Below are 70834 nucleotides of genomic sequence, written 5' to 3'. Positions count from 1 at the left end.
AATTCCATAATTATTCTGAATAAATGATAAGCTGTGATCATCCTAATTGGCTTGGGAAAGGTTTTATATTACAATAACATTCAAAAACTGAAAAATATGAAAAATTAATTTAATAATAAAGTAACATAAAATAAATTAAAAGTTGCAGTTACATTAAAAATCACTGTGGCCATAATTATGACCTGTAGACACATCTGGAATACAAGAACACAGGCACAGAAGTCACTTAACAAATTTTTCTTTTTATGAGTGATCAGCAATGAGTATTTTAACAGGTTTTAACACTACATTCAAACATCATCACACTTTAAAAAATGGCTTATTACTGAATCAAAATATCTTTTTGGCAAAAAGTTAAAGCATAAGTTGAAATGTGATGGGTACAAAATGATTAGGGGCTATAATAAAATCATTATTCATCTTAATGCTTCATTCCAGCTAGCACTCCAAAGTTAGCAAAAGTCAAACAGGAAAAACAAGGATTTTAAAAGTTGATTATAAGATGAAAAATACTAACCACTATTTTTGGCACCTGTTTAATGCTTTGTGGCTCTATACATTTCTTAACTTGTCCTGCTTAGACTCTTTCAGTGCTTCTTTATTCTAGTATTCATCCTTTCCCAATCCAGTCTATGTGCTCTGAAGGAAAATTACCTCTTCCCTAGTTATAGGGATGGACTCTGGATCAAACCACATCTGAAGCTTCCTTATCACTGGATCTTTCAATTATGAAAGCTAATACCCTTCTTTTATTGGTCAAGTCATTTGGGATTAAATTAAATTAAATTTTATTTCATTAGAAAATTAAATTCTATCACATATAATGTATATGAAATATGTATACACAATTAAAATAATAATAATAAAATGAACACTCATGTACCAGACCAGCTTAAGAAATAAAACAGTGTTCAGAGCTCCCCTAAGTGCCCTGCCTTATTATAACTGGCTTCCCATTGCACTATCATGCGATGTATAGTGTATAGAGGTACACACTATCATGAACTTTTGGTTTATGATATATAACAAATACCTTTTCACAACGTGACTAACCTTTTTTAGTTCCTCTATGGTTTCCATTCATTATAGAGGGTTTTTAATTTTAATGTCAAATGGATACATTTTTTCCTTTGCTAGTTCATATTATTATATGTGTCTTATTTAATAGACCTATCCTGGCTAGGTACAGTGGCTCATGCCTGTAATCCCAGCACTGTGAGAGGCCCAAGTGAGAGGATCACTTGAGCCCAGGAGTTCCAGGCTGCAGGAAGCCATGATTGTGACACTTGAAAGATATATTTCTATGTTTTCAAGTTTTCCTTTTCATAATAAGTATTTTATTTTCTTAGAATTGATTTTTGTGGGGTAAAGTACAATTTCACATTTTTCATAAAATTATTTTTCACAAAGTAACATAATGTAACCAAACTCAGGTTTGGCTGGTAGCTGCCTGAAAAGCCGAGTACACAAGAGGCAAGGTGTGGTGGAAGGAAAGCAGCTTTATTCAAATGCCAGCAGTTGAGGAGATGGCTGGGTTCAAGCTGCAAAGAAACCATCTCAAATTTTTAAGCTAAGTGAAGGAGTTTATGAGAGAAAACACATGCAAGTAGTGCAGGGTGCAGGTCTGCATGTGTTGTTCCATGGCTATCTTGAGCTATTGCCCATCTGGGTGTGGCTGGCCCCATCTAGGTTACCAGATGAGTTGTAAATTAACCACCTAAAGAGGGAGAAGTCTGCAGCTAGGTCTCCCTACCTGGTTTGTTTTGAGATTAGCTGGTGGAATTTCTAAGCAAGCATATAGTCAGATAAGCATGCACGGTGCAAGGAAGTTTCTACTGGGAAAGAGGGAGAAACAAAGAGCTTCACAGTACATTTTAAAGCTATATTCTGAGATTAGAGAAATAAAGTCTAAAATGCATTTTAAAGCTAAGATACTCAGTTACAAAAACAATAGTTCTTCCTTCTCACTGACATACAAGGCCTGCTCTGTCATAAATCAAGATTTTTTTTCCTCTATGCCTGCACCAGTCTTTTCTAATTGAGGAAATATATACATATATAATTCACCATATTTACCATTTTTAAGCTTGCAGTTCAGTGGTAATAAATACATTCGTATTCTTTATTTTCCCTCTTCATCCCCCACATCCTCTTCTTAACCTCTGGTAACCCACAGTCTACTTTCTACTTCATGAAATTCACATTTTTAGTGCCCACATATGAGTGAGAATGTGAGATATTTGTATTTTACTTAACATAATGGCCTCCAGTTCTATCCATGTTGATGCAAATAACAGGAGTGTGAATAATAATCCATAGTGTATACATAACACATTTCTTTATCCATTTATACATTAGTGGACATTTAGGCTGATTCCATATTGTGTCTATTGTAAATGGTGCAGCAAAAAACAGTGAAGTGTACCTATCTCTTTTATATATTGATTTCCTTTCTTTTGGATATATACCCAGTAGTGGAACTGCTGGATCATATGGTAAATCCATTTTTAGTTTTCTGAGGAACCCCCATGCTGTTCTCCATAGTGGCTATACTAATTTGCATCCCCACCAACAGTTTATGAGCGTTCCCCTTTCCGCACATTCTTGCCAGCATGTTATTGTGCCTGGATCAATTTTAATGCAACCTATTCTGTTCCTTTAGTCTGTCTAACCCTATAATATAGAATTTTGTAGCTATATAATTATACTCGTTATCTAGGAGGGCAAATCATATTATATTGCTCTTTTTCTCTGGGAATTTTGTGACTATTCTTACCTCTTGCTCATCCATATTGATTTTTGAATTAACGTATCTAGTTCCATAAAACATCTTGATGGGATTTTGACAGAAACTACCCTGAATTGTTAGATATATTTGGAAAGAGCAGCATTTTCACAATACTGAGTCTTTGTACCCAAGATTATGAAAGATCTTTACATTTGGATATTCTTTAATGTCTTTTTCCATATGGTTTATACTTTTCTCCATGAAGTGCTTACATATCTTTTGTTAGATCTATTAATGGGTACTTGATATTTTCAATTGCCATAATAAATGGTATCTTTCTTAACTGCTTTATTAAACTGCTCATAGCTGATGTATTGACATGCAATTAATTTATTTATGTTAATGCTTTAAATTGAGCAATCTTGTTAAATTCTCTTATTAAATCTCATAATTTTTCTGTGGACCCTTGGGTTTTCTATGTAAAGTCATTTCATTTATGAATGACAATGTTTCCCCCTCCTTTTCAATCATTATACTTTGTTTCTTTTTCTTTCCTCACTGCACAAGCCAGGACTACAAGTACAATGTTGAGCAGTGATGGTGATAGAGAGCATCCTTGCCCTGTTTCTTATTTAAGAACATGCATTCAACGTTACCTCAGGGAGTGTCATAAATCCTGATGGGATGCTGAAGGGGGATGGTCTTTCTCCTGCACCACCTTCCTGCTGGCTTTCAGTGGTGACCCTGCCTAACAGGGGAACTCATATGGGCAAGATGATTGTTGGTAGCCAATTTTAAAATAAGATAGCAAGCTTTTGAGCCAGGTTGTCTGGCTCCAGCTTATTCCCTTAGCCTGTCAATGCAGTTAGAACCAGAGGAGCAAAGTTACAGGAGCTAACCAAAAAGCTGAAGGAAAGAGTTATTTCTTGGTCTTTCTCAAGGGGAGGAAAAAAAATACTGAAAGCAGTGACACACAGCAAAAGTTTAATTTTTGAGATATGATTGAGAACTTTTTTTTAAAAGAAACAGGTCCTAAGATTAAAAGTAAAATATTTCACAATTTTAGTGAGAGAAAAACAATACTTTAAGAAAACTTTATTTTAACATAGGGGACCAATCTTAGAAAGATTATTATAAATAATCTCTTTTTAATAATAATCAACTTAATCTCCTACAAAATTCTTTTTATAAAGTCCACTTCATGAACCTTATGATGACTTGCACAGACCATCTATGATATGCTTGGATTTTCTGACTTGTCCTAAACGCTTCTCTTTCTTAAATAATCGGTCATTTTACCTTAGGACAAAAGTTTACCACACAAGATGCTTTTTTATATAAAATTATATAAAATTATTCTTTTTTTAAATCTTCCTTACCAAAAAATACATCTTCATATCTACATCTTTTTTCATATCTCTCTTTTTCCTACTTACTGATTTCTTTCTAGCTTACTTCATAATTAACCATTTCTAGTCCATAGTTTGAGTTGACCTTTAGATAACCCTTGAATTACCTAAAATTATTCTTTTCTTTTTAAATAAGACTAGAAACTGGGAGGCTTCTGGCCTCCAATGCTTCCCAGAGAGATGCAGAATTAAACAATCCAGTGAATAAAAACCATTAAGAGCAGAAGGAAAATGATAAGTGTGAAGTTCAGGGAATGCAAGCATAGGGCAATGTGCATCAGAAGCTGCTGCCACAATAGCACACAGGACTCTCTATTTTACTGGCATGTTGCAAATAGGCCTAGTTTCCACACAGGAAAGAGAATGCTGTTCCCACCAGGGAAATCCCTGTGGTAGGTCCTTGTAGAACTACATGAGGCTTATTAGTGTTTATCCCAGATTTATTAGCTGGTATGCTTGGATCCCGCTCTCCCCAAGGGTCAAAGTTCTTAAGCCTCATAGCTGAATAACAGTCATCTGCACATAAGGCCCCATTTCCAACTTTTGAAGCTTGCATCTAATATTAAGGGCAGACTGACTTATGAAGTGCTGAGCTATAACAGTGCTTCAACAGCACTGTTACGGGAGTGATTAACATAACATATTTTAGAATATCAAAGTCATAATATTCCATTTTATCAAGAATTCCAGTTTTGGCCCCTTGACTCCATGCTTCCCTTCCTTCCCTTTCTCTAGGTCAGTATTGTTGTATACCATAAAAGCAGTATCCAGAAGCTGTGTCTGAGGTGTCTGAGGCCCCGTTTTCAACTTTTGAAGCTTGCTTCTAATATTAAGGGCAGACTGACTTATGAAGTGCTGAGCTATAACAGTGCTTCATCAGCACTGTTACGGGAGTGATTAGATTGACATAACATACTTCGGAATATCAAAGTCATAATATTCCATTTTATCAAGAATTCCAGTTTTGGTCCCTAGACCCCATGGTTCCTTTCCTCTTCTGAATCTGTTAACTGGGTTTTGAATTGCAGTTGCACCCCTATTTTGACCATAATATCATTCCTAGCAGGGAAACTGGGCAACTTGGCACTACCAGAAATTCTTGTTGAAATATTTGGGTTCTTTGTTTTAAATTGACAAATCAGAGAAGGAGTAAAATATCTAGTTTGTGGCTTTTCTTCCATTCTGATAACACTCATAGACCGAGAGGAAAGTTTTCCTGCATAAGCAGTAAGGACATAGTAGTTTGCCCCTGTATCGAAAAGAAACTGAATTTGGGTGTCCATGCTGTCCAGAGTTACCTGGGGTTCGTCAACGGTAATTATGATATTCCTGGACCAAGGGTGGTGAGGGAGACCCTAGGCCCCTTCAGTCTTCATCCAGTTCCTCCCTTTGCATTGCTAGAGTTCTGACTGGCCAAGCCACTATATGGGAGTGGAGCAGTCAATCCTCTAGTGCCAGAGATCATGACTGGTATCTTTGCACTGATGGCAGGGGCCTGGTGGGGGTCTGGATATAATCCTTCATCCAATGTCTATTCTTTTTGCACTTTAAGCAAGGGTTACTACCTTTGGGCCCTCACAGGTTTCCTTTGACATCTTTTGGGCCTTTAGGGCATTGCCAGTGATAGCAGCCATAATTTCAGCTCGCCATTTATTTTCCCTCCCTTTCTCTAGGTCACGATTGTTGTATACCGTAAAAGCAGTATCCAGAAGCTGTGTCTGAGATGTCTGAGGCCCCATTTCCAACTTTTGAAGCTTGCATCTAATATTAAGGGCAGACTGACTTATGAAGTGCTGAGCTATAAGTGCTTTCCCTTGTTGAGAGGCTGGGTCTAGGTTAGTGTACAGTTAGTTTAACCAGCTGTAAAACATAGCCATGATTTTTCTCCTTTTCCTGGGTGACTTCCCTCAGTCATTCCTTTTCTCATTCTTCCATGAAAGGTCAAAAACCCAAAGACAAGGTTTGAAAACCATTTGCAAACTTCTTAGGATTTTCAGAGTAACTCTCTAGTTTTTCTTTACATTGCTCTGTATCCGTTACCTAAAAAGGGGCTTGGACTAGCATTGGGCACACTGGCCCTGCCACCTCTCTGAGAGGAAATAGGATTGGGGGGTGGAGTATGGGGTACCTTTCTATTGAGCAGAGGACTCAGCAGAATTTCTGTTGACTCTTGTGGTTTTTCTTCCAATGTGCTAGGTGAAGAGTTATGTGGAGGCAGCTGTGGTTCCCTCTGAGATACTGGTGACCCTTGTAGCAGAGAATTATTTATGATGTCTACATCTGTCTTGGAACTCTCCTTTTGAGTACCTTTTCTTGAAACTTTGCATATAGATGGGTTCTACTAACAGATGTATTTTATCTCCTGGGTTGTTAAATGCACGCAGTGAACAGGTTTGACAATCAGCTTAGCCACTGACGCCAGATTATATCTGATAAAGTGTTTGTTTACCATGGCTAGTATGGCATCCCTCCCCTTGTGGAAGGAGTCGTGCAAGGTTTTTATAGCTTTCTACTGGGCTGCTTGAGGGAGATACAATTTTGGCCATATATGTCACCAGAGTCTTTGTTTCTGACCCCCTTGCTCTTTTGATTAGTTGTTTTTCTTGTACTGTGTAGTTAGGTTTTACAGGGGAATTAGGATAAGGAAACAAAGCTAAAACTGGTTGGTATTGTATTCTGAGGGTTGCCACTTTGGCTTTCTTATCAGCCTTCCTGTTTTCCAGCACTATGGGCTTAAGTGTTTCTCATGCCCCCTACAATAAATTATAGCTATAGCTTTTGGTAGATATATGACTTCTAATAATTGAAGAATTTCAGCCCCATGTTTTATGGGGGAATGCCTGCCAGTTAGTAATTCTTTTTCTTTCCAGATTGTGGCATGAACATGAACCACAAGGAATGTATATTTGGAAACTGAATAGATGTTAAGCTTTTTCTCTTTTTCTAGTATTGGAGTCCAAGTAAGAGCAATGGTCTCAACTTTTTATGCTGATGTGCCTGGGGACAGCAGCTGGGCCTCAATATGGTGGTGTAATTTACTATTGCATACCCAGTCTAGCATTCTCCATTTGACACAAAATTACTGCCATCTGTGAACCAGTCATCTTCAGGGTCTGGGAGAGGCTGATCTTTTAGATCAGGCCAGCTCACATACGTGTGTATAATTATCTGCTTGCAGGAATGATCATTGGGTCTGTGGGCGGTAGTGAAGCTGGATTCAGGGTGTTACAAGTTTTAAGGATAATTTCTGGATTATTTTAAAAACATAGCCTGATATTTGGTTAACTTTTCTCCTGTCATCCAAATGTGTTCTTTTGCCTCCAGTATTGATTTAAGCTGGCATGGGGTTAGTACTTCCAGTGGTTGACCCAGAGTAATCACAGTGGCTTCCTCTACTAAAATAGCAGTAACTGCTATTGCCCACAAGGAGCTTGGACGTCCCAAGGACACCCAGTACAATTTCTTTGAAAAGTAAGAGATTGGTCGAGGTTCTAATCCTAATTTGATGGTTAGGAAACCCACCACTATATCTTTTTTTTTTTTTTTTTTTGAGATGGAGTCTCGCTCTGTCGCCCAGGCTGGAGTGCAGTGGCACCATCTCGGCTCACTGCAAGCTCCGCCTCCTGGATTCACACCATACTCCTGCCTCGGCCTTCCCAGTAGCTGGGACTACAGGTGCCCACCACTTCGCCTGGCTAATTTTTTGTATTTTTAGGAGGGACAAGGTTTCACCGTGTTAGCTAGGATGGTCTTGATCTCCTGATCTTGTGATCCAACCGCCTCGGCCTCCCAAAGCATACACTGCCTTTTAGCTACATGTAAAGAAAAAGGCTTAGTGAAGTCTGGGGTGCCTAGTGCAGGAGACTTGCCGACAGCTTGTTTTAACTTAGTGAAGGCCTCCCTTATTTTTGGTGTGCATTCAATTGACTCATTCTCTGGCCCCCGCATGACTTCATAAAGGGGCTTTGCTATAAATCCAAAATTGGGAATTCATATTCTGCAAAATCCAGCCATCCCCAGAAAAGAACAAATTTGTTTGGTGTGGGGTGGGTCTAATCCACATATGGTTTGCACTTGCTCTGGGGATATCTGTTGGGATTGAACCGTCCCCCAGTGATTGAGGATGCAGCCAAGGGGGAAGCCGGGTGAGACTGAAACCGAGTTTCTTATCTTCTATCTGTAGACAACAAGGAAAACTTGAAATTTAGAACATTCTGGCCTAGGGCCATACATTGGGGTACCCCCATGGAAGGGCCTATGCTGGGGTTGAGGGTCAAGAGGGCATCCCCTGCTTGGGCCTCTTCATGACATGCCATATGTCTCTGGCCTGAGATGGGCATCAGGACCACTTGAAGAAGGATTCCAGCATACTTGGTGACCTATGATTAAGCTTCCCTTTAGTCCGCAGGTGCAGCCCTTGGCTTTTGGCATCCCTGCAGCTGCCCTAAATAGTTTTTTTTTTTTTTTCCCAAATGGTTTCCTTAACTATTGTGGTAACTGTAGTTTGAAGGGCAAGGAATTGCAGACTGCCTAACTTGAATTTGTTAAAATTGGCCTCTTGATAAGGGAAGAGAATGCCCTCTGACCACATAAACTATGTGCAGTGATTTCCCCATGGATCCACTGTACAATTTATGCAATGATCCAAGAGTCTCCACCAGGATGGATCCGCTGCACAACTTGTGCAGTGATCCAAGAGTTTCCACCAGGATTTTTCTCTTAGCACCAGGTCTGCTAAACTAAAATGATCCAGATCTGGTCCCTCACAAAAGAAGCAGGGTTTTTTTTCCTTATTTAGCTATTGCCTTGGTCCTTTGGGTCGTGGTACACCAATTACTTGTTTCAACATTATGAAAGCAAAAACCAAAATATTATGTCTTGTCACACACACAAATATCTCACAGGCACAGGGATTTGTCTTGCTCCTGGTGAAGCCTAATTGCTCCATTCCCCACCAGGTTATCCTGTCCCGAGTCTTCCATCAGAGGGGCACCCTAGTGGCTCTTAACTGCCCGTCTTGTGCCCCCAAAGAGCACCATCAGAGGAAAGAAACAGAAAGCAAAACCAAAAATAAAAACCCCAAATTGGCGCTTACCTCCTGGCTAGCTTACCAAAAATACTGTTACCAGCTGATGTTGCAAAGTCCCAGGTTCTTCACTGAACAAAGAACTGGACATGACATACAAACAGCACAACAGCAAAAGATTTATTAAGCACAGTACAATTGTCAATGGACTGGGCTGACCCGCAACTGGTGTCAGCCCCGATTTGTTACATTTCATGGCCTTTTATATGTCTTTTTACTCTAACTTACTCTATTTTTTCTGTGACCAATTGCTCATCCTTACCTTTCCCTTATTGCACCTTAACCTTACTTTATCTCTTGTAGGCTAATTGCTTATCCTTGCCTTTCCCTTATTGTGCCAGCTTACTGTTTGCCTCTTTTTATCTGGTATGCTCTGCTTTTGTTTATGTTTTGCTTTTGTTTTTGTTTTGAGATGGAGTCTCACTCTTCGCCCAGGCTGGAGTGCAATGGTACGATCTCAGCTCACTGCAACCTCTACCTCCCAGGTTCAAGCGATTCTCCTAACTCAGCCTCTGGAGTAGCTGGTACTATAGGTATGTGCCACCGTGCCTGGTTAATTTTTGTATTTTTAGTAGAGACTGGGTTTCACCATGTTAGCCAGGCTGATCTCGAACTCTTGACCTCAAGTGATCCACCCACCTCAGCCTCCCAAAGTGCTGGGATTACAGGTGTGAGCCACCACACAGCCCTCTGTTTTTATTATCTTGCATGCTCTCCTTAAGCTAGCCTACATCCAACAGGTCCCCCTCACCCCCGGCTTCCTCTGCTATTCACTTACCTCAATAGTGATATACTGACATTGTATTTCTTTTCGTTGATATTGGCCTGGTTTCTCTTTTGAATCTGTAATTTTTAGTTGTTCTGTGCTCTTGAGCTTTATGCTTAACTTTTATAAATAGCATATGTATGCATTTGTTTTAACGTAGTCTGAAAATTCTCTTTTAACTGAATAGCTTATTCCTTTCATATTTCTGGTGATTACTGATACATTTGGATTATTGCCACCTTCTTTTTCTTTTTTTAGATAGATAGGGTCTCTTCTGCCACCCTAGCTGGAGTGCAGTGGCGCCATCATAGCTCACTGTAACTTTGAACTCCTAGGCTCAAGCAATCCTCCTGCTTCAGCCTCCTGAGCAGGTAGGACTACTGTTGTGTGCCACCATACCCAGCTAATGTTTTATTTTTTGTGGAGACGAGGGGGTCTTGCTGTGTTGCCCAGGCTGGTCTCAAACTCCTGGCTTCAAATAACCCCCCATCTTGGCTACCCAAAGCACTGGGTTTACAAACATGAGCCACTGTGCCCAGCCTATTTCCACCTTCTTATTAACTGATTTTTATTCACTTCATTTTTTATGCCTTTCCTCTTTCCCTAAATTTCCCTTCTTTTTCCTCACTCCCAGCAGACAACTTTGCATCTTATTTCATAGAGATAAAAGAAGAGAACCTCCACATGCCCCCCACAACATCTAGCCACTTCACTGTATGAGGGACCCATCTATAACCCTTTCTTCTATTGAGGATAAACTGTTCATTCTCCTAGCCAAGGCCAGCTTCACCATTTATCCACTAAATACCATCTCTTCTTGCCTACCCAATGACCTTGCTCAATTCTCTATTCTTTTAAATCATCAGTCTTTCAATCTCTGCTGGATCATTCCCATAACCATACATATATAGGATTGCTTTTCCATTTTAAAATATCTTTTTTTCTGGACTCTATCTTCTCCTTCAGCTACCACACGATTCCTCTTCTTCAGCTTACAACAAAACTCTTAAGAAGAGTTGTCTCCAGTTTCTGTTTTCCCATTCTCTGAACTAATTCCTATCAGGTAAGTTACCAATAACGTTCTTCTTCTTTTTTTTTTTTTTTTTTTTTTTTTTGAGGCCAAAGTGCAGTGGTGTAATCATAGCTCACTGCTGCAGCCTCAAACTCTTGGACTCATGTGATCCTCCCGCCTCAGCCACCCAAAGTACTGGGATTATAGGGATGTGCTACTGGGCCACCAACCTGCACATTTTAAATCTTGTTCTCATTTCTCATTCTACTTGATCACTCAAAGGCCAAGCGACTCAGGAGGCTGAGGTGGGAGGTTCACTTGAGGCCAGCATTTCAAGTCTTGACTGGGCAACATAGTAAGAACTCATTTCTAAAAAAAGGAAAAAATAAAAAGTATTGACACAGCTGATTATTCCCCTTTCCTTGAAATATTCTTTTCACTTGGCTTTCAGGACACTCAATTGTCCTGCTTTTTCTCTTACCTCATTAGTGGCATCTTCTTAGTTTCCTTTATCCTTACTCCTTATCTCTCTCACTACCAAACACTGGAATACTCCAAAACTCAATCCTTCAAACAAAAGAGGGGTTCTCCTCTTTTCTAACTACTCTCATTCCATTGGTGATTTCATGGTTTGTATATCTTATATGCCAATAACTGCAATTAATATCTCTAGACTAGTCTTCTCCTCTGAACCCCAGACTCAAATATCCAACTCTTCACTTATCATCTCAAACATAACATTCCCAAAACTGAATTCCTGATCTATTTGCCATCCTAATTTGTTTGACACAATCTCTACCTTCTCAGTGAATGGCAACTCCAAGTCCTCCTGTTAATCCGGCCTAAAATCTTGCCATTATCTTTGACTCTTTTCTTTTCTCAGACCCCACATTCAATCTACCATCAAGTTCTGTTGGTTTTACTTTTAGAATACATTTGAGAATCCGACATTTCCCCAACTCCACTCCTGCCACCTTCATGTGGGGAAAAGAAAGAGAGATCAGCCTGTTACTGTGTCTATATAGAAAGAAGTAGACATAAGAGACTCCATTTTGTTCTGAATTTGAGGTGCTGTTAATCTGTGACCCTACCCCCAACCTTGTCCTTGCAAGAGACGTGTGCTGTGGTGACTCAAGATTTAATGGATTTTGGGCTGTGCAGGATGTGTCTTTGTTAAACAAGTGCCTAAAGGCTGCTTGCTGGTTAAAGGTCATCACCATTCTCTTAATCTCAAGTAAGAGAAAAGCATTTGTCTCCTGCCCTTCCCTGGGCAATGGAACATCTCCGTGTAAAACCCGATTGTATGCTCTGTTTGCTGAGCAAGGAGAAAACCGCCTTTAGGAATAAGGTGGGACTTGCTGAAGCAATGCTGCTAAAAGGTTTATGGAGATGTTTGCATATGCATCTCAAGGCACAGCATTTTCCTTTAAACTTATACATGTCACAGGGATTTTTGTTCATATGTCTTACTGCTGATTTCCTCCCTACAATGATCCTATTGTCCAGCCACTCCCTTATCTTTAAGATGGTAAAAATAATTATCAATAAATACTAAGGGAACTCAAAGACCGGTGCCGGGTGTGGGTCCTCTGTAAGCTGAGCGCCGGTCCCCTGGGTCCACTTTTCTTTCTCTATACTTTGTCCCTGTGTCTCATTTCTTTTCTCAAGTCCCTTGTTCCACCTAACGAGAAACACCCACAGGTGTGGAGGGGCAGGCCATCCCTTCACTTCATCTGTTCCACTCTCACCTTCCATGTGCATTATTACAATAGCCCCCTAACTAGTTTCCCTGCTTCCATCCTTGTCTCCCTTCAATCTATTTACCACACTGTAGCCACAGTTAGTCTGTTAAAATGTAAATCAAATCCTATCACATCTACTTAAAGTCTTCCATGGTTTCGCATCTCATTCTTTTAAATTCCTTACTTAGCCTGCAACACCTTAAACAATCTCAGCCCAACTGCATCCCCACATCCTACCTTCTGTCCAAGCTCTCTCACCTCATCTCCCACTAGTTGGTCTCATTCAGTCTTTTCTAGACAATCTGACTGCTCTGTGGACACAGTTCCTGTCTGGCCTCAGGGTCTTTCCACTTGATTTCACACCTACTAGGACATTTTCCCCTAGCTGTCTACATGGCTCACCTACTTATCTCTCACTTCCCACTAAAATGTCACCTTGAAGGCCATTCCTGGCCACATTCCTTATTTACTTCCCTTCCCTACTTTATTTTTCCTGTAGCATTTATCATCAAACATGCTTATATTTTTATTTATACAACTTATGTATTGTCTGTCTTTCTTCAATAGAATTGATGCCTCATCTTTGGCATCTTGGTGCAAATTAGAAAATGATTCAGGCATGTGCATGTTTGCACAAACACACACACACACCCATCCCACTCTAACAGGATTTGGTTAGCAACTACATTTGTGCAAAGAAAAAGGCATGGGTGGGAGCAGAGTAAAAGATGAATTTTATTCACCTCCAGTGCCCCCCTCCCCATTCAACTCCTCAGCCAGGTACCTTTGGGCAGAACATGATGCACATGATTGACAGCCCTAAGTAGAATGTAAGCTTCATGAAGACAGAGATATTTTTTGTCTTATTGCTTGTTGTTCTGTCCCCAGTCCCTTAGAGAGTGGCACACAAACACTCAATAAATATTTGAAACATAAATTAATAGTGTGAAAAAAAAACAAAGGGTAAAAGTTATTAGTTGTTATTTTGAAATAAAAAACTAAATGACATAATCCTGGAAAAGAAGGCCTCAGAACATTGATGATGTTCATAAAATGGGTAAAGTGACTGCTGTAAAATAACCTAGGAATTAAGATAATAAGACTAAGCATACGTACCAAATATTGGAAAGTATGGGAATTATTGTGTAATTGTATAATAAAAACAAGAACAGGAGAATGTTGTTCTTGGCACTTTTAAGTCAATGACCTACCTCTTACTTTTTGCCTTGACTAAGATGCACCACAAATTTTAAAGTCCTTTGAATGGTACATTCTTTGGTGATTTACTTTTAGAGAGAAATACTTGATTGTTCAAAATTAATAAACAGGAAAAAATAAAAAGACTATAGAAAGTCTGTACACAGTACCTATCCCAGTGTCTCTTTTATTAAAGTTTTATTTCCTCTTTATTAAAATGTTTGCTCAATTCTCTTGCCCATTTATTGAAGCATAAACTGTTGCTTCTTGTCTGAATTTGTGTGAGGTATTTTGAAATATTTAAGACATTAATCTTTCATTAAGTTTAGAGTAAACATTTTCACTCAGTTTATGTTTTGGAAAAAATAAATAGAACTTTAAATTTTATTTAGTCAAATTTATAAATCTTTATCTTTGAGATTGCTGTCATCTATTCAAGCTTAAGTAGTCCACCAGCAATATGACAAACATTCATTTCTGCTTTTTCTGATTTTCTTTTCCATGTGACTTTGAAATTTTAAAACTTAAATATCTGATAGAAATTAGTTTGGTGTATTGTATGAAACTGGTACTATAAAGCAATTTGTTGCTTAAAAACCCTGTATCAATTCTGGTAACATTTGTTTAGAAATAAACAGCAATCTTTTTTCAGAGATAGTTGGATTTAGAGTCACAAAATTCCAAAGTTTCAAAGGACATTTCTGTTTTACTTAAATTTGTTTTAAAATAAGTTAACTATGTTAAATGTATTTTAAAAGATAATAAAAGAGAGATTAAAATCAGCTCCTGCTTTAATATCTCCTCCATTACTAATCCTCTGATTTCTTTACAGTCATGAAGATCAAACATTTATGTTTCTAGAAACAGAAGTTGTATTTGTTTCTTAAAGCTGGTTTCTTTTATCAGGTATTAACAATGGGCATCAAAAAGGTGATGAAATGGTATGAAACCATGAAGTAATGTATTTGTGATTTTTTAAAAAGAATAAAGCAGTGCTTGTGTCTGTAGTCGCAGCTACTTGGGAGGCTGATGAGGGAGGATTGCTTAAGCTTGGGAGTTTGAGGCTGCAGTGAGGTGTGATCACACCACTGCTATATCAACTTACTTAATAGTATATAGTATACACTATACTATACTATATACTATACTATACATACTATATATAGTATTCCATATATATGCTCTCTATATATAATATATGTATATATAGTATACTATATATGTAGAACTTTGATCACAGAACTGATCAGTGTTTTTAAGTAACTATGTATTTATACATTTATATTTATACTATATATAGTATACTATATATTTATACATTTATACATATTTATACATTTAGATTTATACTATATATTTATACATTTATATACACTATATATAGTATAAATATGTTTATACTATATATGTATACATTTATATTTATACTATATACAGTATAGTATTTATACAGTATAGTATTTATATTTATACTATATATAGTAGACTAGTGTTTCCCAACTTTGAATAAAATATGACTCATTTTAAAGAAAAAAGAAGGGAAAAAAACCCAGTGACTACACTGTTGACTTAAAATTTTTAAATTAAAATTTGCATAAATATGTTCAAATATGAAATGAATTATAAATTTCTTATGATTAGCGCTTACACACAACTATAAAACCAAAACAAATTGCAAAATTGTCAAATTATAAAATCTAGGCACTTTGCATATATCAACTTACTTAATATTCACAACCCAAGGAGGTGGACATGATTATTATCGCCATTTAATAGATGAGGAAACCAAAAACTGGAAGAAGTTAAACAACTTGTCCAATGTCTCAAAACTGATAACAGAGCTGGATTTCACAGAAAAGTTGACAAGCAAATGTGAAGAATGATACTGTTTTACAGAAATTGCTCCTTGCAATGTGAATATGGTATTGACTTTAACTGTAGATCTTCTGGCTTTAACATACATAAATTAAAATGAGCTGGATAGTGACTAATTTTTCCCACCACTTGTTTTTCTCTTCTGTCAACTGCTAAATATATATTGGTACATCACAAATTAATGTCATTTGGTCTTCATTTTAAGGGAATGGCTTGTTACAAATTAAGTCTACATCTGTTCTCTCAAGTTTTTTCTTACAATTCCTGATTACTATTTTTCTTTATTATTGGGATTTAATTCACATACTACACAATTTATCTTTTTGAAGAGTACAGTTCAGTGGCTTTTACTATATTCACAAACTTGTGCAGCCATCATCACTAATTCCAGAATATTTTCATCACACCAAAAAGAAATCCCACACCCATTAAGCAGTTAATATAGTTTAGATATTCCTGCCTTCGAAATCTCATATTAAAATTTGATCCCCAGTGTTGGAGGTGAGGCCTAGTAGGAGGTGTTTTAGTGGAGGGGCAGACCCCGAAAGGTTTGGTGCCATTCTTATTGGAGTCAGTGAGTTCTCACTCTTCGTCCCATGAGAACTGGTTGTTTAAGACAGCCTGGCACCTCCCTCCTCTCTTTCCTTCTTTCTTGCCATGGGAAATCTGCTCCCCTTCGCCTTCTGCCATGAATGGAAGCTTCCTGAAGCCCTCACCAGAAGCAGATGCTGGCACCATGGCCATGCTTCTTGTATATCCTGTAGAACCTAGTCAAAAAAATTATTCTCTTCATAAACTACCCAGCCTAGGCATTCCTTTATAGCAATGCCCCACACTCTTCCCCAACAGTCAGTAGGTTGGCAATTATTCAACTATTTTCTGTGGTGATTTTCCTATTCAGAACATTTTATATAAATGGAATCATAAAATATGTGGGTCTTTGGGTCTGGCACCTTTCACCTAGCATAATTTTTCAAGGTTTATGTTGTAATCCATGCCAGCACTGAATCCCTTTTTATACCTGAATAATGTTTCATTTGTGGATGGGATCATATACATTTCATTTATACTTTAATCAATTCAATTCATGGACATTTGGGTTGTTTCTACCTTTGAGCTATTATAATAATGCTGTGATGAATATTCGAGAGCAAGTTTTTGTGTAAAAATGTTTTCAGTTCCCTTGGGTATATAACTAGGAGTGAAATTGCCCAACTGTTTTCCAAAATAGTTGCACATTTTACACTCCCACCAGCAATGTATGAGGATACTAATTTCTCCACTTTCTCACCAAGACTTCATATTGTGATACTGATTTTCTGATTATAGTCATCCCAGTGGGTGTGAGTGGTATCTCAGGTGGTTTTGATTTGCATTTATCTAAGGATTAAGGATATTGAGTAGCTTTTTACTTGTGTATTAGCCATGCATATCTTCTTTGAAGAAATGTGTATTCAAATTCTTTGGCCATTTTGTAATTCGGTTATTTGTCTTTTTATTCAGCTGAAAGAGTTCTCTCATTAAGATGTGACAGGTTAATACACCACCAGTGCAATGATAAATGCAAAAAACAGGGGCTCTGAAATTGCATGGTTGTACTCAGTTATAAGGTGGTCATCCATGAGATCCAGAATCAAATTTGGTGAAATGTTTAAGATTATAATGTTTTATAATTTGTTTTTTGAAAATAGACATTTTAAATATTTGCTAGAGAGCTCTAATATCCTCAAGAATACCTACAATGTAAACACTGTTCTATGCATAGACGAAATCCTTAGCAACAGACAGAAGGAGCTGAGTGCTCTTTGAGTGAGGGAATGGGCTTGACCAGTGTTTGAAGATTTAAAAATCAATACGAAGACATGTTTTGACACTAGGACATGATTATATGTTTATATTTAAGGAGAGTCTGATTATCATTAGAAAAACTCTATAATTTTAAAATCTATCGCTGGCAATATCCATGAATTCAGCCCAGGTCATCAAATGCTGGAAGCACATGGGTCAGATTGACTGTCTCCATTTTTTCTTGCTAACTTCAAAGCTATGAAGAAATCCAAAGCCCTGCTGATAGTCTGCCATGATATATTCTTTTAAATGCCTGAAAAGTTTTCCCTTCCTACAGGGATCCCCCAAACACAGCTATCCTTACACCGAGCTCCTATTCAAATTTTGGTTCCTCTTTCTAACACTGGTTGTCAGTCAACTTTGCAGGTCTATACCAACTGCAGATCTAGAGCCAATGCTTATAGCTGAAATTTTCTGAAAATTCCTTTAACTTTAGATAAATTTTTTAAATTACCACAAAATTAGTTTAGAAGAATTCGCAGAGAGGTACGTTGGGAGGGAAATAGCTTTGATGCCCTTTATGGATTTATGACCGAAGCTATCCAGTCAGGTATTTTTGCTATTTCCTAGGGATATATTGAAATTATACACATTTTGAAGCTTCCTTAATCAACTTAAACAAATACAAATCATAAAATTCAGTGTCAATGAGATACTGAATGTAAAAGATAAAAGTACATCCATATTTTTATAATGATTTTTCAATTGTTATGGAAAGAAATATGAGACTATGTAAACAGAAAAATAAAATTTCTTTTAATTAAAGAAACCCACATTTAAAAATATATCCCAAGAAAATATTCCCATCACTTATTACCCCAAAGAGTAATTTGTTCAAGGAGGTTAAAGTGGTGTTACTTATAATAGTTAAAGAATCAGAAAATGTACTTTCCTAAAATTTAGGATTCAGAAAACTAATCTAGGTCAAACACAGTGGCTCACACATGTAATCCCAGCACTTTGTGAGGGGGATGGGTGATGTAGGAAGATCACTTGAGCCTAGGAGTTTAAGATCAGCCTGGGCAACGTAGGGAGATCCCCTCTCTACAAGTAATAAATAATTAGCCAGGTATGGTGGCGTGTGCCCGTAGTCCAGCTTCTGGAAGGCTGAGGCAGGAGAACCACTTGAGCTCAAGAGGTTGAGGCTGCAGTGAGCCTTGATCATGCCACTGCACTCTAGCTTAGATTACAGATTCAGACCCTGTCTCAAAAAAAAAAAAAAAAAAAAAAAAAAAAAAAAAAAAAAAAAAAAAAAAAAAAGAAAGAAAAAAAGAAAGAAAAGAAAAGAAAAAGAAAACTAGTCTATACCAATATATAAATTATATAGCCATTAAGAATTATAAGACTTTAGACCAGGTTGATCTCTGGAAATATGTTCATGAAATAATGTTAATTATAAATATGTGTTTTGTACAGATGTACATTCTGGCATTTTAATAGATTTATAAATCCTTCTGTATCATTTTGTGTTCAAAGACAGTGTATTTCTTTTTTTTGTCATACTTAAACAATTCATTTTTTATTTTAATAGTTTCTGGGGAACACGTGGTTTTTTGTTACATGGACAAATTCTTTTCTAGTAATTTCTGATATTTTGGTGTACCCATCACCAGAGTAGTGTACACTGTACTCAATATGTAGTATTTTACCCCTCACCCCACTTCCCCCTGAGTCTCCAAACTCCATTATACCATTCTGACGCCTTTGCATCCTCATAGCTTAGCTCCAGCTTATGAATGAGAACATATGATGTTTGGTTTTCCACTCTGAGTTACTTCACTTAGAATAATCTTCTCCAATTCCATCCAGGTTGCTGAGAATGCCATTATTTCATTCCTTTTTATGGCTGAGTAGTATTCTGTGGTGTATATATATTACATTGTCTTTATCCACTCGGTTGATGGGCATTTAGGCTGGTTCCATATTTTTTGCAATTGTGAATTGTGCTGCTATAAACATGCAAACACAGTCTATTTCAAACAGATTGTATTTATATGTATAAATCTATTGAAGTATATGAATGTACATTGACAAATAAATGTAAGGGGATGTTAACAGAATTTTATGTTTATTAAATTCTTTGGTTTCAAAACAAAGCAACATTTCACAAAAATTATTCTATTTTATTATAAGCGCTGCTTACAAACAAATTTGTTCAAAACAAATTTGGGGTTTTGGGGAATAGGTTAAGTTAAATGTTTTTACTATAGGAATTTTCAGAGCCTTTATTAACATACATTGTAGATCTCTAAAATGAGATTCCTCTTATTGTTTATCTCAAAATCTATTGACATCACGACTTACATTTATTTTGTGTAAATAAATCTGTATAAATCTTTTTGCACTTGTTACTAATTTATCGTCTTCACCAAACTGTAACTTCTATCAGGACAGGTAAATATATCTGTTTTCTTCACCACTGTTCCTAGAGTGCCAGCCAGGGCATATAGAAGTGGCTCAAAAAATATTTTTATAGTGAATGAGTTCCTAGAGCAGCATTTAGGCAAACTAGTGCCTAAAGTCACACATTTGGAGAACTACCACTCTAAAGTCATTCAGTTGCATAATAACTTCAAAGGAAAAAAAAATGTGTTAATGCCTCTAGGCCACTAGAGACCCATTTAATAATTATTGCTTCGCTTCAGTTGAGTTACTTACTACTTTAGGGAACAGAAGAGATTTCTCAGAGAGCACCTCATGACCTGGAAAAGTCTTGCAAAATTATTTTCATACTCTGCATCTCCAACTGAAAAACAATGACAAAATTAGTTACCATGGAAGTTAAAGGAATCGTGCTTTGCATTAACACCAACAGTCTTCTGGAACACATTTGGTAACGTTAGACTTTCCATCAAAGATATTTGCTTATTTTAGTAGTTCAAGCATGAAAAAGAGATATCCCTTCTGGAAACTGCAAATTGTTGACTCACTGATTCTCATTTGGGAAAAGGGATTTCACATTACTTTATTTTCTCAATAGTCAAAGCCCATGATAAGACAGCTTTTAAAAATATTTAAAATATATGGCTTACCTACATGTTTTACACTATAATTTATGGTTGTAGAAGTTAGAAAGTGCAATTTGTTTTAATAACCCCGTGGGGAAGTTATATAATTCTATGGCTTTTTACAATATATGGAAAAGCTATATACTTTTCGTTAACTGCTAAGATTCATGAATTTTCTCCACAAGTTCTCCAGAAGAACTACTAGAAAAAACTCCATGAATCTCATTATTTGACAGTTTTGTTGAAGCGAAATTATTAAAATTGATATTAGATTTAATGACTTGTTTCCAGTAACCAAAATGGAAAGTATTCTACCAGCTGTCGATGGTTCCACACTCTGACACATCGTTAAAACCTTAGCTTCTGCCTAAACTTTAAACCTTAATAATATTTGGCGGTAGGGAAGGGGTTACATTTCAAGTCAAACAAAGGAAGGTTAATCTGTGTATGGACTACAAAGGGGAAAGTGCAGTGCCCCAGTGATCGATCTAAGACCCCTTCTCATTGTTGTTGTTGTTATTGTTTGTCTGGTTAATAAGCCACCTAGAGGGATAATTTTTAAACTTAATTTGTTGAAATGGTACTTTACTAATGTAAGAAAAAAAATTTCCCCAAATTGCAGAATTTTTGGTAAATTGACTTTACATTTGGGAATAAAGATTTCTTGCTTCTTCTACTGACAACTTCTACACAAAAGATAAAAGGTACTTTTACTTGGTAATCTGCAGGGAGAAAATGTACAGAAACCCAGGGCCAAAGGTACTTTCAGGGGATTCTCTGAAACATTCAAAGCCATAGCTGCCCCAGAAGGTAAATGGCTTTCGCAGGAACACAGCCTCCTGACTCAAGGCCTAACCTTCCTTTCCCCCACACCAAAGCTCACGGGGCACCAGCTAGAGTGAAGGTCAAAGTCAACAGAATAATCTCTGCAGTTCATGGTCTGTGAGGGTCCTCCTATCCGAGGGAGTTTTCATGAAAGGGTATTTCGGAACATTTTATTCCAAGGACACAGTCTAGTCAAAAGACGTTTGGGGTGGGGCAAACATAGGGCAAAAGAACACTTACAAAAGAAAAAAAGCGCAGTTTCTTGGAGGCTTGTCAGAAGCTAAGACTGGGGAGGTGGGAATCAGGGCCCTTTGGCGAGAGTTGGGGTAGGAACCGCGTCAGAAAAGCAATTTCTAGAGCGGAAAGGTGACCCCACAGTACAAAAAGAAACGGAGTAGAAAAATGGGCTTCACTCTTCTAGAGCTGCTTCAGAATCTCCGGAAGACCAGGGAGGAACCCTGCAGACGAGCCAGGCGGATACTCAGCCGCTCCCGATAGAGGGGTGCGCAAAGCTGCGGAGCCGGTGTGTGTGTGTGTGTGCGGCTCCCTAGTGCACTCACTGCTGGCTCCCCCTCGGTGCTCTGGGCCCTCCCCAGCTCCCCCACCCCCTCCGAGCTCCCCGACTCCTCCCCAGCTCTCCACTGCTCTTCCCGAATCCAGTCGGCGTTCCTCGGGCCCTGGGTGCCACGAGCTGTCCAGAAGCGCAGCCCCTAGCGGCGCGTCACTGCCAAGCCGGCCTCCGCGCGCCTCCCTCCTTCCTCGTCCCTGACTGTATGCGATCCAGCTTGGGTAGGCGGGGAAGCAGCTGGAGCGGGACCGCCGCCGCAGCCACCCTGCAGCCGCCAGTCGGAGGTGCAGTCCGTAGGCCCTGGCCCCCGGGTGGGCCCTGGGGAATCGGCGCCGCTCCCGGGGAGCTGCGAGGCTCGCCCCTGCCCGGCGTGGAGGGCACGGGGGGCGCGGAGGTGAGCGGGTCGGGGAGGAGCGTGAAAGGAGGTGGCGGCGGCGGAGTTGAGGGTCAAGATGCAGTCGGCGCCACGAGCTGCATCCATCCTCCCCGATTCCGCACCCTCTGCGGGCGTCCGCCCTGAACTGCGGGGTCCCTGATCTCCTGGCACCTTGAGGTGGAAAGTGAGAAGAGTGTCTGTTCCACTGATTCCCCCTCCTCCTCCTCTTGGTCTCCTAGAGCTAAGGGCAAGTGCTAGAGGTTGGGCCCAAGAGAAAGAAGGCCAGGAGACATTGTCCCAGGTAGGATGGGTCCCAGCAGGAAAGGACAGGCAGGTTACTTTCGCCCCCTTGGTAGTCTCCCTGCTACTTTGGGTTGATGCAGGGCATTTCATGGAAGATCGTGCATGCTGCTTGCGAACAGGTATTTCTAGCAGTCATTTTGTTTATTTCCGAGTAATGTAATCGTGGTGTGTTTAGGCCATTTCTGTTAGAAAGTAATTGGCCTCTTCTTTGACTGTCCTAAATTATCTTTGAGCCCTGTGTTCAGCCTCAGCCAAAACTTGTTGAAAATTATGCCCTAAAAATCTTGCTCTTAAAATAGAGCAGAGAGATAAAGAGCATTTTTGTTGGGAGATTTCCATTTATTATCTCTCCCACCCCGTGGAGAAGGATTGGTGTCAGTTTTTACTCCTCGGGCAGTTAGTTTTTTAGATGGAAAGACAGTCCAGGCCATAGTTAATTGTCGCTCATCACTACAGGAGAAACAGAATTCAGACTCCTGCCCCACCCCAACCCCCAACCTCCTGACTTAGATTCTAGTCCTTTTAACAGCCCCGCTGTTTGGAACCCTTTTTGTTTTCTAAAGCACCTCCCCATCCTTCCTTTTCTCCACTTGATTATTTCTTCATTTTATTGATCTCTGTTTATTTTTTCTTTTTTAACCCTATAATTTTTTCTACTCCGATTCTCTCTCGGTTGCTTCAAAGCTTGAGGCTATTTAATGGAAAAACAAAACAAAACAAAACACCCGTCCTAAATAATTTGCAGGATGTTTAGAAACATAAGAGTAACTGTATATGCTGCCATTGGGATGGCTGCACTTTCTGCCTCTTAGCTAGTCACTCTGTCAGGGTATGGGGAAATGAGACAATGTTGAGAATGATAACTTGAGCAAATTTGCAGTAAGGAAATGAAAAGCTTTATCCAAGTCACTTTTTATTGTACTGGTGCTATGGAAAATGTGGTGAATGAGCATAGTTGTATTTTAATACTGAAAAAAAAAACAGGACAGATGAAGACAAATTTTTAAAGAAAGGATTGTAAATGAGTTAGAAAAGTGAGAAAGAGGATACACCAAAAATGCGAAAGAGTAAGACTGCAGGTGTGATAGAGGACGTAGGACATCAGGAGATGTATTTATTCCTGCTGGGCCAGAAACCAGGACATTAAGGTAACTGAGACTTTAACATAACAATAACATTGATAAATCACCTACCCCTTCAGGGCCCACATGTCTTTTCAACAAAAAGAGAAGTCTGATCTAGAGAATTAATTCACTTTTTGTCCTGAATTTTTTTGATGCATTACATAACGAAGAATTTTTATGGCATCCTAAGTTACACTGCCAGACAATGTGGAGGCAGTGATCAAGGACAAGACAAACATGGTTCTTCCCTCATGCAGCTTATTGTTCAATGAGAGAAATAGTAAACAGAAAAGAAACAATGATATAAAATATTACAAAATAAATTTAACAAGGACTGAGTCAATTATTCTGCTATAGAGATGGAACAGTATATGAAAAGTTCCCAAGGTACATAAAGTGGTTGTTCTTTTCTCCTTCTAGAAGAGGATGCTGTGGGTGAACAATACAGATAGGGTTAGAGAGGGGAAGCGGGGGCAAACTCATTCAGGACCTTTTATGTGATAGGAAGGTGGCTGTAGTCCTAAGTACAAGGAGCACTGATTTTAAGGAGAGACTTTTTATGACGATTTACATTTTAAGATGATCTTAGCTGCTGTGGAGATGGTTTGGAAAGGGTCCAAAGAGAAAGTAGGCTGACCCATTAGGAAATGTTTGCAGAGTTCAGGTGAGATGATAGAAACCTGAACTAGCCTGGTATTGGTGGAGGGGGATTTATGAAATATGTTGGAGAACAAGAGTTGGTGCAGGATTTTATGTCAAAACTGAGAGACAGCAAGGACTCAAGAATGACTCACAATTTTCTAATTGGAGCAACTGGTGGGTAATGGTGGCATTTACACATTTCCAGGCAAATGGGACCAGGTCTGAGTGGAAAAAGTTCAGGTTTGAACCTGTGAAGTTTGAGATGTCACAGAAAGACGTCATAACCATATCCCCTGGGGAGGCAAAAAAGGGAGGCTCTCCAGGACGCAAGTGGATAGACTGGTCTTTGATAGGTAAAGTTGGTGATTGTTAATTTAAGGTGAAACTAATGAGCTCAGTTTTCTGGTTTTTCCCCAACAACCTTCACCAACGTGGATACAGATACAGAGAAAATGGATAGCTGGATTCTTCCAGGACTAGAGTTTTGCCAAGCAGAGATGATGGAGAGTAAGAGAGTTGAGGATCTTTTCAAGGGAGTGACTATAAATCTAGTCTCGGTTTAAAGAGAAACCAGAGCAGGCTGACGGAGAGTGCAGGATATTAAGCAATTAGAGAGGTCGAGGTCAAGAGATCAGATTTCTTTTGCTGTCTAGAATTATCAGTGTGGATATTTAAACTAAGATTATTGGAAGTCCTGGAGATAGTGCTTGGAGATTTTAGGAAGTGAATGACTGAGGTGGGGTAGAGGCAAAAATTCATTACCTCCAATGAATAAGTCAAGGAAATAAGAGCCCCTGAAGTTGAATGGTTCATCCACTTGAATGATAAAGTCCAGGAAAAACATGATAGTTATTGGGGTAGAGAGGATGACCATGTGTATACTTGGAGCCAGAGTCTGCAGTCATAAGGAATAAACTAGAAATCAGTAGAGGACAGCAGTGAGGACAGCATTAAGGACAGGGAGAGGGTATGATGAAGTACCATGAGCTTCAAAGGAGCTGGGTGTTTGCAGGAGAGACGATGAAGAAGAGATGTTCAGATGTGGGCTCACAAAGTGAAGGTTACACCACCCCACCTCATGACCCTGGAGAGTTATGTTTTCTTGATAGCCTCTCCAAATCAGCACGTTGTGAAATATCATCAAAACCTCTGCGGACAGCCCTTTCAGAGTTGCTGTCATCCAATAATAAATGCCCTATTTATGTGTGAAACAAATTAGGTTCTATTTTTCAAAATTAACATAGCACAACAGCTGCCATTCAGCTTCAGGAATGTTCAGGAAATCCTTCTAAACTGAAAATCTTAAGAGGCTGTCTAGCTGAGTGTAACTGAATTCCCTATCATAATAATACATTCTCAAGTATTAAATGTGTACAGCAAGTCAAATGCCCATTCAAGAAAACTAGGTCCTTGACACACACTTTTAGATTGAGCTCCCGAAGTTGAAGTGTTAAATTTAGGGTGGTGATATTACCATTATCACACAGCTTCAAGACTTATTTAGTGTTGGAAACTACCACCAGAGTCAAGTATAACCTATTTGCCGTTTAACGAAGGAAATCGAGACTCAGAGGATCAAAGTGATCGCAGAAGCTTAGGCCTGCTCTTTCACCCCTACACCATGAAAACACAACTTTCTATAAATGACATAGTTGTTTTTTGTTTTTGTTTTTGTTTTGAGGCTGAGTCACTCTGTTGCCCGGGCTGGAGTCCAGTGGTGTGATCTCAGCTCACTGCAACCTCTGCTTCCCTGGTTCAAGCGATTCTCCTTCCTCACCCTCCCAAGTAGCTGGGATTACAGGCACCTGCCACCACCGCTGGCTAATTTTTGTGCATTTTTAGTAAAGACGGGGTTTCATCATGTTGGCCAGTCTGATCTCGAACTCCTGACCTCAAGTGATCCACCTGCCTTGGCCTCCCAAACTGCTGGGAGTACAGATGTGAGCCACCATACCAAGCCTATAAATGACATAGTTTTATCAGTTATTTAATTTGGATTCCTTATGAATAGCATCAAAAGAAAAGGTAGAGACACTATGGGCATCACCTGAGAGCTTGTGAGAAATGCAGAATGTCTAACTTCCCTCTAGACCTAGAGAATCTGAATGTGCATTTTAAAAAGATCCCCAGGTGATAATATTTGCATTAAAGTTTGACAAGTGCCTTTCTAGTGAGTCGTTCCCTTGGAAACACTGGTCTGCTCAGGTCAGCAGGATCGTGATGTCTGGAGAACCGGGAAGGGGATCCCCTTATAGAACAGAAAGAAGAGATATAGTCATAGAAACATTCTGAATTTTGAATATTATGAAACAACAGGAACAAAGTGTGCTGTGCTAGATGTGATGCATTTTAAGGAATGGCATTGCGCTTCCCAGAAAGTGAAGAGAGGAAATTGCAAAATAGTGAGTGGACCTTCTGATACTGCTCCTCCTTGAGTGGAAAAGGGGAAAGAACTGCATGTGTGTTATTCAGCGTCCTGTATTCAAAGGTAACTGCTTGCTACTCTTTCGCAAGTGTAATTTTTCATTACTACAAACATAAAAATTGACATAAGTGAAGGTCAAAAAGCCACATCTACTATCGCCAAATGATGAAAGTATTACATTGAATTCTGAATCTTTTAGTAGAGTGATTTTCAATCTTGATTGCGTAATAAAGCATCTGCTAATCTTTTTTAAAAAATGCTGTGGCTCAGGATGAACCCCAGACCAATTAAATGAAAACTGGGTGGTGGGGGTGACCTGTGATCACTGTGTTTTAAAACTCCCCGGATCATTAGAGCATGCACTTAGAGTTGAGAAACACTGCTTCAGTAGCTACATTCAGAAGCAACTCTGAGATTGCAGTTCTGCTTCTCCATGTGCCAAAACAGTGTGACTCTGCCTCACTGCCATAAGCATGGTGCCAAGCCAGGTCAGCAATATTCAGGTCACACTCACTGGCCAGTAGGGTTTTCAGAACATTGAGGGAAGTAGGATTTATTTCTTGAAGAAGCCTGCTTACACTAACTTTTAAAACAAATTGATACATGTTACATATTTATGGGGTACACATGAGTATTTGTTATATCCGTACAATGTGTAATGATCTGGTTGGGGTTTGGGGGAATTCATCACCTTGAGTACTTACCATATTTATGTGTTAAGAACATTTCAAGTCATCTCTTCTGGCCACTTTGAAATACACAGTACATTGTTACTAACTATAGGCAACCTACTTTGCTATTGAACATTAGAACTTATTTCTTCTAACTGTACATTTGTATCCATGAACCAACATCTCTTCATCCCCTCCTCCCATCAACACATCCTTCCAGCATCTGATATCTCTTATGCTAATCTTTACCTCCATGGGATCCACTTTTTTAGCTCCCACACATGAGTGAAAACATGCGATATTTGCCTTTCTGTGCCTGGGTTATTTCACTTAACATAATGGCCTCCACTCCTATCCATGTTGCTGCAAATGACATGATTTCATTTTTTTAAGGCTGAATAATATTTCACTGTGTATACATACCACATTTTCTTTATCCTTTTGTTGATGGACATGTAGATTGATTCCATATCTTTGCTAGTGTGAATAGTGAGCAAAAAAAAAAAAACCACACACACACACATGAGGACGGGTATCTCTTTGATATACTAATTTCTTTTCCTGTGGATAATACCCAGTAGTGAGATTACTGGATTGTATGGTAGTTCTATTTTTAGTCTTTTGAGAAACAACCGCCATACTGTTGTCCATAGTGGCTGTACTAATTTACATTTCCACCAACAGCGTATAAGGGTTCCCTTTTCTCTGAATCCTTGTCAGCATCTGTTGTTTTTGTCTTTCAATAATAGCAGTTCTAATTGGGATAAATTGAAATCTCATTGTGGTTTTGATATGCATTTCCCTGGTGATTAATGATGCTGAGTATTTTTTCATATACCTATTGACCATTTGTTTGTCTTCTTCAGAAAAATGTCTATTCATGACCTTTACCCATGTTTATGGGATTATTTGTTTTTTATTGTTGAGTTTTTTTAGTTCATTGTATATTCTGGGTATTAGTCCCTTGTCAGATTAATAGTTTGAAAATATTTTCTCCTATTCAGTAGGTTGTCTCTTCACTCTGTTGATTGATTCCTTTGCTGCACAGAAGTCTTTTAGTTTAATATAGTCCCATTTGTCTATTTTGTTGTTGTTGTTGTTGCTGTGCTTTTGAGGTCCTAGCCATAAAATCTTTGCCTAGACCAGTGTCTTCAAATATTTCTCCAGTGTTTTCTTCTTGAAATTATATAGTTTTGGGTCCTATGTTTAAGTCTTTAGTTGACCTTGAGTTGATTTTTGTATATGGTGAGGGACAGGAGTCCAGTTTTATTCTTCTGCATACAGATATGCAGTTCTCCAAGTACCATGTATTTGAAGAGGATATCCTTTCCCCAGTATATATTCCCGGTGCCTTTGTTGACAATCAGTTGGCTGTAAATGTGTGGATTTTTTTTGTGTGGATTCTCTTAATCTGTTGCATTCATTGGTCTGTGTGTCTGTTTTTATACCGGAACCATGTTTTTTCGGTTACTATTTCCTTGTAATACATTTTGAAGTCAGGTAGTATGATGCCTTCAGCTTTGTTCTTTTTGCTTGGGATTGCTGTAGCTATTCAGGATATTTTTTAGTTCATATGAATTTTAGGATTGCTTTTTCTAATTCTATGAAAAATGACATTGGTATTTTGATAGGGATTGCATTGAATCTGTATATTGCTTTTGGCAGTATGGCCATTTTAATGATATTAATTCTTCCAATCCATAAGCATGGAATGTTTTTCCATTTGTTTATATCATCTTTAATTTCTTTCTACAGTGCTTTGTAGTTTTCCTTGTAGCAAACTTTCACCTCCTTGGTTAAATATATGCCTAGTTTTTTTTGTTTGTTTGTTTTTTGTTTTTAATAGCTATCGTAAATGGGATTGCCTTCTTGGTGTCCTTTTCAGCAAGTTCCTTGTTGGTGTATAGAAATGGTACCGATTTTTGTACGTCGATTTTGTATCCTGCAACTTTATTGAATTTATTTATCAGATCTAAGAGTTTTTTTGTGTGAAATCTTTAGGTGTATCTAGATCTAAGATCATATCATCAGCAAAGAGGGACAATTTGACCTTCCTGTTTTCCAATTTGGGTACCTTGTATTCTTTCTCTTTCCTGGTTGCTCTGGCTAAGACTTCCAATACAATGTTGATTAGAAGTGGTGAAAGTGGCATCCTTGTCTTATTTCTGTTCATAGGGTAAAGGCTTTGAGCTTTTCCCTATTTCAAAATAATGATAGCTATTATTATTATTATGTAGATCATATAAGCCCTTATTATGTTGAAGCATATTTTTTCTATGCCTAGTTTGTTGAAAGTTTTATCATGAGGGGATGCTAAATTTTCTCAAATGTTTTTTCTGCATCTATTGAGATGATCATATAGTTATTGTCCTTCATTCTCTTTAGGTGATGTATCACAGTTATTGATTTGCATATGTTGAACCATCCTTATATCCCTAGGATGTGTCCCTGGAATAAATCCCCTTTGATCATGATGTGGTTTTTTTATGAGTTGTTAGATTTGGTTTGCTTCTACAGACACACACACACACACACTTTTTAGGAGACAGGGTCTTGCTCTGTTGCCCAGGAGGGAGAGTGGTTATGTAATCATAAATCACTGCAGCCTTCAACTTCTGGGCTCAAGTGATTCTCCTGCCTCAGCTCCCGAGTAGCTAGGACTTCAGGTGTGTGCCACCACGCCTAGCTAATTTTTTAAATTTTTTGTAGAGATGAGAGTCTCATTATGTTGCCCAGGCTGGGCTTAAATTCCTAGCTTCAATCGATCCTCCTGCATTGGCTTCCCGAAGTGCTGGGATTACAGGCATGAGCCATCATGTCTGGCCCTTGGTTTGCTAGTATTTTATTGAGAATTTTTGTATTTGTGCTCATCAGGAATATTAGTATGTAGTTTTCTTTTTGGTTGAGGCTTGTTTGCATTTGGTATGAAGCTAATGCTGATCTCATAGAATGAGTTAGGTAGAATTCCCTCCTGTTCAATGTTTCGGAATAGTTTGAAGAGAATTGGTGTTAGGTCTGTTTTGAAAGTTTGGTAGAATTCGACAGTGAAGCCATGTGGCCCTGGACTTTTCTTTATTGGTAGTTTTTAAATTACTGCCTCAACTTTTTTGTTATTGGTCTGTCCAAGTTTTCCGTTTCTACCCATTTCAATCTTGGTAGGTTGTATGTGTGTAGCAATTTATCCATTTCCTCTAGGTTTTCCAGTTTGTTGGTGTGTAGTTGTTCATAATAACTTCTCAAGATCTTATGTATTTCTGTGGTATCAGTTGTAATGTTTCCTTTTCCATTTCTGATTTTTTATTGGAGTATTTCCTCTTTTTTTCTTGGTTAGTCTAGCAAGGGCTTTATCAATTTTATCTATTCAAAAAACAAAACTTTTTGTTTCATCCATCCTTTGTGTCGTTTTTTAAGTCACAATTTGTCTAGTTCTGCTCAGATCTTTATTATTACTTTCCTTTTACCAATATGGGGTTTGGCTTGTTTTTGCTTTTCTAGTTCCTTGAGGTATATCATTACGTTGTTTATTTGAAATTGTTATGATTTTTGGTGTAGGTGCTTATTGCTATAAACTTCCATCTTAGCACTGCTTTTGCTGTATCTCATAGGTTTTGGTGTGTTGCATTTTTATTTGTATTTGTTGAGGGAAATTTTGTGATTTCTTCCTTAATTTATTCTTTGCCACCGTAGTCATTTAGAAGCATGTTGTTTAATCATTTATTTTTACAGTTTCAAAAGGTCCTCATGTTATTGACTTCTAGTTTTATTCCATTGTGGTCTGAGGAAATACTTGATATGAATTTGATTTTTTAAAAATTTGTCAAGTCTTATTTTGTGTTCTAACATGGTCATTCTTAGAGAATGTCCATGTGCTGATGAGAATTTGTATTCTGTAACCGTTGTATAAAATGTTCTGTGAACGTTTGTTAGGTCCATTTGGTCTAACGTATAGTTTAAATCCAATGTTTCTTTGTTAATTTTCTGTCTAGATTATCTGTCAGATGCTGGCAGGGGGTGTTGAAGTCCCCAACCGTTGTTGTATTGGAGTCTGTCTCTCCTTTTAGATCTGATAACATTTTATTTATATTAATATATCTGAGTGGTCTGTTGTTGGGTGTATATATGTTTAGAATTGTTATATCCTCTTGCTAGAATTGATCCATTATCATTATTTAATGACCTTCATTGTCTCTTTATACTGTTTTTGACTCAAACTCTGTTTTATTTGATATAAGTATAGTGACTTTTGGTTTCCATTTGCATGGAATATCTTTCTCCATCCTTTGCTTTCAGTCTTATATGTGTTTTTATAGGTTAGATGGGTTTCTTGTACCCAGCATACAGTTGGGTCATGATTTTTTATCTATTGCTAGTCTATATCTTTTAAGTGGAAATTTTAATCCATTTGCATTTGAAGTTATTCAACAATGAAAACTTCCCAAGTCTAGTGAGAGATGTAGACACCCAGATACCAGTAACTTGAGATCTCCAAAAATATACAATACAAAAAGGTCTTCCCCACAGCACATTATAGCCATATTGTCAAAAGTAAAAGACAAAGAGTGAATTCTAAAAAGAGCAAGAGAAGAATGACTACTCACCTATAAAGGAACCCCCAGCAAACTAAAATTTTTACCTGTTCACATTCTGATTTACAGAAGGGGTTTGAACTTGCTTTGTAAAATAAGCAGATAATTAATGTTGTTTTGTTTTTGTTTCTGTTTGAAAAAGTCTTGATCATCATGATTGTTAGATTTAAAGATTTTGCAATTCTTATATTTTGGGAGATGCTACAGTATATACTCAGAAGAACTCCGGGCTGGGATATAGGAAACTTGGATTCCCTTGTGTGAATCTAGCAACCTTTTTCACCCTTAGATAATGCACATGATTACCATTAACTTTTGAATGAAATGAGCATGGTTTTCATTACGTCTGGTTCCTTTAACCACTCTTGATTCCCAACATTGCCAGTGACATCTCCAAATGGATATTTACAGTTTTTTTCCTACTCTGGTACCTCTGACTCCTCCCTGCCCTTCTGGGTGCATGGACCATACCAAGGGAGTGGCCTGTCTTGAAAGGTGTGAAATGAAACATGTAATTGATTTAAAAATAGTAAAAGTTCTTCTTTCCCAGGATTGGTTACTGCTAGGTAATGCTGAGAAGAAATGAAATGACCAAAGAAAAATTGGATTTAAACTATACGTTAGACCAAATGGACCTAACAAACATCCACAGAACATTTTATACAACAGTTACAGAATACAAATTCTCATCAGCACATGGACATTCTGTAAGAATGACCACATTAGAACACAAAATAAGACTTGACAAATTTTTGTACTCAAATAACATACTAATTTGAGTACAACCATAATTGTTACACCTTGATACTTATAACCCCAAGAAAACACCCTTTCCTAAATTCTGTACATGCACCTGAATAACACATGTCTTAGCTGGACTGACTACCTGGGTTCAAATCCTGGCTCCCCTGTTTTCTGTCTTTATGTCCTTGGATAAATTAATTATCTTCTGCAGGTCTCAGTTTTCTCATCTACAAAATGGGTATGACAGTGTTAGTACCTGTCTCTTAGAGTGGTTGTGGGGATTCAATCAGTTAATACATAAAAACCACAAGAGAGCTGAAATACATTATGTCCTATATAAGCATTAAGTGATATTACTATAATTATTGTCTTTCTAAAGTTTAACATACTGATGTATTTGGAGTTACTGGATGTGACTCATTTCTAGGGTAAAAAGTTGAATTTTCCTGGCTCTAGTCATTTCAAATTTCATTTAGTAAACCAACATATTTTTGAAACATTCCACCTGTGCCTGTAAAGTCCATTAAATCCTCTGAAGTGGTCCACATCTGCTATGAGCATAAAAGAAATTATGCAATGAGGGTAGAATGGAAGAGTATTTTTCTTTCAGACCCAATTTTGACACTAATTCATGGCAACCTGATTTGTATTCTTGAGCAAATTATTCCAAATATGAACATTTCAGATGTTAGTCTCTCAACTAAAAAATAATTTGAGAGATTTTTCCAGGAAGAATAACTGCATCATAGTTTATGCAGCCAACAAATAAAACGGCGTCATGTTGAGGTCCAAAGGGCGTGGGTGGATGAGCAGAAAGAATACTCAAACAGCTGTAGGCAGGTGAAAGATGATTTTATTCAACAGCAACTCTCATCAACAACTTTCTCACACCGTCCATCCTGTCTCAGCTGCTTAGTCTGGTGGCTCCCACACACAGCTGTGGGGCCTGCTTTCCCTTGCCTTAGGAGTCAGCACCTAAACTATTTCTATTTCTCTCTCTGGGCATGGGCAAGCCAAGCTGTATCCTGGCTCCCCCTGTCCGTCTACAAAGACAGACAGCTCTGACTCTCTCTTTCTCTGGGCATGAGAGTGCCTGTACAGTGTCAGCAGGGCAATTATACCTTTTACCGATAATAGTGGCTTAGAGCCAAGTGATGAGTTTTCCCTATGTTATAGCGATGGTGGTGAGCTTCTCTGTTATGTCTACATGGCTATGATAACAAGTGAAGTTATATGCCTGTGCTGTAAACTCACTCTGGATGCTTACCTCTGCCTGTCCTTGACCAAAGCACCGCCATGTTTCTTACAAAGGGAAAGAAAAAAATTTCATAAATATTATATAATTTAAGACTATAAGCATATTACTAATCCCTTTTTCCATAGGTAAGCTATCTTTCTCAATGATACATTGTAAGATCTAGAGTGAATGATAGAAGTCCATGGTATTTACTCTTTTGTTATATTTTGATGCCTATTTTTCTTAAGATATTATTTAAGTGCCAGGGTTCATTGTTAGCTGATTTATCTAGCTCTCATTTAATGATAAAGTCACTAGCTACTGAAGTATATAGGGAACTTTATAACCTCCACCTCAAATGACTCTAGATAGTTTTGGTTTAAATGGCTTTTTAAAAAATGGTTTTTCTTTCTTCTCTTGTCTTGTGATCCGTCACTTAGTATCACAGTCCTCTCTGCCTCTGGCAGCATTTGTGATTTGCTGCCTCCGATCTGCTCAGAATCTGGGTAATCATGCTTGTTACAAGTGTGTTTTTGAAAAAAGTTCTGAGTGAAAACCTCAGTCCCTTTTCTTATGTGCTCTAGTGAGGTAGGAGGCAGATCTTGACTCAGACATTCAGGCAAGGTTCAGACACTGGACCAAACTGAGGTCAGGGCAGAAGCACCTTCCCATAAGACATGCCCACCAGTGTGCCATGTCAGTTTACTATTGCCATGGCAATGCCCAGAAGTTACCACCCCTTTCCATGGCAACAGCCCAACAACACAGAAGTTACAACCCTCATCCTAGAAATTTCTGCATAAATCACCCCATAATTTGCATATAAATAAACTAGGTTTAAATATGAGTGCAGAGCTGCTGCTGAACTGCTACTCTAGGCACACTGCCTATGGGGTAGGCCTACTCTGTAAGGAGCAGTACCTCTGTTGCTGCTGTAAACTGCTGCTTCAGTAAACGTTGCTGTTTAACACCACCAGCTTGTCCTTTTCCCAGGCAAAGCCAAGTACCCTCCTGAGCTAAACCCCAATTTGGGGACTTTCCTGTCCTGTGTCACTAGTGCCTTGCTGCTCAAAGAGGGGTCCTCAGACCAGCATTGGTATTGCTTTCATTAAAAATGCAGAATATCACGCTTCCCTCCAGACCTACTCAATCAGAATCTATATTTTAATGAGATTCCCAAGTGATCTGTGTGCACATTAAAATTTGAGAAGCTCCACTTTAGCACATCACCTTTGTGACAGTTAATTTTCCTATTGAGATGCTTTTTAAAAAAACGAAAGATTTATATGATATGAAGAGAAACCAGAATAGTGATCCTTTTTTAGCTTACAAATTGTGTCTTACTGTGCTCTATGTGGTGAAATATTTTACCTCTAGAAATACAGAACATTATTACAATGTCTAGAAGTGTTTTAATGTTCAGCAATAGGTAACTGATGAACATTTTATTTTCTCTCCCCTAGGATATTCTTGGTGATCTTGGAAGTGCCTGTATCATGGAATCAATCCCTATGATGGGAAGCCCTAAGAGCCTTAGTGAAACTTTTTTACCTAATGGCATAAATGGTATCAAAGATGCAAGGAAGGTCACTGTAGGTGTGATTGGAAGTGGAGATTTTGCCAAATCCTTGACCATTCGACTTATTAGATGTGGCTATCATGTGGTCATAGGAAGTAGAAATCCTAAGTTTGCTTCTGAATTTTTTCCTCATGTGGTAGATGTCACCCATCATGAAGATGCTCTCACAAAAACAAATATAATATTTGTTGCTATACATAGAGAACATTATACCTCCCTGTGGGACCTAAGACATCTGCTTGTGGGTAAAATCCTGATTGATGTGAGCAACAACATGAGGATAAACCAGTACCCAGAATCCAATGCTGAATATTTGGCTTCATTATTCCCAGATTCTTTGATTGTCAAAGGATTTAATGTTGTCTCAGCTTGGGCACTTCAGTTAGGACCTAAAGATGCCAGCCGGCAGGTATGTATTTTACATTTTTATTCTTATGTATCTGGTATTTTGTAGTTAAACAGCTAAGCAAATATCAAACATTTTAAAACCAAATTCTGACACTTTCCAATGATTATCATTTGAAAATTAATTATGAGCACCTGAAGATTAATGTTCTGACCTTGTAAGGGCACATTCTCATTCCCAAAATGATGTAGAAATCTGGGAAAATAATGTGAACTTCATCCAGTTCAACTTGAGAATAAAGCAGTTGGGGCGCTCGGTCAACACCATTGTGGAATGAGCTTTCATAAATAAACACATAAAATATGTTTAAAAAATGTTTTAATGTGCTTGTGCATTGTAATTAAGCATGATTATAAACACCTTTATTGGTTTTGTCTGTAAAGACAGTTGATTCGATTCCTTAGAAAATAAGTTTAAGTATTATATCATTGTATGCTGTATATCAGAGTTATGATAATCATTTACTTTCCAGTCTTTATTTTAATGACTAGTAAAAGAACATATCCTTTTCTACAGGCTATTTCTGAATCTTTTTTTTCTTTTGCATATCCACCAAAGTTTAGCAGTGGATATAGAATAAGCAAATTACAACCAGGACCTGTGAGACAAACCTGAATTTAATCATATACCCATATTTATACCAAATTTAAATTTTTAACAGAAAAAAATGTAGAACAGTGATGAAATTCAAAATAAGCTACAAAATAATCTAAATTTGTATTTTGTAGTGTTTGTGCCTTTATTTTGAATGTTTGGTTTATTTTTAGACTTATTATATCATATTATAATTTATACAAAATTTTTTCCAAATGAGTTTTTAAAAAAATTTATTCCACCATTGTCACAACTGTAATAAATTAATTTAGAATACTTTTTTCTTACTTCTGTTATAAAAGGACCTCTATTTTAAAAGTTCACAAATGATTATATAATATTCATTCAGATAGGATTTGTCATTCATCTGGCTGTTATCTGAGATTAATAATCCAAAGAGTGTTATATTGTCACCATTACATAAATAGAAACATACAAATATTTCTATGTGGTCTATTTTAGAGTCCTTATACAAACATCTTTAGGGATATATTTAGGAATTTGTTTTCCCCAAACATTACTTGGAGACTTTATAGCAATATTTTTCCAGCCTTGAATGAGGTGGCCTACCCATTAATAATAGCAGCTCACTCCAGTAATGAACTTGGGGCTCAATAAATACTTGTTGAATTTTCAACTATATTATAGTATCTAACAGATTTCGATAGTTTGAAAGCCTACTCTTTCCTCCACCCATCACGTCATTAGAGTTTCTGTAAAAGTAATATCTTTGTCTTAGAAAAGGACAGTTGCTTTTCTATTTAAATTAACTAAGCCTTATAATTTTTTTACTTGCCAGATATATCATCATTATTTAGAGATGAAAGAATTTAATATACTGACCAATGAAATAGTATACCTGAGATTATTATGGTTTTTCTGAGATACTTGGTGTATTGGTTTCTAAGCCTAAATTTTATTTAAAATCTTACTAAATTTTATTTAAAAATACAGCATCATGACATAATTTAAAGGTTTTAATTGCAGATGGCCATCCAAAGTGCATGCCCACTTCCAGTCATGCTAAATATCTGTAAAGGGCAGTGTTTGCACTCATACTACTAGACAGAACTGCTACAGTCCTAAAACTACATATTGTTCATGACAGCAGGGAGTGCCAGCCCCACACTGTCTCCTGTGGGAATTAGAGAGGTGGAGTGGGGCAGGGGCATGACCAGCAGCTCAAAGTCCACCTGAACCCCTGGAGAGGAGGCCTTACCTGGCTGCTGCTGCTGAACCATGTGGCCTAGAAGAGTACACTTGTCTTTCCACCTGCCCCCCTCCTACCTGAGGGATCCCCTCTGACGCTCGAGGTTGCAGCTACAATTTCCTGCATTTTATTGTCCTGTTATCATAAGTGGTAAGGACTTTTTTGTTTTCATGACACTGTTTAAAACCTATTAATAGTAGGTTAATACATTCATAAATGCCTTATCTCCTGAACTTTAACCATTTGTATCACTCAAGGTCATCACAGGTGATGCTCCGTAAGTGGAGCATGCGATTGCTACCATTTTTATAAACAACAGTGGTAATGCTGAGTCTTTTTATTTTTCCCACAGGTTTATATATGCAGCAACAATATTCAAGCCCGGCAACAGGTTATTGAACTTGCCCGCCAGTTGAATTTCATTCCCGTTGACTTGGGATCCTTATCATCAGCCAGAGAGATTGAAAATTTACCCCTACGACTCTTTACTCTCTGGAGAGGGCCAGTGGTGGTAGCTATAAGCTTGGCCACATTTTTTTTCCTTTATTCCTTTGTCAGAGATGTCATTCATCCATATGCTAGAAACCAACAGAGTGACTTTTACAAAATTCCTATTGAGATTGTGAATAAAACCTTACCTATAGTTGCCATTACTTTGCTCTCCCTGGTATACCTAGCAGGTCTCCTGGCAGCTGCTTATCAACTTTATTACGGCACTAAGTATAGGAGATTTCCGCCTTGGTTGGAAACCTGGTTGCAGTGTAGAAAACAGCTCGGATTACTAAGTTTTTTCTTCACTGTGGTCCATGTTGCCTACAGCCTCTGCTTACCAATGAGAAGGTCAGAGAGATATTTGTTTCTCAACATGGCTTATCAGCAGGTACTGAACGTGCTTGTTATTTATCTGATGCTAGTATAGTTTTTTTAGTTTATACTTTTTATTAGTATAAATTATAAAACATAAAATTTTACATGCCTTTTAATGGAAATTTGATTTTCGTATACTATGGGAGGGGAAAGAATTGTTCTTTAAACAATGTTTTCGCATAAGAATTACGTGGCTAATTCAAAATTATTTCCAGTAAAGGCTGCTACCATCCTTTTCCTTACAGAATAAAAGCAGAAACGTAGAGGGTTGGGTTCTCCCCTTTTTTCAATGTTATAATTGCAATGAGTGCTTTCAGTATTCAACAATTCATTATTTTAATGTTTTATAATTGGTCGTGCTCCACAAAATGATGAGGCAACTCTCAGTAAATATATACAATAAAATTAGAACTAGTAAAAATACAAAACAGAACAGGAAGACAAGATCAGGAGAAAAAAGTCGAATACACCTCTGCTGAGAGTGTCTACACAGCTTCTCTTTTGGCTTTGAGATTTTCAACACAATGAGAAAGGAGACCCTATTATTTACAAAGCTCTTGTTACCAAAAACCAGAAAAGATAATAGTTCCACGGGTGAAGCTTTTCTAGCACTTAGCTCTCAAAAAAAAAAAAAAAAAATCTTAGGGAGCACTTCATGGAAGGGGCTTGATGATGAGCTAGACTATGGTTTTCCTCCATAATTCCCAATCCACAAATGTAATTTAAGAGGTTTCCCTGAAGCTGTTTGGTATAGCATTTCTCAATGAAAGCCAAGAACATTGCACCAAAACAAATGTGTAAAAGCATGTGCATTTTGTAAGGATCGAAGGCATCATAGTCCGAGTATGTGGCATCTAGTACTTAAGCTTATTTCAACAATAAAACCTAAAATAATATTTTTCTAATTAGTAGATTGATAACCTTTAAGCCATTCACTTTCTGGGAAAAAAAAAACAAAAAAAAAAAAACAAAAAAAAAAAACACTTCTCTTAATGAGATACTAAGGCTTTTATAGTTGCTCAGTTGGCTTCCTTATCTCCTTCCAGTCATTTGCCCAGATCTCACCTTCTCAGTGAGTCCTACGCTGGATACCATTTTAAATGCTGCTGCTTCCACCCCAACCAGTATTCCGAATCCCACTGACTTACCCTGCTCTACCTTTCTTTTTTTAATAACACTTACCATCTTCTAACACACTTGATTTCCATGTTAAAAAACATTTACCAGTGTTTGCCTTCCCCCATCAGAATGTAAGTTCATGAGAAGAGGGATCTTTGTCTATCTTTTTCACTAATACATACCCAGTGCCTAGATCTGAGCCTAGACATTGTGGACACTCAAACAGCCCATTTGTGGGATGAATGAATGAGCTGGAAGAGCAGGTAGATCCAGGTTGTAGTCTCTGAGTACGCTGGGTAATGCTGTTATTTTGTATTGTATAGATATCAAATAAGAAGATGGTAGGAACTCTGGGGCCTCTTTCAAGATAATGGTATGATTGCCTCAGGGAACTAATGGTTAAGAAGCAGCTTTTTGTTGTCGTTAAATTTTAAGTATGTTTTGTTAACGGGAATTGGACAAAGTTAAACTGTTGTTAAGTTAGAATCTGGTTTCCATTAATAGATACTTACTTTAAAAAAAAATTCAGCTGATGGAGTCCAATACTTGATTTATACTCTAATTATATTCTGAGTGTAAATAGAACTTCTAAAGGTAGTCCCTACACAAAATACCACAAATTCAGAGTTAACTGTCTGACTTGATTATATACACATTATCAATGTAAGTAAAAGATGTTTGGAAAAATACTGTATATAAATGACACAGTCGGAGAGTTGGGAATCATATTAAATGAGGCAGTTCAAGTGGAGAAATATTTGAGCTCCATTGGCCTTTATAGCCAGGGAAATCATAGCTTTCTAGGAAGAGAAGATGAGAAGAAAGACAAAACAGAGATATATTATTCATGTGATGGAAGAAGATACTGACGTAGTTTAGAAATTCCCTGCCTAGATCCAAGTTGAACTAAGGCCAGACTGTATCCTAGATATTCAACCAAGTTTAAACCAGCTTGTAAAAGTACTTCAAAACTAAGTTTAACTCCAGCAACTTCTTTTTTGTCACCCTAGAACCAACCACTAGGCATTTTATGGTGTTGGACTCCAGAGTCCCTGTACTGATGATGTATTACAAATGTGATGGCAAAGCTTTGCCCCTTTATTCTAGCATGTATACAAGGAAAGAGAAAGTTTTGTCCTCCTTTTGTTTAATTCTCTTTTCCCCTACACCTGGAGCAGTATCATCCAGTAACATGTTCTCTATAATGGTTTGTTAGACTGAATTAGTACAACTTAAATATGTCCATATATGACCAGGTTCTTCTTATGCCAAGAGTGAACTCTGTGCTGAATCAGTTAATGTTCTGCTAAACAAAGGAAGTTCACATTTGCTTTCTTGTTAGGTTCATGCAAATATTGAAAACTCTTGGAATGAGGAAGAAGTTTGGAGAATTGAAATGTATATCTCCTTTGGCATAATGAGCCTTGGCTTACTTTCCCTCCTGGCAGTCACTTCTATCCCTTCGGTGAGCAATGCTTTAAACTGGAGAGAATTCAGTTTTATTCAGGTATGTGGGGTTTTGTTTGGTGAAGGACTGTGCAGGATAGGATTTCCTTGTTAAGAACAAATGAATTTTAAATATTTTCCTTATAAAAAGGGTGCCTTTGAGAGTGTATTTCTGCATCTAGATACATTATGCTGGAAGCCAGCTTAGGACTGCTCTGGTTAAGTAAGTGAAACACCAGTCAGTATATGATTGTATTGGAAGACTTTGACAGCACTGCCTTCCAGTATACTATGTTAAGAATGAAAAGTTATCTTAAAAGAGAAAAAAAAAAAAAATGAAAGTGGGGAAGGATGAGCTTAGATCAAATTTAATGTTGAAAGTCAATTTATTATTAGCCAAGTTAGTGAAAAATTATTTTATGTTTTGAGTCATCTTGATCTGTCCAGAAAAATCTTATTAATTTGAACTCAAGTGGGGGTGTCAATCTGAATATTTTAAAGAAATGTGTGTATATATACACACACATACAAACACAAGCAGTGGCAAACTAGGTAACTAGATTAATGGATTATAACATGCAGCCAGCCTTAAGAATTTTGTTAGTACAGGTATTTAGTGTATCCGTAGAACACTAATATGTATGGATGTCTGTAAAGGGATTTCAAATCACCATTGTATTCTTTAATAAGTTAAACATTCACTCTCTCCAACAATATCTAAATAATAAGGTTGCATATTTTAAAAATATATACCTGAAACATAGACCCTTCCTATATTTTTGCAAAATCTCTACTGGTTGTATCCAAATGGTTTACAGCACAGTAGACAAATTCATGTCTTTTGGTGGTACACTTAAGTTTTGTTTCATTTCGTTGCTTATTTGCTTGTTTTTTTTTAAGGTCATGTAAAAATCTCATTCAAAGCAGGGCCATAATGCTTATCTGAATTTATTTTTCCTTTTCTAAGAAAAGGGAGAGTACTTTCCCAACAGCTAGTTTAAACATACCTGAAAAGAAATAGAAGGTTCTAGGCAGATGCAAATTATCATTATAAATTTAGATGAGTAATTGCAAATATTTTGCCTGCCAGAGGGTTGATATTTTCTCAGTAAAGTTAGACATTACATCATTATACAGATGTAATATTACTTTTATATAACAGACTATTTTTCAAAGTAAGCAGTCTTAAACATAATAATTTAGCAAACTAAAGAATGGTGATCTTTTAGAATTTAACCTGTAAAGTGCCTAACTGAAGTATTCTTATTAAACTCTGTATTTGAATTATTGTTTATATTAATACTGCAGGATTTTTCATACTTGCCTATTAACCAGTATGTATATGTGTGCGTGTGCCCATGAGGATGCTCATTTAATTTTAATTTAATTAATTTTAATAATTTTAAATGAGTGTATTTAATTTTATCATATATCTGTTTATGTATTAACAGTGATGTGTCACCTAACAATGGGGAACATTCTGAGCAATGAGGCAATTTTGTCATGTGAACATCATAGAGCATATTTATACAAACCATGACCTATTGCTCCCAGGCTACAAACTTGTACAGCATGTTACTGTGCTGAATACTATATGCACTTGTAACACAATGGTAAATATTTGTGTACCTAAACATATCTAAACATAGAAAAGGTGCAGTAAAAATAGGGTATATAATCTTATGGGACCACCGTTGTATATGCAGTCCATAGTTGACCAAAATGCCCTTATGTGGCACATGACTGTATTTATGTGTATGTGTACACACACACACACACACACATTTCTTTAATACACAACTGGTAGGAATGTGAATAATTTTTATAAAGAAGAGTTTAGCAGTATGTATCAGTACCCTTAAGGAAAAGCTGGATGTTTTGACCAATAATCCTACTATTAGAAACCAGTCCTAAGACAATAAATCAAAATATGGAAAATGGCCTAACATGACACTTATAGTTGAGGAAAATTGAAAACAGTAAATTATCAACAAAAAGGAATGGTTGAATAAATTATGCACATCCATTCAATAGAATATTATACAGTATTAATGTCATCTTCATACTTAATGACATGAGGAAAATGTTCTTGATAAAATAAATGAAGTAGTAAGAATATTGAAGTGTATGCAATCGCACCTCATTTGTGTAACATAAGATGTGCATATAAATGATACATATATATGCATATATAAAAATATTAATATTGTTTAATTCAGTAGAGGACAAAGGTTAACTTGATAATTTAAGACAAAATAGTTTTATCAAAATATAAACATGGTATATCTTGAACTTAATTTATGGGTTTCAGTCATTTGTTGCTTATTCTTTGTTTCTTTTCCTTTCTCTCCTGGCCCAAGTCTACACTTGGATATGTCGCTCTGCTCATAAGTACTTTCCATGTTTTAATTTATGGATGGAAACGAGCTTTTGAAGAAGAGTACTACAGATTTTATACACCACCAAACTTCGTTCTTGCTCTTGTTTTGCCCTCAGTTGTAATTCTGGGTAAGATCATTTTATTCATTCCATGTATAAGCCGAAAGCTAAAACGAATTAAAAAAGGCTGGGAAAAGAGCCAATTTCTGGAAGAAGGTATTGGAGGAACAATTCCTCATGTCTCCCCGGAGAGGGTCACAGTAATGTGATGATAAACGGTGTTCACAGCTGCCATATAAAATTCTACTCATGCCATTATTTTTATGACTTCTACATTCAGTTACAAGTATGCTGTCAAATTATCGTGGGTTGAAACTTGTTAAATGAGATTTCAACTGAATTAGTGATAGAGTTTTCTTCAAGTTAATTTTCACAAATGTCATGTTTGCCAATGTGAATTTTTCTAGTCAATATATTATTGTAATTGAGGTATGTTTTGTTTTGTTTTGTTTTGCCCAACTGTAACCCTATTGTTACTTTATATTTCATAATCAGGCAAAAATACTTACAGTTAATAATATAGATACAATTTTAAAAACAATTTGCAAACCAGCAGAATTTTAAGCTTTTAAAATAATTCAATGGATATACATTTTTTCTGAAGATTAAGATTTTAATATTCAACTTAAAAAGTAGAAATGCATTATTATATGTTATTTTTAAGAAAGGACATATTATGTTAGCATCTAGGTAAGGGTGCATTATAGCATTCCTATATTTCTCTCATAAAATAGGATTTGAAGGATGAAATTAATTGTATGAATCAATGTGATTATATGAACAGACACAAATTAAAAAGACAAATTAAACCTGAAATTATATTTAAAATATATTGGAGACAAGAAATACATACTGATAATACATACCTCATGAAAGTTTTTATTCTTTATTGTGTTACAGAGCAGTTTCATTTTCATATTAATATACTGATCAGGAAGAGGATTCAGTAACATTTGGCCTCTAAAAGTGCTATCTCTTAATACAGTACCAATCCTGGGAACTGTATAATAGTTCATACTTAGAACAAAAGTACCAAGTTTGCACACAAGTAGTCTGTCAGCTGACCTTTGTCGCACCTTAACCAGTCACCACTTGCTATGGTATGGGATTATACTGATGTTCTTTGAGGGATTGTGATGTGCCAGGCGTGATTCTAAGTACTTTACTTGTATTATCCCATTTAATACTTAGAACAATCCCGTGAGATAAGTAGTTTTTATCTTCATTTTACATATGAGGGACCAAAGGATAAAAAGTTATTTTCCAAAGGTCATGCAGTTAATAAGTGGTGGAGTGAGCATTCAAGTCCAGGTAGTCATATTCCAGAGGCCATGGTTTTAACCACTAGGCTCTAGAGCTCCCGCCGCACCCCTATGCATTGTGTTCACAATGCCAATCTAGATGCTTCCACTTTTGTATAAAGTCACTGACATTCTTTAGAGTGGGTTGGGTGCATCCAAAAATTGTATAAAAATATTATTGTAATAAACTTATGACTGCTTGTAGGGTAATTCACAGTTACCCTATTCTTGCTTGTAACATAAGCCTGGAGACCCGTGGCAGTCCATATGCCTCCCTATGCAGTGAAGGGCCCTAGCAGTGTTAACAAATTGCTGAGATCCCATAGAGTCTTTCAAAAATCTCCGTAGACCTGGTCTTCTCCTTTTCTCTTCCTGAGAAGTTCTCCTGCCTGCATAACCATTCATTAGGTAGCAATTTACAAGCATGAAGGATATTAGGGTAAGTGGCTAATTATAAATCTACTCTAGAGACATGTAATCATACAGATTATTCATAAAATTTTTCGGTGCTGTCCTTCCACATTTAATTGCATCTTGCTTAAACCATAGAATGTCCTACATTCCCCCCACCCCCATTTGCTATTTCTTTATTAAAATAGAAAATTATAGACAAGATACAATTATATGCATTCCTCTTCCTGAAATTATAACATTTCTAAACTTACCCACATAAGTACTACTGAATCCAGCTGCCAACAATAAAAATACTTTTATTTAGTAGAGACTACCTTTCCCACCAGTGGCTCTTTTCCTACAACTGCATTGTCAGTTTGGTAATTCACTCATGATTCTCTAATGTTCTCCTCTTGGTGAATTTTATTATCTTGTACTTTCTAACTGAGCTCTCTATTTTCTTTATTTTAATTATATTTCTCCCCACTTGATAATCACTTGTTAGTTCTTGGTAGGAATTCACTTGGGCAATGATAACTTTTATGGGCAAATACCTAAACATTCTATTATAGTGAACTAATGAAAATAACAGCATATTTTCAGTATTTTCTTGTTCCTTAAATTCCAGTTAATACTGTGCTTAACCATTTAATGTGACAACAAAATGAAATATTCCCAAAAGTTAGATGACTATTAAAGCATATATTGTTGCATGTATGTATTAAGTAGCCAATACTCTAAAAATATCACTGTTACAGATAAATGAGGCCTTTAAAAATACGAAAAACAAACTTTTGTGAAAATGTATAAAAGATGCATCTGTTGTTTCAAATGGCACTATCTTCTTTTCAGTACTACAAAAACTGAATAATTTTGAAGTTTTAGAATAAATGTATATATTTCTAAATGTTTAAATGCTTTTCTAAAAATGCAAAACTATGATGTTTAGTTGCTTTATTTTAATTCTATGTGATTATTTTTCTTAATTGTTATTTTTTTATAATCATTATTTTTCTGAACCATTCTTCTGGCCTCAGAAGTAGGACTGAATTCTACTATTGCTAGATGTGAGAAAGTGGTGGTGAGAACCTTAGAGCAGTGGAGATTTGCTACCTGGTCTGTGTTTTGAGAAGTGCCCTTTAGAAAATTAAAAGAATGTAGAAAAGATACTCAGTCTTAATCCTATGCAAAAAAAAAAAAAAAAAAAAAAATCAAGTAACTTTTTTCCTGTGAGGAAAATAACCATGAGCTGTATCATGCTACTTAGCTTTTATGTAAATATTTCATATGTCTCCTCTATTAAGAATATTTAAAATCATATTTAAATATGAATATATTCATGCTAACATTATTTTTCAAAACATACATGGAAATTTAGCCCAGATTGTCTACATGTAAGGCTTTTATTTAAACTGTAAAATATTTAAAAGTATGAATAAAATATATTTATAGGTATTTATCAGAGATGATTATTTTGTGCTACATACAGGTTGGCTAATGAGCTCTAGTGTTAAACTACCTGATTAATTTCTTATAAAGCAGCATAACCTTGGCTTGATTAAGGAATTTTACTTTCAAAAATTGATCTGATAATAATAACTTAAGGTATATTATACTTTCATTACAATCAAATTATAGAAATTACTTGTGTAAAAGGGCTTCAAGAATATACACAATTTTTAAATATTTTCATATATCTCCTATCTAATATGATAACTTAATTCTTCTAAATTACCACTTGCCATTAAGCTATTTCATAATAAATTCTGTACAGAGTTTCCCCCAAAAAAAGAGATTTATTTATGAAATATTTAAAGTTTCTAATGTGATATTTTAAAGTATCATAAATGTAATAAGTAAATATTTATTTAGGAATACTGTGAACACTGAACTAATTCTACCTGTGTCAGTCTATGAAATCCCTGTTTTGAAATAAGTAAACAGCCTAAAATGTGTTGAAATTATTTTGTAAATCCATGACTTAAAGCAGGATACATACATAGTATAACACACCTCACAGTGTTAAGATTTATATTGTGAAATGAGATGCCCTACCTTCAATTGTTCATCAATCAGTAAAACAAATTCTGATATATATTCAGTACAAATGATTAGGCCTAAATGAAATGTAATAATTTCAGTGGAAACTCAATCTGTTTTTACCTTTAAACAGTGAATTCTACATGAATGAATGGGTTCTTCACTTTTTTTTTAGTATGAGAAAATTATACAGTGCTTAATTTTCAGAGATTCTGTCCATATGATACTAAAAATGTTTTGTTCAGCCTAACATACTGAGTTTTTTTAACTTTCTAAATTATTGAATTTCCATCGTGCATTCATCCAAAATTAAGGCAAACTGTATGGATTCTTCCAGTGGCCAGATGAGCTAAATTAAATCACAAAAGCAGATGCTTTTGTATGATCTCCAAATTGCCAACTTTAAGGAAATATTCTCTTGAAATTGTCTTTAAAGATCTTTTGCAGCTTTGCAGATATTCAGACTGAGCTGGAACTGGAATTTGTCTTCCTATTGACTCTACTTCTTTAAAAGCTGCTGCCCATTACATTCCTCAGCTGTCCTTGCAGTTAGGTGTACATGTGACTGAGTGTTGGCTAGTGAGATGAAGTCTCCTCAACGGAAGGCAGCATGTGTCCTTTTTCATCCTTTCATCTTGCTGCTGGCATTGTGGATATAACAGGAGCCCTGGCAGCTGTCCCCAGAGGATCAAGGCCACACCCAAAAAGAGGAAGGCAGATCAGAGACCAGAAAGACCTTGACTACTTCCCTACTTCCACTGCTTTTTCCTGCGTTTAAGCCATTGTAAATCTGGGTTTGTTACATGACGTGAAAATTAATCCTTTCTGCCCTTCAGTTCTTTATCCTGATACCGTTTAACACTGTCTGAATTAACTAGACTGCAATAATTCTTACTTTTGAAAGCTTTTAAAGGATAATGTGCAATTCACATTAAAATTGATTTTCCATTGTCAATTAGTTATACTCATTTTCTTGCCTTGATCTTTCACTAGATATTTTGTATCTGCTTGGAATATATCGTCTTCTTTTTAACTGTGTAATTGGTAATTACTAAAACTCTGTAATCTCCAAAATATTGCTATCAAATTACACATGTTTTCTATCATTCTCATACTGCCTTATAAACATTTAAATAAAAAGTAATTTAATGCTTTAACTTCTGTTTTGAAATGTTGTATACACGTGGATTTTTTTTCTTACTGAATAATAATTCCAGTATTTGATGGAGGCCTTCTAATAATTTTCCGAGTTATTTCTTTTCAGAAGCATCCAGAAAGCAATACACGTGATAGTTTTGGAGGGGTTTTGTTTGTTTTTACTGAAGTAGTCATTTAGAAAAACCTCCATTTACATTGATTTTATTACATTATTTCATTTTACTAGCATTCATTAAGCATCTTTAAATCAGAACACACACAATATTCAAGCTATTCTGTAAACTCCCTGGTAGCAGAAATTTTATCTTATTTACTACTAAATCCCCAGTATCTAGTATAATATGGTCTATGATGGATACTAAAGAGAAATTATAATAAATCATTACTCATTTTTATAGAAAATTATGTTTTTTATTACCCCACATCCATGCAGCCATGCCTAAAACCTTTTGCCTCTTCCTCATGACCTTCCCATCACTGCTTCTGCCTCATGCCTTGCCTCCTGGCCAGTGGCCTAGCACTACCCTGTTGTCCTAAAGAGGAGTTTCTGCTGCTGCTGCCACTACCACCACCGCCACACTGCTATATGTTGATGAGTCCTGTACACAGTGCCACTGACAAGGAGAAACTGACCTTTGTACCTGTGCACGAGATCTGTCCGTGGAGGTTCTAGCTTCCCCAGCTGCTGCCTGGAAATGCTTAGGTGCTAATATCCTGAGAGTAGGATTGTCAGGTAAAATACAGGACTCTCAGTTAAATTTGAATTGCAGACAAACAAGAAATTACTTTTTATTTTAAGCATGGACTTTTTAAAATTTTTCTAAATCTGGCAACTCTACTTAAGGAGTGAACTTTGAACAAGGAGATACAGCACAAAATGAAGCTAGCAGATAAATTCTCCCTTCCTTTCCCCCATATAGGCTGTTCTAAAGTGCAGTAATTCAGAAGACCTTCATGAAAATATCCTCAAAGAACGAGCAATTAACTGCACTTGTTGCAAACTATAACCAGCTCAGTAACACCTGCATTTGTGTTCCCTTCTCCTACTGCCTCACTTCCATTTTTTTCCTCAGTTCTGTTTCTCAGAGATAGTACTCCCCATAGAGTGGCAGCAGGTGAATGTTGGTGTTTATTTATGGCAGGCTTGGGGAACCTAGACTAGTACAGTACTTTAGGTAGTGGATTCTTCTAATGGGAAGTGAAACAAGAGACAAATGATGACTTAAGAAAGTCAGGCACAGGACCCTGCAGACTCAAAATCCAGATTTGTTGATACCCCTGAGAGTAGAAAAACCCCTCATGGGCAGATTCACATTGATCAAATGTACAGTGATACACTGTTAAATCAGAATAGTAACTTAGTACTACTGTGTGAAATATCAGTGTCCTGTAGTCAAGAATACCATTTGTGCCTTAATTAAACATACTCTATTCTTGATACTGGGATCTCTTATGGGCTGAATTGAATTTCCTCGAAATTGATACATTGAAATCCTAACTCCCACACTACCTCAGAATGTATTTGGTGACAGGATCTTTAAAGAGGTAAAGTGAGGTCATACAGTTGGGCCCTAATCCAATATGACTGGTGTCCTCATAAGAAGAGGAGATTAGGAATCAGGCATGCACAGAGGGAAGAACACCTGAAGTAAAAGGGAGAAGACGGCACGCCAAGGAGAGATGCCTCAAGATGAAACCAATCCTGCCAGCACCTTAGTCTTCAACTTCTTAGCCTCCAGAACTGTAACAAAATAAATTTCTGTTGTTAAAGCCACCCAGTCTGTGGTATTTGTTACAGCAGTCCTCAAAAACTAACACAAGGTTCACAGAATCAGAACAAGTCAATTTAGATATAGAACTCAAATAATTAATGTCATTGAAACAAACTTGTCTGATTAATCTTGCTCCACAATAAAGATAGTTCCATCCTGGGATTATTGCACTATAACTATCCACCATTTAAACACAATAACAGTTAATTCTAAAATCTCAGAAACATTTTTTTTCATATAATTATTCCCATGTCATGGAACTGAAGCTTTGATTGGGTAAAAGTAGCACTTTATAAATTCTTCTTTTCATTTATTACAATTTGTTTACTTTTCCACTAAACATGAGTAGTTCCTGCAGCTTCCTACTTAAAAATCACTTGCAGTTTGGGTTATTGTTAGTATAATTTTCATTACATTGGTTGACTTCAGGGGTGACTATTCTTTTACTTTCATTTTCTGTTCCACGTACTTATTCTTCCTAAATGTGCATTAATGATTCTGTTGGAAAGACATAATTGCTTTTGTTTTGTTTTTAGGAGGCTTTGTTTCTATGCTGTCAACCAGAAAAAGTTTTTTAAAACAGTGAAGTATAGGCTGGGAGTGGTGGCTCACACCTGTGATCCTAGCACTTTGGGAGGCCAAAGTGGGCAGATCGTTTGAACTCAGGAGTTCAAGACCAACCTGGACAACATGGTGAAACCCCATCTCTACAAAAAATAACAAAAATTAGCCAGACGTGGTGGCACGCACTTGTAGTTCCAGCTGCTCGGGAGGCTGAGGTGGGAGGTGAGAGGTGGGAGGTGGGAGGATCACCTGAGCCCAGGGAGGTCGGGGCTGCAGCGAGCAGAGATCATGCCACTGCATCCCAGCCTGGGTGACAGAGTGAGCCCTGTTTCAAAAAAAAAGAAAACTTAAGTGTAATAGACTCTAATTTTGTATGCATTTCTTCTGTTATAGAATTTCCCTAAAGCTAACCTATTAAAAACTATGATTAGATTTCATATGTGCTATAAACATTCTTTATTTAAAATAAATTACTCTAAGAAAGGAATAACATTTGCTTGAACATTTAGAACATCTGGCATTAGAGACTACTAAATTCATATGTAGTCTAAAATACTTATTAGACGCATTCTTAATTCAAGAATATATAATTATTCATATGATTCGAAATAATTATAATTTTACTAAACATTGAGAATTAGGCAGAGTACAAACAAGAAAAAATCAGAAGGAAAATAGAACCACAATTTTAATATATTTATTTTAAAACATATTTAGCTTTCTTTGTTACTTTTAAAAGTAAAAATTGTAAGTCAATATATTATTAAAACTTCTAGTTAATCTTTAAATCTACAGGTGCTACTAAGAAATTGCAATTTGTAACTTAACAGAGATATTAAATTCTGCAGAATTGTTACCAGATTCAAGCATTTCTCTTCTCTAGGTATAACTCATTTCTCATGTTTCTCTGCTATTTATCTTTTTGCTGAAATAATTTACTCCTTCAGTAGTCATTTCACCCTTTCACCCTTCTGTGTTTTTGTGTCATAACAGAAGAATCAATGAATAATGATTAAAATTAAGTCAACATACCTAATATAAACAGTTAAAGCTTTTATGAAGCTTGATCTTTGTGCACTTACCAAGAAGAAAAGTAAACCCAGTATTATTTGGGAACAAAGGACTTGGAAAATCCACGAATGAAGTAATTAGTGAAAGCCAATTTTATGGAGGCTGTTAAAACTACTCCAAAGCAATAATAATAATGACAACACACACACACAAGCAGTGCTTCTCAAATTTTGATGTGTGTACTTATCACCTGAGGATCTTGTTAAAATGGAGATTCTGAGTCAGTAGGTCCACCATGGGGCAAGAGAATCTCCATTCCTAACAGAGCCCCTAATAATGCCAGTACCGGTAGCCCAAGGACCCCATTTTGAGTAGCAAGGACGTGGAGTATTTACCTTACTTTGGATAACTTACAAAATGCTTTAATTTGGCTTCAAATCAAAATAAAAAGTAATTTATATCTTTGAAATATTTTAATGAACATTTTTTGAGTAACTAGTATGATATGGACCAGGAAGTCCCAAAGTATATTCTCCAGACCAACAGCATAAACATTGTTTGGGAACTGGTTAAAAACGCATATCCTTGGGCCTCACCCAGACTTATTGAAGCAGAGACTCTGCAGGTAGGGCTCAAGATTTTGTTTTAACTATTTCTCCAGATGATTCTGATACACATTAGGTTTTGAAAACTGCTCTAGACAGTATGCTGAGGGTCTGGGGTGCATATCACAGTGACTGTCAAGAATCTCAGTACAGTAGGAAGGGATCCAGTGGCTGAACCAGTTGATACCATTAAGTATGTGATGAGTACAAAAACAGAATGACAGACAAGGTGGCACCCAACACAGAGGATGTAAAGGTTTCCTAGAAAATGTCAGGTGAACTGAATTTCATAGGGATTAGCCATCTGAAGACAGTGGCATGTACAACATAATGCAAATGTTATGCAGGAGGAATCCTGCTGGCACCTTTGGAAAACTGCAGTAATTCACCCAAGATGGCTGGCTGTGGGGTGTTTGAAGACCTCTCTATCCTTGTCCTTCTCATCTGTCCATGAGTAAAACAAATACCATTAGAGCTAGAAAAAAAAAAAAAAAATTACAAAGCTAAGTCTATTAACTTGCCAAGCAAGAGAACTTACTCCGTGAAGAATTTCACTGAGGAGGGAAAGTCAGGGGTTTTAAATATTAGAAGTGGGGAGCTCATGGGGCTTATGCTAATTAAGCATTGGAAACTGGCACTCTGGATATAGGGCAGAATGAATATATAGGTCTCTAAGCCGTTGGTTAAATAAAATAAATATCCCATTGTTCACTAGTCACGAAAGTCTCTTCAGTTAGGTCCAGTGAGGAAGGTGCCTGTCTAAGGTCACTGAGGCTTAAAGACCCTTATCAGCTTCAGCCTGTGGTGTTAAAATACAAGAGTCAGTTGCTGTCTCCTAGGCAAGCTCTACTTTAAGTGGAAATTTTTCCTTTCCCCTCCCTCCTCTTCATCTTTCCTGATCCTGAGATGCTAGGATGACCACACAAAAGATATGCAAATAATCCAATTGTCAGCTGTCTGCCACCATCTTGGTCTGGGATGCCATTCTCACAGGACTCCATTGTGTTCATCCAAGTAGTTTCGGTCTCCTTTTGATGTGGTTTACTGGGACTGTGTAACAGCAATTAAGGTCATATGAATAAAACACTTAACACAGTTTGCACTTTCCCTAGGTGGAAGCAACCTTAGACCTACTAAACTGCCCTCTAGATGTAAGGCCTAAGAGTGGTTCTAAAGAGATATCTATCAGTAGCTAGGTAGCAGAGTGGTACAGCAAAAGTGTGTTGGGGCCATAAAGATACCAATGAGTAGCTGTAGAGATGAAAACAAAAAGAATGTGGAAGCCTAGGCAAGGGGGTTGGAAAAAGAGGAGAGGGGTCAACAATGTAAAATACTACAGATTAGTACAACAGGATGAGAAATGAAAAGTGTTAATAGACTTTGACCCCAAGTGTCAGTGATCTCAGTTTCAGAAGGCTGAGAATGAGAAAAGTGGACGAATGACTAGAAGTGTGGAAACAGGTGCTAGAAGTGCTCACTACTCTCTCAACAAAACTCGGCCTCTTTGGCTAGGATTTACAATCAAGTGCTGCCAGTCCCAATCTACTGTTCCCATTTTTCTTTTAGGGCCAGAAATATTCAACGTCTGAGGTAGAAGGAACCTTCAAAACCACTTATCAACCTCATTCTAGAAATGAGAAGTCCTGAGAAATGAAGTAATATTTATTTTCATTGAGTTTATACTTGATTTTAAATTCATAAATTCTATGGACGATACAAAAAATGTACATTTAAATCTTGAATAATTTTTGAAAGTTTAAAAAACAGATTAAAAGAGTTAAAGTTTTTCTTAATTTTCATAGTTATGGTGTTTGAGTTATTAAATTATACTGATGATCATCATGAGAAGCTTTCTATTATAGTCTTGACCCTTCTTGTATTATTATTCAGGCTACAATGGATAGGCAACAACATGTCAACTGAAAAATCATGAGATCTATAAATTTAGAAAGGAGATTTTATTTCTTATAATGACTTACAACCTGCAGGCTGGCCATTCTGCAGGCTGGGAAGCCCATGCTCCCACAGAGACAGTCAACAGGCACTTTGAAGTAGGTGGGGTTGGAGCAGAAGCTTTATGCCGAATGAGTTGGCTAAACAGACATATTCAACAGATTTAAGAGGAGCTGTGAATCTTCACTAAGAGGGGTGCCGAGTAAACATGCATGTGACATGCATCCTGTGCTCACTGTGGAGTGGAAACTTAACATTTAAATGCATTAAGTCCCTATACATCAAAAGGAGAAGCAGAGACATGAATGTACTAGAGCTTAGTCTCTGTAAACCTGCCAGAACCAGTCCATGGTGGGTGGTCTTTTATCAGGGGAAAGGTACTGAATCAGTCTCTTGTCCAATCAAACCGGCAGTTATGACTTGTGGAACAGGAGTATCTTGTTAGTCAACATCTGGCCATGGATGAGCTGCAATTACTTCAATATTGCTTATGTCGAGGGCAGTTCTTATTTAGCAGCTAGAGAAAAAGAAAAACATTGCAGCAGTTAAAACATAGGTTATTCTTTAAGTGTAGGTGTGAGTGACTTAACTCTTGCCTGGCATGGCCTTAGGTCTTGCTTATAATTTGTTATTGCCACAGAGTCCATTCTGTTAGCCTTCTGATCTCTATTTTAACATTAATGCTCATCAGTTGTTGAGTCTAAGCCCTCAAAGGGACGGGGAGCCAAGCCTGGTGGCATGTGCACCTGTAGTCCCAGCTATTCCGGAGGCTGAAGCGGGAGGATCATTTGAGCCAAGGGTTGGAGGTTGCAGAGCTACGATCCTGCCACTGCACTCCAGCCTGGGGCACACAGTAGACCATGTCTCAAAAAACGAGGAGTGAGTGGGGGCGTGAAAAGGGAGGAGGCTGGGGGTTATAGCGAGGCGTGTCCATCCTTCCGTCCTGTCAGGGCCAGGAATTCAGCTTTTAAGGTTTATCGGGGGTCCCCTTGGCCAAAAGGGGATCCGTTCAGTCGGTCGGGGGGCTTAGGATTTAATTTTTAGTTCTCAAGCAGTAATAAAGATAATGATAATCTTGACCATAAGGGGTGCTATGCCAAGCACCACTTAACAAACACTGTCATCTCATTCAATCCTCACAACAATCCTTTTACAGATGAGAAAAGTGGGACTTCCAGGGATAACTCGCTCTAGATTCAATAATCTGACTCAAAAGTCTTTTTAACATTTTGTACAATACCTTTTATGTTTGTTTGTTTAACTGTCTAGTTGGGCCACTAAAGTACAGACAAAAGCTGGGGAATGTAAGCGAGACTGGTCATTTCCCTGGGGTGAGAGAAACGCTTTCAACACTATCCGTCCATAGTATCACGCCTAAGGTATGCCATAGACATCCCTCACCCCTCCACCCACTCATGCCTATTCGAAGCAAGACTATCAAGACCGAAACACACTGGGCGCCTAAGGCACCACTTCCCGCTACCTACCAAGGTGCCTCCTGCAGGCTCCTTACCGCAGGCCTGCAAACTCGCCCTGCCTGGAGCGAAGCGCAATTAGGCTTTGAGGTGGTTTGGCTCTCCGGCTGTCCGTAGCCTCTGGCCCCGCCCCCTAGCAACGCGCTGGCTTGTGTTAACAACCGGCCCGGGATCAGACGCCTGCAACAGCTGAGAGGCGGCCGCGGCGTTAAGCGGACTGTATGGCGGTGGCCTAGGCCCCTGGCGGAATTTTGGGACTTTCGCGACTCTACCGACTCTTAGGCTGCCTTCCCTTCTCAGTGGCGGGGCCTCTTTGGGCCCAGCGGCTGCAGCCGCGCTGTAGAACAGGAAGATCCCCCAACTCTCCACCTGGCCGCCACCGGCCATGGGGACAGAGGAAGCCGCGGCTACTGCCGAGGCCCGGGAATCCGGCATCAGGAACAAGTCTAGCAGTTCCAGTCAAATCCCAGTGGTTGGGGTGGTGACGGAGGACGATGAGGCGCAGGTATGAGCAGGTGTCTGGGCTTTCAGAGGTGGAGGGGGTGGGGATGAGGTCTCCAGACGGGGTCCAGACCTGGGGGTGGCAAGGGCGGAACTGGGGACAGGAGTGAAAATGGGGGAAGCCTCGGGATGGAGATTCCAAGCGCAGAGCTAATCCCGATCCCCCACCCCCTGCGAACTGCACCGGTTGTGAGGGGCTGGTTGTTGTCAACCATCCTGTCCGGGGACCAGCGCTGTGTGGTCCTCCTGGAGAGTCCCAGCAAACTAAGCGGGGCTTTGCCGCACTTCTTCGAAAAGTGGTCACAGAGCTACTGGGAGGAAAGGAATCATTCTTAGCAAAATCTGATTTGATGGCCTGATCAGTTTGCACTGAACTTTTTAATACGTAGATTCCTGTTATCGAGTGATGTTCTTGATGTAGGTGTAAATTTTCCCATGCTTTAATTTGCTGCGACTAAAGCCTGCACCCAGAGGGGAGGAAAACGCTGTTAAAATTAGAAATTAAGCATTTTTAAAATTTGAAATTGGAAGCTGGTTGTTACAGGTTGGGTCGGAGAGAACTGGGAGAGAATAGAGTTGATTTGTTTTATTGTGCTTGTACTGTATTTGGTTTTGGGTTTGCTTTTGTTATGAATACAAAATTCACTCTTGCAAGTTGATCTGTTGAGAAATTCCGCTTGAGGGCCTTGGATCCCCGTTCGAGGCTGAGGTGTTTAGAAACCCCAAGTTGTTTGTATCCTACTAGGATTCCATTGCTCCCCCAGAGAGCCTTGATCGTGCTTTAAAAGCCGCGAATTCCTGGAGGAACCCTGTACTGCCTCACACTAATGGTGTGGGGCCACTGTGGGAATTCCTGTTGAGGCTCCTCAAATCTCAAGCTGCGTCAGGAACCCTGTCTCTTGCGTTCACATCCTGGAGCCTTGTAGAGTTCCTTGGGAATGGTCAGTTGACTGGGGACCTCTTCTACCAAGGGAATAGAGTTGAGCTCTCTGAGGTCTGACATTTACGCAGTAACCTGCGGAGCAACAGCACTTTGCATGAGGAGAAATAGGTGTTAGGAGAATTTGCCTAATCCATTTTGTTGACCTATTCCCATCTGGGTGGAGAGAATTTTGAGGTACAATAACTCTCCACTCCCTGGACTGCAAGAAATATCAACAGCCATACTCCCAGGCACCGGGCAAAACCGAAAAGCATGTGAATTTGATAACTGATGGCTCTCAGTCTTCCTTTACTTGCTCCAAGAAAAATTGGGCAACGTTCTACAAGGCAAGCAAGAGTGGCTCTTTTTTTTTTTTTTTTTTTTTTTTTTTTATAGGAGAAATACTTTTTAAAAGCCATTGCCAAAATAGTCCAAAACATACCAAAGAAAACAAGTATACTTGTATATATGTGTGTGCATTTTCTCCCCTTTTTAATTTTCTTTCTTTTCTTTCATTACTATGGCTCTTTCCAGAGCCTAGGATTCTCTTCCAAGAAGAAATCAATCAATTTGCATTAATTCATGTTTCTGACTTGTTAATAACTCATTCTAGGAGTAGTAACATTTTCGAAGTACTGAGGAGAATTAGAAGAGGAACTTTTTAAAGCTGGGAGGAATCTTAGTGATCCTCAGCCTTCTTGTTTTTTGCCTGTGGCTGTTTTTACAAACGAGAACCCTAAGTTCATGAGAAGTTAACTGAGTTACTCAGTTTCTTTACTCATGGAATGGGAGTCTAGAGATCCTAGAATGAAAAAATGATAACCTTTTAGGCCTCTGCCTTAGGCCAGTTTAGGAAAGATCCTTGGAACTGTTTCCAGTTCCTTCAACCACTGCACATTTGCAAACTTCTCTTCTGCCCGTGTGTGCTTCTGAGACAGTATGTCCTAGTGGCTAAAGGTGAGAGTATCATATCTACCTCAGTTCATTGTGAGATCATCACTTACCAGCTATGTGACCAAAGGCAAGTATCTTAACCTTTCTATCAAATGGAGATAATGATAGTACTCATGTCCATTGTAAAGATTAAATGAAATAATATATATAGGCCGGGCATGGTGGCTCACGCCTGTAATCTCAGCACTTTGGGAGGCTGGGGAGGGCGGATCATGAGGTCAGGAGATCAAGACCATACTGGCCAACATGGTGAAACCCCGTCTCTACTAAAAATACAAAAATTAGATGGGCAGGGTAACGCACGCCTGTAGTCCCAGCTACTGGGGAGGCTGAGGCAGGAGAATCACTTGAACATGGGAGGCAGAGGTTGAAGTGAGCCAAGATTGCGCCACTGCACTCCAGCCTGGCAAGAGAGTGAGACTCCGTCTCAAAAAACAAAACAAAACAAAACAAAAAGAGATAATATATATAGCAAACTTATATAATAATATAGAGAACTTATACAGTGACCTATATATTGAAAAAGAGCAGTTATCAACATCATCCTTTATCCAGGGAACTAGAGCTCCTAAAATTATTTGGGCCTTAAAGCTAAGGGATTCTCTAGAATTCTGATTGTACCCACTGGCTTCCAGGATGTGAGAGTGAGACTGGATGCCCCTGAAATCTTACTTGCTTTAATGCAGATTTTGGTCTGCTCACTTTATCCCTTCAGAGATGTTTCTCAGTTGCAGCTGGATTTCCTAATATAGAAATGCTACTTTGGCTACCTAGGCTTTTGATAGCTGTTTTGTATCATCTTCTTTATTACAGACCTAAATTGAACCTTTCAGTTACCCTAACTGTAGTTTATGTAATTAAGGAAATAGGCTTGAATATTGCTGCCTAAGGCAGCAAGTAAAATGTACAGGTTATTTTGCTGATTTTTCCGTGTGTATGATTTACTTCTGCATTAAGTGGTATTTTTTTCCTGCATCTTTCACAAAAATAACTTTCGTAAAAGGCAATAGCTCTTATAAATTCTATCTAAGCTACTACAAATGCTATTCCTAGAGTATTAGATTTTTCTAACTTTAGTAACTTTGAAATGTTTTTGATGGAATTATGGAAAATGTAAATATAGGTTATGAGTAAAGTTATTAGTAAATAGGGAAACAATAGTTTAGGAATCTGGGATTTTGAATTGTTATTTTTGTTCCATGCTGTGAATTTCTCATAGACATATTCTATGTAAGCATTCTATCTTCAAATTTTCTCTCTATAAAAATTTTGATAATCCCTACTGTAGTGATTCCAGCGTCTTCTTTTTTAAAGTGATTTATCATATTTTTCCAGTTTCGAAACGATAAAATAGTACCAGAATTTTGGTGGCCATTTTCTAATTGTGAGGCCGGGCACGGTGGCTCACGCCTGTAATCTCTGTGTCTGTTTCCTCATCTGTAAAACATATTTTTAGAAATGCCTACCTCATTGAATTATTTTGAGAATTAAAATACTTGTAAGGCATTTAGCACAGTGCCCAGCACATGCATTCCAAGTTCCCCACAAATGGCAAGTTTCTGTTATTATTAATGACTCTTGTCATAACAGCTTTATTAAATTATTAAATAAATTCAGATGATATTTACAGGGTGATATGGTTTGGCTTTGTGTCCCCACCCAAATCTCATCTCAAATTGTAATCCCCAGGTGTTGAGGGAGGGACCTGGTGGGAAGTGATTGGATCATAGGTGTGATTTCCCCCATGCTGTTCTTGTGATAGTGAGTTCTCACAAGATCTGATGGTTTTATAAGGGGTTCTTCCTCTTTACTCTCTGTCTCTGTCTTTCCTGCCACCTGTAAAGCTCTTTGCTTCCCCTTTGCCTTCCACCATGATTGTTTTTCCTGAGGCCTCCCTAGCCAGGTGGAACTGTGAGTCAATTAAACCTCTTTCCTTTATAAATTACCCAGCCTCAGATGTGTCTTTATAGCAGTGTGAAAACAGACTAATACACTGGGTATCAAAACCTACCAAATAGGAAGATAGTTCTCAGATTGTTTTTCTAGTATTAATCCCAGTGTTTATGTGTGTCTGGCTTCCTACAGGAAGGTAGAGGTAATGTGGTTTAACGAGTGCTTCATCCCTTGGAGAGTGATGGGATTGGCAGTGAAATTCACCTTAATCATATGTTGAAATCACAAGATATCTAATTGGATACCCTTTATTTTCTATTTAATGTTGTTCCCCTCATTCTAAAGAATCCCAACCCCCTTTAGAGCAGTGCTTCTCAAACTTTAATGTGCATATGGAGCACATGGGGATCTTATTAAAATGTGGATTCTGATTCTGTCAGTCTTAGATGAATCCCAGTACTCCACTTTTCTAACAGGTTTCCAGGTGATGCTCGTGCTGCTGTTTGGGGGACCTCATTTCCCACTTTGAATAACAATTAATATAGTGATTAGTTGACTGGCATAGGTATCATGCCTGAACTTCCTTGCTCAAATTTGCTTTCCCTCTGAGAACCTAAGAGAACTTCCACAATCTTTTAGTCGATGTCATATCCTGTCACTGTCTGTAATACTTCCATGAACTGTGTGCTTAAAATTGTCTAGCCTTGTTTATAGGGTTTTGGCAAGAAATAACCTGTGTAGTTGGTTGCATGTGTCTATAGTGTCAGCTACTTGAGAGGCTGAAGCAGGAAGATCGCTTGAGCCTAGGAATTCGAAGCCAGCCTGGGCAAACATAGGGAGACCCCCATCTCTTGAGAGAGAGAGAGAGAGATTGAGAGACACTCCTTGGTTGTCCATTGAGGAGTCAGGCAGAGAACTAAGGAACAAAGAACCAGAGTTTCTACATCAGACAGACCTGCTGGCCGATTTATTATTAATAGCTATGTGGCTTTAACAAGTTAGGTCCCAGGGCCTCAGTTTCATTAAGAGGGATAATAGTACTACCTTTACTTGGTAGATTTGAAGATTAATTGAGATCAAAAATGCCAGACATATAAAAGGACCACTATAAGTGTTAGTCTCTTTCCCTGTAACTGAGTATCAAATGAGCAGGTTTCTCCCCTCTGAAATGTCCCTGGGTAAAGTGGGAAATAAGTACATCCTATAATTTGAATGAAGTAAGTCTAATTTTCTTCAAAGCAATTTATTAAACTTTTGATCTTAAAAGGTTTTGTGAATGCTTTTACAATTTCTCCATAAACATCTTAAGATGACAGTATTTTGATATTTACATATGTATGTTCTGTTTTGTTTCTACTCTCTGCTTGTATGATCTCATTTACCCCAAATCTTCAATTATCATATTAAGCCTATGATTCAGAAACCTCTGCCCCAAATTTTTCTCATCTCCAACCCCCAACACAAACCTCTTCCTCCAGCTTTCCCTGTCTCAGGAAATGGTGAAATCATTTATATACTTCCTCAAGCCAGGGATTATCTTCAGCTTTTCCCTTCTTTCTTCCACTGCATCCAGTCACTCATTAGGTATTGCTGAATCTACCTCTTTAGATGTTTTTAATTCCATTTGATGTTGTCTATACCAGTTGCTGCTACCTATTCAAGGCCCAAAGTTACAGTCTACCTCCAACCCAGTCTTCTCCAGTTCGGTCTCATACAGCATACAAGATGATCTTTTCATAATTAAATTCTTCTGGTTAAATATTGTGGAAATAAATGAAGGCTACCACGATAAACAGAGACTGTTTATTCAGCGGTTGCTATAGGGAGGGAGTCAGCCACTATCACTTTTTGGCAAAGACTCCAGTGCAGCCTGGGAAGCTTTAAAGTGGGAGGAAAAAAAAAAAAAAAAAGGTGTCGGGGAGACTTCAGGTCTACTGTAATTGTAGGTTGCTGACATGGGAAACCTGGAGGTGGGCTAGCTAGAAGCAGGGTATCCTCTGTGATTGAATTGGAAGGCATATTTGGCTTTCTCTGGTTGGTCTTAAGTTGGAAACAGAGGGACAAAAACCAGGACAGCTGGCAGTCATTGGCCAAATCCTGACTTTTCCGAGCCAATTGCTGCAGAGGTTGTCGGCCAGAGTTATTTTGTCACATATAGTCTGACCAGTTTTGTTTATATGTTCAGTCCCAAACCGTTCAATGGCTTTTTAAGATCCTTGTGTTACATACAAAGCCTTCTGTAAAATCCCATGCCAGACCAATAGCTGCATGAGATGAGGACATTGTTATTCCCCACACCTTGCACAATTCCTGAAACAAACAAACAAAAAAAACTACTAATAAATAGTTATAGGAGGAAAAGTCTAGGGAAGCTAGAGGGAGAGAGAGAAATCTTTAAAAATCTGCCAAGCAGGTAAAACCTAGAGTAACATCAAATGGATAATGCAAGATAAATCTAAGAGGAATCTATGCTTTAATCTTTACTACTCCCTGTTCTTTTAAAAATTATACCTGGTCATTTGGAGAAAAAAATCTGAAATTACATACAAATATTAGAAAGAAAATCCTACACTGGGCTGGCCCAAGTGCAGTGCTGTTTACAGCTAATTGATTACAACCAGTTACAGATTTCTTACTTCCCCATTCCCACTGCTTCCCTTGATTAGTCTTAAAAAAAAAAAAAAAAAAAAAAAAAAAAAAAAATCCTGCATTGACATTTCATTCCAATATCCTAGTCTAACCCTCTAAGCAAATATTTCAGAAAACCAGAAAAGAAAAACCCACTCTGTGTGTGTGTGTGTGTGTATGTATAATTTGAGAGTGTAGGAGGAAAAGAAAAAAGACAGCTGAGGTGTAGTGGTGGATATCACTGCCAAATCCCCAAATCTTAAAAGGCAGAAGTCTATTTACCAAAATTTTTGGTAACAGTAAATTTAACTATTTAACAGTAATATTTAACAATTTTTAATGGTAACATAAGACCAGGTATAGATTAGTATTTAGTAAATCCTTTTTAAAATTATTTTTAAAAGTAAAAATGGCTGGGCATGTTGGCTCATGCCTGTAATTTCAAAACTTTGGGAGGCTGAGGCTGGCAGATGGCTTGAGCCCAGGCATTCCAGAACAGCCTGGGCAACATGGCGACACTCTATCTCTACAAAAAAAAAACACAAAAATTAGCGAAGTGTGAGGTGATGTACCTCTGCAGTCCCAGCTGCTCAGGAGGCTGAGATGGAAAGATGACCTGAGCCCAGGGAGGTTGAGATATGCAGTGAGCCGTGATTGTACCACTGCACTCCAGCCTGGGCAACAGAGTAAGACTTCATGTCAAAAACAAATAAAAATCAATATAATTTTGAGTAAATGAGCTCATTCAGATACTTACTCCACAGACTTAAAATTAGCATGTTTCATTACAAATTGTTTTTGATGCCATGACATCTCAGTTAGGATTAATTTTTTTAAATTGTTTTTGAGAGAAATGTCTTGAGATCAGAATATATGAATTTGTAATTTTTAAGGGTAAGGAAATACTAAAACTAAGACAATATAATAATGACTATGTAGAAGTATGGAAAAGTATGTATTGCAGATTGAAAACTCAGAAGCTGCCATGGTATTAACTAAGTGAAATTATGTGAAATACTTATGCATGTAAGGAAAAACAAAATATATAAAAATAAAAATAGATGTCATTTACTACATGATAGGAATAAGTAGGATTTTTTCCCTTTTGTATATCTTTTATATCACCATTACATCATCTTTTCAAACATTTATTTTAAAGTAGAAGTAAGTGTGAAAGCAGGACAGAGGATACCAAGGAAACTGGGAGAGCTTAACTCCTGTAATGGGGGTAAGCACTGTGACATAACACTGAATTAAGAAGAAAATGTCAGGTAGCAAAGCATTAACCCCCAAGATAAATATAGTCAAAACCACACTTAGAATTTGTAGATCTCTGTATCATCATACTTTACCTTTGATCGGATCATTTCTTTTTTGTTGTTGTTGGGGTTTTTTGTTTTGTTTTGTTTCGCTATTTGTATTTGTTTGTTTGTTTTTTGAGACGGAGTCTCACTCTGTCACCCAGGCTGGAGTGCAGTGGCGCGATCTTGGCTCACTGCAACCTCCACCTCCCAGGTTCAAGCAATTCTTCTGCCTCAGCCTCCCGAGTATCTGGAATTACAGGTGCCCGCCATCACACCCAGCTAACTTTTTTTTGTATTTTTAGTAGAGACAGGGTTTCACCATGTTTGCTAGGCTGGTCTCAAACTCCTGACCTCAGGTGATCCACTCGCCTCCGCCTCCCAAGGTGCTGGGATTACAGGCGTGAGCCACCGCGGCCAGCCTTGTTTTGCTATTGAGTTGTTTGTGTTCCTTGTATATTCTTGTTATTAATCCCTTTTCAGATGGATAGATTGCAAATATTTTCTCCCATATTTTATGTTGTCTCTTCACTCTGTTAACTGTTTTCTTTCCTGTGGGTACACTTTTTAGCTTGGTGTAATCCCATTTGTCTATTTTTGCTTTTGTGGCCTGCACTTTTGAGGTCCTACCCAGAAAAACCTGTACCCAGACCAGTGTCCTAAAATGTTTCCCCAATGTTTTATTCCAGTGACTTCATAGTTTAGGGTCTTACGTTTAAGTCTTTAATCCATTTTGATTTTATTTTTTTGTTTGGTGCGATATAGTAGTCTACTTTCATGCTTCTGCATATGTCTATCCAGTTTTCCCAACACCGTTTATTGTAGAAACTGTTCTTTCCCCACTGAATGTTCTTGGTACCTTTGTCAAAAATGATTTGGCTATGAATGCAGGGACTTATTTCTGTGTTCTCTGTTCTGTTCCATTAGCCTTTGTGTCTGTTTTTATGCCAGTACTATGCTGTGTTGGTTACTATAGTTTTGCAGTATATTTTGAAGTCAGGTAGTGTGGTGCCTCCAGCTCTTTTCTTTTTGCTCAGGATTGCTTTGGGTGCTTGGGGTCTACTACTTAAACTTTGGATGATAGTACACATTTCCTTCACCGTTTACCAATGAATAACTTTATTATAATATAGCCTCTTCTTGGTTGCATTTTCCAAGTATTTATTAAGCAACTAACAATATTATATGTCAGGCCCAGTGTTGGATTCTGGGAGTGCCTGAAAGCAAAAATTTTTGCTCTTAAGAGAACTTTGGGGCAGGGAGTGTTGGGGAACGAACATGTAGACCCTTTCAGAACAATGCAATGGTAATTTTAATGGGTTTAAACTTAGGGTGCAATGAGAGCACAGCATTTTTCTAGGCTTTTTCATCCTTTGGGAAGGTAATACCTGAGCTTCGTCTTGAAGGACCTGTGGGAATTAACCAAGGAGAGGAATAGGAATGTAACATCAGTGTAAACAGAGGAGATGTGAGAGGCATTAATGGGGAGTCATTGAATAGTTTAGACGGGTCATGTTCAGATTTGAGTTTTATTGTTCTGATGGTGGAATAGAGGATGGTGTTGAAGGGTGCAAGAGTGGAGTCAGGGAGAACAGCAGGAACACCCTGAAATTAAGAGCTAAGAACTGAATAAATCAGTAAGATGGAATGGGCTCAAGAAATATTTAAGATGTAAAATCTGTAGAACATTAAAAAAAGTTCCTGTTTTTTTAAATGTGGATGACTAGAAGAATGCTGGTACTAACTGACATAAGGGGATACCTAGTTGAGAAAAGCAATCTCCTACCTGTAGTTTAGAAGCTGCTCTTACCATGTATCTGCATAGGCAAACTTAGTGTAATGTGTACACAAGTATAAGATAATTTTATTTCTCAACATATGGAAGTACTATTATTCTAAATATTTTCTTGGACCCTTCAGGGCTGATGAAATTTTAAAACGTTAAGATTATACGAAATACTAGAATTCAGGAGGGGTTTTTTACTCCAAAATCTATTTATTCCTATAAGTTTTCATCTACTTTTCATTCTCCCCTTACTATCTTAGTGTCATAAAACGTTTTTTAAGTTACCAAGGGAAAGTATCATATAAATTAGTGTGTTAGATATGACTTATTGATATAGAAGATGATATAGAATAATAAGAGTTGTGTGTTTTTTAGGGTGTTTTCAAGCCTATGGACCTTAATCGTGTCATCAGACTCCTTGAAGAGACTGATAAAGTGAGTAAGCTTTGAGAGAAAATTACTCCGCTGCATTACTTACAAACTATTTCCCTGAAAGGTAACATATATCCCTTCAAATGTAAGTCTCCTTTATCTCCTTTTGTTGAAAACATTTTAAATAGTACATATCTTATATTCAAGGACTGTTTAAATTTAGTATGAACATATTTAATGAAGTGGGGAGACTGGAGGAAGATTTGCTTTTATGAGATGGACAAACCCATGGTGGCTGTAACAGAAGGAATCTTAAGAGTAGAGAAAGGATCATCTAGCCTCTGTTAAGTGCTTGTTACCTAGTAGGATTGGAGGAGGGGAATGGTAGAAAACAGGGTACTGTGGTGTACTAATTATGAAATCAGGATAGATACACATGAGCATGTACACATAGATAATTTATTTTGAGAACAATCGTATATAGGATGTAATGGGAATTAAGTTATTTTAGACACAAGACTCAAAATTGGGAAAGTAGGCATTGAGAGAAAAGATAACAAATGTATATGCACATATGCTCGTATACCACCTGATATTATCAAGAATCGACTGAATGCCTAAAAGCCAGCACACGCTAGGAACTTATGTGGTGACTTCCAAAAAGGAATACATATTGTTAGTAAACAGAAAATGAGTTGACCCCAAATGTCCATCAATGATAGACTGGATAAAGAAAATGTGGCACATGTACACCATGGAATACTATGGAGCCATAAAAAAGGATGAGTTCCTGTCCTTTCCAGGGACATGGATGAAGCTGGAAACCATCATTCTCAGGAAACTAACACAGGAACAGGAAACCAAACACCCGCATGTTCTCACTCATAAGTGAAAGGTGAACAATGAGAACACATGGATACAGGGAGGGGAACATCACACACCAGGGCCTGTCAGGGGGTGGGGGACTAGGGGAGGGATGGCATTAGGAGAAATACCTAATGTAGATGACGGGTTGATGGGTGCAGCAAACCACATGGCACGTGTATACCTATGTAACAAATCTTCACATTCTTCATGTGTATCCCAGAACTTAAATTATAATAAAAAAAATTTTTAAAAGAAGAAAATGGATTGACCATAGTGTAGCCTATCAAAAGAAAACAATGTCCCATGAATAGAAGTCACAAAAATTTGGTCACTGTTTTAACATTTTTTATTCTCTGATTTTTTTACATAGAAAGGAGAAAAAATGACTATTGGAATATTTATCTTTTGCTGGATGTCATTGTTGTGAAAAGTATTTTTATTGTAACTATATCTACATTTCCTTAAAAAACGACAACTACATAGAGTGCCTATTAGCTGTTTAATAAGGCTACAGAGAAAAAGTATAGACAATATCACAGCTTTTCAGGAACATTTAAGATTAAAAGGACAGACAGAATTCAGTCATGGAAACCACTGTGTAGAAATTTTGCTTGCTTATTTTCATTTTTAATTGACTTAAGATGTTTGGCTTGCACAGAACACTGAGCATATTTTAGAGGTTAAAAATACAATTTCTACAGACAGCTTTCCAAATGTGACTTCTAACACCACCACTTTTTAGCTGTGTATTTTGGACACATTACTTTAAAATGTTTCAGCTTGTATTTCCTATTCTGGAAAACAGAGATCATAGTAGTATCTTCCTAATAGGGTCATTTTGGAAATTAATGAAGTGATATGTATATATGGTGCCCATGTGGTACATGCCATAGAAAAAATATTCAATGTACTTCAGCTGTTGTTAATATTATCTCTGGAAACAATTACTGCTTTTATATTAACCTAGTTTTGATTCCCAATTTCCTAATCAAATTTAAATGATAGTTTATTTTTGATACATAATATCTGTAAATGTTTATGATGTTATGATGTTATTATGATAACAAAATGTGGTATTTTGTTACATGCATAAAATGTATAATGATCAAGTCAGAGTATTTAGGATATCTACCACCTCTAGCTTTTATCATTTCTATGTTGGGAGCATTTCAAATCCCCTCTTCTAGCTAGTTTGAAATATACAATACATTGTTGTTAACTTTAGTCACCCTACTTTGCTAACAAATATTCGCTACCACAGTCTTCCTACCTTTTGTAATTATCATTCTAGTCTGTATCTCCATGAGAACAACTTTTTAGCTTCCGCACATGAGTGAAAGTGTGTGATATTTGTCTTTCTAAACCTGGCTTATTTTACTTAATATCTTCTAGTTCCATCCATGCTGCTACAAATGACAGGATTTCATTCCTTTTTATGGCTTAATAGTATTCCATTGTATATATAGACCATATTTTATTGATGGACACTTAAGTTGATTCCGTATCTTTGCTATTGTGAGTAGTGCTGCAATAAACATGGGACTGTAGGTATCTCATTGATATACTGATTTCCTTTCCTTTGGATAAACACCCAGTAGCGAGATTGCTAGATCATACAATAGTCCTGATAGTTTATCAGAACTATTTGTTTCAGAAAACATTTTTTAACACTTACATTATAATATAGTAACTTAAGAATTACTTGATAATTTTAAAGTATCTACTTTTTATGTTGAAGAATTTTTTAAAATCTCAACAGATTTAATAGCACAAAAGAACTAAAATAGGCCATTTGTTTTAGGATGGCTTAGAAGAAAAACAACTTAAATTTGTCAAGAAACTGGTACAGTGTTTTCAGAATGGACTTGTATCCTTTATGTTTGTATGTACGTTCATTTCATTTATTCTGAAACGAGAGAATTTCTATTAGAAAATGTATTAGTTTTCTATTGCTGTTGTAACAAAATACCACAAATTTGATGGCTTAAAGCAACATAAAGTTATTATCTTACAGTTTTGGAGGTTAGAAGTCCAAAATCAGCCTCACTGGACTAAAGTCAAGATGTTGGCAGGGCTGATTTCTCCTTAAGACTCTAGAGAAGAATCATTTCCTTGCCTGCCCCAGCTTCTGGAGGCTGCCTGCATTCCTTGCCTCATGCCCTCTTTCCCCCACTGGCATCATTCTCACCTCTGTGCCTGTCATCACATCATCTTCTCTCTCTGACCCTCCCTTCCTCCCTCTTTCCTTTATGAGGATCCCTGTGATTACAGTGGGCCCACCTGGATAATCTAGTATAATTTTCTTATCTCAAAATTCTTAATCATATGTGAAAAGTGCCTTTGCTATGTAACATAGTTACAGGTTCCGGGAATTAGGACATGGACATCTTGGGGAAGGCCATTAATCTGTCTACCACAGAAAAACTGGAGAGGCCATTCTTCTGTCTACCACAGAGAATATCTAAGGTTTTATGTTATTTACAAAACTGTATTTTGTATCAGAGAATGTAAATAAAATTGAAGAAACAATGTAACACAAGTTAACTGTGGATAATATCAGTTTTTTTAGATTCAGAAAGACAATGGATGTAGTTAGAGGGCCAAGTCAAAGTCATTGTTTCTATTAATTTACATGGACAGTTGTACCTTTGATAAGCTTCTTAACTTCTTCATCCATGTAAAGTAATAGAAGCTCATGAGGTTGTTAGGAAGATTATATGGGATTATGTACATGCAAGTGCTTGATAATCTATAAAATATTATATAAATATACTATCCCTACTAAGTGTACCACCCTGATCAGAATACATGAAAACCAGTGTGTCTTAAAACTATCTGTACATAAAAGCCAGGTGTGATAGCTTACCCCTATAATCCCAGCACTTTAGGAGGCCAAGACAGGAGGACTGCTTGAGGCTAGGAGTTCAAGACCAGACTGATCAACATACCAAGACCCTGGCTCTACAAAAAAAATAAATAACCAGTTGTGGTGGTGTGTGCTAGCTACTGCAGAGGCTAAGGCAGGAAACCCAAGAATTCAAGGTTACAGTGATTTAAGATTGTGACACTACACTCCAGTGTGGGCAACTGAGTGAGACCCTGTCTCAAAAACAAACAAACAAACAAATACTACCTGTGGATAAGAACCAGTTTGTTGTTGGGTTGTGTTTTGTTTTGGGAGGTTTGTTTGTTTGTTTGTTTGTTTGTTTTTGAGACAGACTCTCCATCCAGCCTTAGCTGCCCAGACTCGAGTACAGTGGCGCAGTCATAGCTCGCTACAACTTCAAACTCCTGGGCTTAAGCGACCCTCCTACCTCAGCCTCCCAAGTAACTGGGACTACAGGAATGCACCCACCATACCCGGTTAATTTTTATTTTTTTGTGGAGTCCCATTATGTTGTCCAGGTTGGTCTCAAATTCCTGAGCTCAAACAATCCTCTCGCCTCGGCCTCCCAAAGTGCTGGGATTACTGGTGTGAGCCACTGCAGCTGGCCATTTTTTTTTTT

At 37.6% G+C, this 70834-nt stretch overlaps 2 protein-coding genes across 7 annotated transcripts in view; both read left to right on the top strand.

Moving 5' to 3' along the window:
* Positions 1 to 22160: 22160 nt before the first annotated feature.
* STEAP2 (STEAP2 metalloreductase) lies at positions 22161 to 48737 on the top strand. Of its 4 annotated transcripts, XM_023226706.2 has the most exons (7): positions 24214 to 24254; positions 26885 to 26997; positions 35636 to 36160; positions 38314 to 38841; positions 41290 to 41454; positions 43754 to 43901; positions 48003 to 48737. In XM_023226706.2, exons 3-7 carry the CDS (start codon positions 35669 to 35671, stop codon positions 48032 to 48034), a joined length of 1365 nt encoding a protein of 454 aa, XP_023082474.1. In that variant the 5' UTR covers positions 24214 to 24254; positions 26885 to 26997; positions 35636 to 35668; the 3' UTR covers positions 48035 to 48737. The 4 variants fall into 4 exon arrangements, with proteins under 4 accessions (XP_023082475.2, XP_023082472.1, XP_023082473.1 ...); XM_023226707.3 differs by lacking the exons at positions 24214 to 24254; positions 26885 to 26997; positions 43754 to 43901 and adding exons at positions 22161 to 22348; positions 22680 to 22741; XM_023226704.3 differs by lacking the exons at positions 24214 to 24254; positions 26885 to 26997 and adding an exon at positions 22161 to 22458.
* Positions 48738 to 56239: 7502 nt separating this feature from the next.
* Positions 56240 to 70834, top strand: part of CFAP69 (cilia and flagella associated protein 69) — a 64297-nt gene continuing 49702 nt past the window's right edge. For all 3 annotated transcript variants that reach the window (XM_023226649.2, XM_026448824.1, XM_023226648.2), the window contains exons 1-3: positions 56240 to 56609; positions 66465 to 66524; positions 69130 to 69195. In XM_023226649.2, the coding sequence (XP_023082417.1) occupies positions 56490 to 56609; positions 66465 to 66524; positions 69130 to 69195 (246 nt within the window). In that variant the 5' untranslated portion in view covers positions 56240 to 56489. The remainder of the gene's footprint in view (positions 56610 to 66464; positions 66525 to 69129; positions 69196 to 70834) is intronic.

This window comes from Piliocolobus tephrosceles, chromosome 8, assembly GCF_002776525.5.
Source record: "Piliocolobus tephrosceles isolate RC106 chromosome 8, ASM277652v3, whole genome shotgun sequence".
Lineage (NCBI taxonomy): Eukaryota > Metazoa > Chordata > Mammalia > Primates > Cercopithecidae > Piliocolobus > Piliocolobus tephrosceles.
This window is presented reverse-complemented; position numbering and strand designations above follow the sequence as displayed.

What these genes read in the sequence shown, in the direction of transcription:
- STEAP2 (XM_023226704.3), top strand. Translation starts at nt 22,270, where the DNA reads ATGCGATCCAGCTTGGGTAGGCGGGGAAGCAGCTGGAGCGGGACCGCC. An exon ending in AGGGCACGGGGGGCGCGGAG is followed by an intron (nt 22,459 to 35,635) that starts GTGAGCGGGTCG and finishes TCTCTCCCCTAG; the next exon opens with GATATTCTTGGTGATCTTGG. An exon ending in GCCCTCAGTTGTAATTCTGG is followed by an intron (nt 43,902 to 48,002) that starts GTAAGATCATTT and finishes TTGTCTTTAAAG; the next exon opens with ATCTTTTGCAGCTTTGCAGA.